Raw genomic sequence first — 72089 nt, forward strand, 5'->3', positions numbered from 1 at the left:
TCCTTAGCAGCAAAGAAGACAAAGCACAAAATGTCATGGTACCTGGACTCTGGGTGCTCGCGAAACATGACGGGAAGAAGGTCTATGTTCCAAGACCTGGTGCTTAAGTCTGGTGGAGAAGTCAAGTTTGGAGGAGATCAGAAGGGCAATATTATTGGCTCTGGAACCATAAGTATTGGTAACTCTCCTTCCATAACTAATGTACTTCTTGTAGAAGGATTAACGCATAACTTATTGTCCATAAGTCAATTAAGTGACAATGGTTATGATATAATCTTCAATCAAAAGTCTTGCAAGGCTGTAAGTCAGAAGGATGGCTCAATCCTATTTACAGGCAAGAGAAAGAACAACATTTATAAGATTGATCTTTCAGATCTTGAGAAGCAGAAGGTGACTTGCCTTATGTCTGTTTCTGAAGAGCAATGGGTCTTGCACAGAAGATTAGGACATGCTAGTTTGAGAAAGATTTCTCAGATTAACAAACTAAATCTGGTCAGAGGACTCCCAAATCTGAAATACAAATCAGATGCTCTTTGTGAAGCATGTCAGAAGGGCAAGTTCTCCAAACCTGCATTCAAATCTAAGAATGTTGTCTTTTCCTCAAGGCCGTTAGAACTTCTGCACATTGATCTGTTTGGACCAGTCAAAACAGCATCTGTCAGAGGGAACAAATATGGATTAGTCATCGTAGATGATTATAGCCGCTAGACATGGGTAAAGTTCTTAAAACACAAGGATGAGTCTCATTCAGTGTTCTTTGAATTCTGCACTCAGATTCAATCTGAGAAGGAGTGCAAAATCATAAAGGTCAGAAGTGATCATGGTGGTGAATTTGAGAACAGATTCTTTGAGGAGTTCTTCAAAGAAAATGGTATTGCCCATGATTTCTCTTGCCCTAGAACTCCACAGAAAAATGGAGTTGTAGAGCGAAAGAATAGGACTCTACAAGAAATGGCCAGAACCATGATCAATGAAACCAATATGGCTAAGCACTTCTGGGGAGAAGCAATAAACATTGCATGTTATATTCAGAATAGAATCTCTATAAGACCTATTCTAAATAAGACTCCTTATGAATTGTGGAAGAACAAAAAGCCCAACATTTCATATTTTCATCCTTTTGGATTTGTTTGTTTCATTCTGAATACTAAAGATCATCTTGGTAAGTTTGATTCTAAGGCACAAAAATGTTTCCTTCTTGGATATTCTGAACGCTCTAAAGGCTACAGAGTGTACAATACTGAAACATTGATTGTGGAAGAATCAATCAATATCAGATTTGATGATAAGCTTGGTCTTGAAAAGCCAAAGCAGTTTGAGAATTTTGCAGATATAGATATTGATATATCAGAAGCTGAAGAACCAAGAAGAAAAGTTTCAGAAGCTGAAAGTCTCAGAAGCAAAGGATCAGAAGATCAAGTTACTGCATCTTTAGAGAAGTTCAGAATTTCTGAAGAGCCAACAGTCAGAAGATCTTCTAGACTCACATCAGCTCATTCAGAAGATGTGATCCTTGGAAAGAAAGATGATCCTATCAAAACAAGAGCATTCCTTAAAAACAATGCAGAATGTCAATTAGGTCTTGTTTCTTTGATCGAGCCAACTTCTGTTGATCAAGCTCTAGAAGATCCAAACTGGATAATTGCCATGCAAGAAGAACTAAATCAGTTTACAAGGAATGATGTATGGGATCTTGTTCCTAGACCAAAAGGATTCAACATCATTGGTACAAAGTGGGTTTTCAGAAACAAGCTTAGTGAGAAGGGAGAAGTGGTAAGAAACAAAGCCAGACTGGTGGCTCAGGGTTATAGTCAGCAAGAAGGTATTGACTATACAGAAACCTTTGCACCAGTGGCCAGGTTAGAATCTATTCGCTTATTAATCTCCTTTGCCACTCAACATAACATCACTCTGTATCAGATGGATGTTAAGAGTGCCTTCTTAAATGGCTATGTAGATGAGGAAGTCTATGTCCATCAACCTCCTGGTTTTGAAGACTCCAAGTCTCCAGAACATGTTTTCAAACTAAAGAAATCATTGTATGGGTTGAAGCAAACTCCTAGAGCTTGGTATGAAAGATTAAGTTCTTTCCTTCTGGACAATGGTTTCACTAGAGGACAAGTGGATACAACTCTCTTCTGTAAAACATCTAAGAATGATATTTTAATTTGTCAAATTTATGTTGATGATATTATTTTTGGAACATCTAATGCTACACTTGGGAAGGAGTTTGCTAAGTCTATGCAGGCTGAATTTGAAATGAGTATGATGGGAGAACTCAAGTATTTTCTTGGGATTCAAATCAATCAAACTTCTGCTGGAACATATGTTCATCAAACGAAGTATGTGAAAGAACTTATGAAGAAGTTTATCTTTCTGAAAGCAAAGAAGCCAAAACTCATATGCATCCAACGTGTGTTATTATCAATTAGAAGTTATGATTCTGTTATTACTAACGTTTCATTATCTAAGTTGATTCAGAATCTCTTTTAAAGTAAAAAAGTTGTCACCAGTTTTCCAGAAAATGAACACGTGTTCACTATTTTCGGACAAGCATGCGTGCAGTTGAGGAGACGCCGCCCTAGGTAACTGTGCAAATCATTTCATTTTGTCACTTTATCTCTCCTAACGTCATATCTCATTAAATACAAATTGATGTCATGTTTTTCTGTAATCATTTCACTTAAACCATATTGCATTTATTATTTTCTTGTATCCAACCTTTTATATAATCCTTTTCATCTTCATTTCATCTTTTTCACTCTCTCTCTTCATTTGTCTCTCTCTTTCTTTTTGCATTCAACGCATAAACCCTAGCTTGTGTCTGCATCTTAGCATTTCACCATGAATCCTTCGTCAAGTTCTTCAAGTCGAGTAGAAGTTTCTTCCACTCATCTGGTCTTCAGCAAGCATGGGTATGCTCCATTGAAGACCTGTTCCATTCCTACATCAGAAATGGAAGTTCTTTGTGAATCTTCAGTGGATTTTGAAAATCTGAAAGTACATGGTTTCAAACCCGGAGCAAAGACAATGGCTCAAGGCTGGTCAAACTACCTTGATAGATTGGTTGGACCAATTTATCCTGCTCTTGTGAAAGATTTCTGGGCTCATGCAACGGTTACCCCAACTGCAATTATCTCCTTCGTGTTAGGGCATGAAGTTGTGATAACTGAAAAGTTGATAAGGAAGTTGTACAACCTGGCTGATGAAGAAGGATGTACTGGTCCTCTTCATGGCAGAGTTTGTTGGCCACAGGTTGATAGACAAATATCCAATGCTACTGGTATTGAATCTCATCAAACTGGTGTGTTGAGGCCGTTCTACCAAGTTTGGGCTGAGATTATTCTGGGATCTCTCCATCATAGAAGAAGATCGTCCTCCTCATCGTACATCAGTCCTGATCATAAATATACTCTCTTCTGCATTGGAAGAAGAATTGAACTCAACATCTCCAACATTCTTTTTCAGAATTTAAAGACATCTATTGAAGAGTCAAGAGATGAAGAACGTGAGAAGTATCCTCACCTTCCAAAAACTGCTATTCCTTTCGCCAGAATGATTTCAGACATTCTGATAGAAAGTGATTTGATGGATTCCCTAAGAACTATTGGAACGTCTAAGTTCTTTGGAGTTATTCAAGGGCACGTTATTAATGGTTTTGATCTGCAAAGGTTGGAACTTATTGTCGCACGCTCGCGAAAAAAGGAACAGAGTCGCCACTAATATATTTATCCCTTATGGGAAAGGAATATCAGAAAACCTAAGAAAGGATAAGAACAGGGTCTTGCGACCAGAGAATCAAGATACGGGAGTCGGTTACGCAAGGGGAAGGTATTAGCACCCCTCATGCCCATCGTACTCGATGGTATCCACCTATGTTTGTTTCTATCTAAAGGGTGTAAAACTATGTCTATGTCTATATGCGAATGAATGCAAAATGTAGGGAAAAGAAAGAATTGTACTCGCACGGGCCCTACCCCGCTGCCTACGTATCCTTTTTCAGGAATCAGAGTTACCGTAGCTCGGCTAAATATTTTCTGTTTGTTTTTGTGTTTTTTAGTTGGGCGGAGTTAACGTTCGCGCTCTTGCATAAGGGACGACCTACGATGCGTACGAGCGGAAACAACATTGCCCTTAAGAAAAGAGATGAGAGAGAGATTTTGAGTGTTTCGAGGAAATCCCTTAAGCAAGGGAAATTCGAGTTACTCTTTGGTAAGTGTTTTTTAGAAATTGGGAACTTACGCTCGAATGGTTTCCTTAAGCAAGGGAGATCCAAGCACTCGGATGATTCCCTTAAGCAAGAGAGATTCAAGCTTCCATTCCCTATTTAATGATTTTCACTTTTTTATTAATGTTTTTTAAGTATTTTCTTTGTATTTTTTAAAGGGATTTTATTTTGATATTTATTAGATGTTTTAATGTTGTAAAAGAAAAATAATGAGAAAGGGGGAGACTAACCTAACTTCTAAACCTAGAGTCATTCTAATCTAAGTCTAAAGTTAACATGGTGACTAAATTCTAAAAGGAGCATTAAAATGGTATTAACAAGGTAGGCCCAAAATATGGCCAAAAATAAGCAACAAAATCATACAACATTTATACAAAAATAACATGGAAATGGTACAAAAACAATTCAAGCGTTAGTGCAAAATTAAACTAAAACTATTATTTTTATGAGCTTTTTAATGTGGGGAAATTCTAAAAGACTAAGAATTAAACTCTCAACAATCACCTAAAAATCTAACACAATTTTGAAGTTTTTAATGTCGACAATTACCTAAAAATCTAACAAAATTTTAATGGTTTTAATTGTTTTAGAACCTAAAAAATGATGAGAAAAACTAAGTGAAGAGTCATAATTCTAACTAGAAAATAAAGTGAGCTCAGGGGGGGGTGTAAACTGAATATGGTGGTGTACGAGTAAAAGCTCAGGCCCAGAACATTGAGGCCCAGGAGGTTTTTGTTGTACAGTTTTACTCTATGCCAAAAAACGATGGTATGATGGGCCATGGTGGGTGCAAATCGTAGGAAATTCGTTCCAGGCCCAAGATAGTTTGATCCAGATTGAATTTTATTTCAGATTTTTATTTAATAATTAGAAAAATAGAAAAAAGAAAATAGAAGGGGAAATTAGGGTAAGCTTGTGATGATTCAGATTATTCAAGTCTCAGACTCTCTCCACCTTTTGTTCCAAAACGGCGCCGGAGAATTTCATCTCCTCCGGTCAACCTGTTCTTCCCCCCGCCGTCTTTAATAACCTCTGGCCACCACAAATACCATTGCCAACATACATTTACCTTACCGTCCCCGCTCGTTTTCATCTCCGATCCAAACAAACCCTAAATCAGAACCCTAACTCACTCAATTTGAATCCTAACCTAACCGCAATCAAAGTTACGAGCTCAGATGAGAAGGAAAATGTCAATAAATCACCTTACCTGAAGTGTAGAAGGAGATTAAAGATTGAGAAATCCACATATGAGATTCCCGAGCGATGATACCACGAAATAAACGCGCAAGATCGGAGAGATTCTTCAAGTAATTGGTAAAAATCGCGATGAAGATGAAGTTCTTCGGGTAATATTGATTTCACGCTTCTCTGTATCTACTCTTTCTTCTCCTCTTTCCTTTTCTACAATTTTCTTGCGTGTTGTGTTGTTGTTGTTGTGCGTTGAGTGTGTGAGCGAATTGAGAGAGGTTGAGTTGATGGAGGCTAAGCTCAGTTGAAACGAGATTTCGAGGTGAAGTCTCGTACAACAATGATGAGAGCTTTAGTGAGAGAGTGAGGGAATTGAGAGAAGAGAAGTTGCAGAAGTGATGGTGATTGAAGGAAGTTGAAGATGAGTATGTAGATTGAGGAAGATGATGATGGAGATGGACGAGAGGTGATGAGAGAGTGGAGAAGGTGATGGCGAAGGTTAGAAATGAGCGTGTGGTTTGAATTAGGGGAGGGAAAGTGTTTATATAGGGATTAGGCTCGAGTGAGTTAGGTTTGGAGTGAGGAATGGAAGGAGGTATGTGTCTGTTATGGAGGTTTGGAGGTAGTTACAGGGGAGTGAATCCGAGCCCTTGGATTGAAATTCAGTTAGGAGATTAGAGGGTGGAGATTTGAGGTTTTGTGAGTTAGTTATTCTATTTTGGTGGTTGTTAGTTAGTTGTTAGAGACTTGGTTAAAGTTCTGTTAATTCTGTTGGAGGGTGTCGGTTGAAGTAGTTAAAAGCTGGTTATAGAATGGTAGCTGGAAATCGGTTGGTAAATTGTTTGCATAGAAGGTATGGGTTAAAGATTAATTAACTGAAGCTAAACTGTTTGTGGTTTTTCTGTTAGTATGTATGCAGAATTGGAATTTTGGTATGGGAATGTGTGACTGTCTTAACTTGCAAAATGCTTTGTATCTTTTCTTTTGGATTGGGCTGAACTGTTCTGATTTTGCATTTGCTGAGCTTTACGAATCGACTTGTTTTGAGGTCTGAAGATGGATGTTGGCTCTGTTTGTGCAGCACTGTTTTTGTTCATCCTTTTTGCTGATAGTTTTGTTTGTTTTTAATTAACTTGCAGCAGATATTTGTGAGGATGGGCAGAAGATGATGGACGAAAGCTTGAAGGAATAAACTCATAGTGAAGTTTAGTGTTAGGAACACCAATGGATTGAATTTGTTTTTTTTTGTAATAAAATTGTAACAGTGACACATTATGGATGTAATATGATTTGAAATGTAATGATCTTTTTCTGGTTTGTAACATGATCATGATGGAAGTTCAAAGCAACATGGAATAATAAGAACAATCATGGAGAATCGAACGTAAACATGAAGGAATTTGGACTATTTCTGGTGTAAATTTGTAATGAACAGTTGGGTTTTTCTTGTGTATGAAGTATGAAGAAGCAACAAGGATCAAGCATGGAATTGAATGGAGAAGCTTTAAAGGCAAAATGTTGAAGCTTTTAGGAATAGGTCCTTTTTCTTTTGTAATTCAATTTGTTGTAGAGTTTTCTATGTAAGGGTATGGATGTAACAAATATGTATTAAACACGGACATGGGGTAATGGATGAATATTATAATGAAGTTCTTTTCTTTCACATGAATGTAACTCTTATTCTCTTCCTTTCCACCTTTTTTGTAATAGCTTCTAGTAATGTATGAATTGAATGGCCGTTTAACTTTGCCATGTATGCTGACCCTTTTGTGTAGTCTTTTTATGATTCAAGTAGTCAAACCAAATGCCTTGTAACCTTGAACAAAAGGAATCTTCTAAACATGCTCACACTTTTAGCAATTCAAACCATAAACCCTTGACTTAATGATCACAAACGGAATGTCCTGAGGAGTCCTTTGGACGAAGACAATACTTGAAGCATAGGAGAACAATTAACATGCAATCTCATGATCCTCAGTGAAATTAACAAATTCAGACACCATGTATAAGAAACCATAGTCCTCTTGCCCTTGACGAATCTTCATAGGGGAAAACCTTGTAGCTTTAGGAGAATGAAGTCCACAATGAACGACCATATAAAAACCCTAGCTTTCAAGATCCTTGATCCAATGTGAAGTTATTGGTAAATGAATGCATGAGTCATGTTAATGTCCTAATGGAGATATGCACATGAATAAAAAGCCTAAGCTAGATGAAAGTAAAAGGGTAGGACAAATTTGGGGTATGACACTTATCAGGGAGGTAACTTCTGTTCCTGTAATCTTCCCAGATATTCTGACCAGAAGAATTCCGGTTGAAGGCTTTGCTTCCTTGTTTAAAGAAGAACTTAATAAGGCAGTTAAGCATTATTTGGAAGCTTCTGTGAGAGCTCAATCTTCTGTTGATCCTGCATGGATTCGTGGAAGAGCTCTTCCTTCTCTGGATGACTTACAGAAGAAGGATCAGAAGAAGAAAGAAGCAAGGCTGAAGAGAAAGGCTCAAGAAAAAGAAGCCAAGAAAGCCAAGAAGCAGAGGGTCACCTTTGATCCTGTCAAAGTAAACTCCAAAGAATATCAAGATCAGCGCATTAGGGAGTCTTTTCGTGCTGAAAGAACTACCAACTTTCCCAGGCAAATATACCAACCACCTCCTTCTGAACCTCAAACTTCTCTCCCTATCCCAAACAGTAACCAACCTTCTCCTTCTGAACCTCACAACACCTTCACCATTCCAAATCCTCCTCAACCATCTCTTTCTACACCTGTTTTGAACCCCACTCCACTAAATGTCTATCCTCCCACACCTTCTGATATCCCATCCTCATCAACCCTCCTCACAGATATTCCATCCTCATCCACCACAGCAGATCCACCTTCTCTATCCCATCCCTTACCTTCCAGAAAATCCAATCCATATTGCCTCCTATACCCTGACTACAAATTCACCTTCAACCCTCCTGAACCTGAACCTCATATCTTCCTGGAGTTGTTCAAACATGAATTTGTCTATAGGCTGGATCTCTTGAGAGATGCCTTCTTCAATGATCTTGATGATGTTTCTACTAGAAACCTTTGGAGAACCTTTCGACAGGATTTTCAGGTTGAAGCAATGAAAGTCCAGAAGAGACTAGTGGCTGCTGCACCTGGTTATGCTGGATATCGTCTAGAAGCTGATGATGGTGTATACTATCATCCCATCAGAAACAGGAGAGTTCTTGAGGAGAAGATGTTTGTTGATGAATTGCTGGATAATCCTTGCAGGGAGATTGTGATTTGGAGACCTAAGTATCCAGTTCTGACTAGAGACTTCAAGTCACTGTTTGATTTTCTGAGTGAAAATCCTTCTGAGGAGGACCCCAATATGGTCATTCCAGTAGTTGTTGATCCTCCAGAAGTTGAAGGTCCTTCTGCTCCAAGGAATCTTGCTACCATTCTTCAAGCTCTTGAGAATGGAGATTCTGATCTTCCTGCTCCAGAATATGAAGAAGATGCTTCTATGGGAGAAGCTGATGCTGAAGATCATCCTGATGAGACTATTCCTATTGAGGAAAATCATGATGATGATCTGACAATGGAAGCTGCAGTTGAGAATGTTGTCCCTCTGGACAGAAGTTGTGAAGCTTCTTCTGGTGAACCCTATCTTATGGTGAAGACTCTAGAGGTTATTCAGAAGAATCAGGTTGAGCTAGCTTTTTGTATGGACAAGCAAGATGTTATCAATGATGAGTTTCGCTCATTCATGGAGAGGCAGACTGAGAGCAATGCTGGGATTCATGACATGCTGGCCAAGATTATGTCTAAGCTAGGGTCGTCTTAGTTTTTTGTGTCTTAGTTGTTTCTTTGTTTCTTGCATCTATCTTCCTTGCATATTCTTTGTATCTTCTGATCATTCTCTTTTGCAATCAAAGAAAATTATCCTCTTTTTCTCTCATATTGTTTTGTTTTTCATCTGAATCTTTTGTGTTTTTGATGTTATGACAAAAAGGGGGAGAAACTGTGATAAATGATCTGATTTATTTTATCAGTTGCTGGGAGAAAGTCTCCACATTTCTAACAAGAATTTGCAAGTTCTGTGTCTTTAAGTGTTTTGCAGGATTGAAGACATTCTAAAAAGCTCAACATGAGAAGCAAAGACACGGGGAAAAGCAATTCTGTATAGAAACAAGCTCATGGAAATTGAAGCAAGCTGAGTGCTGTGAAGCTTCAAGATCAGAAGCAAGAAGGAAGAAAGTTATGATATTCGGATGATAAAATATGCTCTAACTCATTCTTATTCCTTATATGTTCTGATGCATGTTTTTGTTCTAAATATGCTCTGAAACATTATTGTTTTTGCTCTGATACATATTATATGTTCTGATACATATTTTATGTTCTGATACATTAATGCTCTGACTTTTGTCGTTTAGTTTGTTCTGTAACATTTCAGGATGTAGAGATGCTCTGATGATGCTCTGGTACATTCAACAATGTTCTGATACAGTCTAGCATGCAATGGTTCAAGAAGAAATTCAAAGCTCTGAAGCTGTCCTATGGAAGCAAGAAGCAGAAGCTATGAATGTTCTGAAGATCTAAGCATATGTGATCGTCTCAACTGAAATGGAAAATACTCAGGGAAGTCCTTTATTTAGAAATTTCTTCCGGTATTTATTTCAGGGGGAGATTATTTATCGCAGGGGGAGATTGTTAATCTTAGGGGGAGACATATTCACACACTATGTTTATATGCTTATGCTATAACTGTGTAATTGTCTTTAGCCGTCTGATATTCTGATTGCAAATTCATATCATTTATATATGTTTTTGTCATCATCAAAAAGGGGGAGATTGTTAGAACAAGATTTGTTCTGATCAATATTCTTAGTTTTGATGATAACAATGTATATGAATTTTGTATGAGATAATGTGGTAATCTAATCCTATGCAATTTCCATTTCAGGAATCACATAAAGAGTATGCACAAAATCAGCGCAAGAAGCACTGACTCAGAAGGTTCAGCATGCAACATCAGAACATGGTCTGGCAAGACATCAGAAGATGGTCAAGCAGAATCAGAACCTGGTCTATCGAAGCATCAGAAGGACATGAGATCAGAAGCAGAAGCACTGAAGTTCTCATGGTATCACGCTAAGAAGCACTTCAAGGTCAGAAGACAAGAAGATGCTCTGCACCAAGCTGTTTGACTCTGATGATATTCAAATGTTGTTTACACAAACATCAGATCAGGAGCAAGTACAAGATAGCAGGCTACGCTGACTGACAAAAGGAACGTTAGTAGCTATTAAAGGCAACGTCAGTAGACACAGTGAAAGCAAGGCTCGAGGTAGTTGACTAAAGAGTGAAACATTAAATGCAATGCTGTACGGAATACGCAAAGCATTAAATGCTCCCAATGGTCATCTTCTCAAACGCCTATAAATAGAAGTTCTGATGAGAAGCTGAACACAACACTTGCGCAAATATACAGAAACGCTGTCAAATTCAAAAAGCTCTCAAACTTCATCTTCAACCTCACTACATTGTTGTTGTAATATATTAGTGAGATTAAGCTTAAACTTAAGAGAAAATTACAGTTGTGATAATAGCTTTTTAAGAAGCATTGTAACTCTTAAAAGAATTTGTTTACATTAATTTGTAAGAACTAGAGTGATCAGGTTGTTGATCAGAATACTCTAGAAAGTCTTAGAGGGTATCTAAGCAGTTTGTTCCTAGAGTGATCAGGTTGTGATCAGTATACTCTAGAAGACTTTGAAGTTGTCTAAGTGGAAAACCATTGTAATCTTGTGTGATTAGTGGATTAAATCCTCAGGTGAGGTAAATCACTCCAAGGGGGTGGACTGGAGTAGTTTAGTTAACAACGAACCAGGATAAAAATCATTGTGCAAATTGTTTTTATCTTACAAGTTTTAAAGCTACACTTATTCAAACCCCCCCTTTCTAAGTGTTTTTCTATCCTTCATGGAGTTTGGCCTTTTTTTCAAACTCATTTGCATGAAATCATGCTTGCTATCGAATATGTTAACATGAAGAATAGAGAAATCTTTGGCTTGAAAATGACACGTTGTTGGTCATTCATGCATTTTCAAATGAGAGTATTATCACTTATATTTAAATGTTTTAATACTTTCATACTGTAATTTCCCTTATATTTAAGATATCTCACAACTTTTGAGAGGGAAATGTATGTGCAGATAGATTAACCTTTGATACTTAAACTTTAGGGTAAATTAGATTGTTAGTAATATAATTTTTTTATATTTTATGTTACTTTAGTTAATTTATGATAGAGCACACTAAGTTCTCTCTTTTGTCAATTTTATGTGTTTTGTACTTGTGCATAAGTGACTATTGTGATAAGTTTTGTCATGACAAGAATCCTTGAACACCAACCAGCTGACCTCGAGCCAGAAGATGTTAGTGTGGGTTCTTAACTTCAATGTTAATGTTGATGTGGAAAATATTTGAGAAGAAAAATAGCGTTGAGTTGGAGAAAACTAATGGATAATTATGATTCACCGTAAGGAAAATTCTAAAAAGTTGAAATTCAAGTGTTGAGGTGCCACCCTGCACAGAAAAGAAGGCTAGAATCTAAGGGTCCGAAGGAACCACGTGTAAAGAAGAACCAATCCCTCCTTGCAGCTTCATGTTAAGCCTCCTCATTTCACATTCATAGAAAGACTTCTTCTGAGTCTTCTCAACCACAAGTTTATCAATAATCTTCTTCCAGGCACCTGAGGCACAAGGAACATCTGAATTCTTCTAGATACTAGGAGTTGAATGAATGCCAGAGGAAAATAAATCCTCTTGCTTTCTTTTCTTCTTCCTAGCATGTGTTCTCGAGCAATGCATCCTTCTGACGAAGCTGATTATCCTTCTCAATAAGCCAACCATCTTGAAGGAAAAGTATATCATATTTCTCTTTCAACTGTTTCTTCAATTATTCCTTCTCAATCTCTAAAGCATGGAACTTTCTCTCCCAAGTGTTTCTTTCTAGCTTCATCCTAGTCAAAAATTCTTTGTATTCCTCCCTATTCTCAATGGGAATGGTGGATGATGAGGGTGTAGCAACAGGTAATGAAGGTTTTCCAAGGAGATAAGGCATCTTGAGTTTACAAGCTCTAGCTTGAACCCATTGAGTATAAGGTTCAACGGTAACACAATACTTCTTCCCCAACCAATCTTTACTCTTCCTATGAACATTGTGCTAAGCACGCATAATCTTATCCTTTTGATCTAGATTCTCTTCTTCATTAAGGTAAAGGAAACCTTCTAACAAAATGTTGTTAGATTTGTTCATCAGAGGATATCCAAACTGGCGCCTAGAAAGAATAGGATTGTAGTTAATTCCCCCTCGTATACCAAGAAAATGTATATTAGGGAATTCCCAACAATTGTCAATGATCACTCCAATATCATAAGCAGAATTATACCAATTCATGTTAGCTTGAGTAAGGGGAATAAGTCTCTAAGACCATATGAGTTTATATTGATTATCTCTGAAGAGTCTGGACTGAGGCAAGTGCGAAATAAACTACTTGTATAGTAAAGGTGCATGATAGTTTATGGCTTCACCCTCTTTCAATGTCCTATGATGAGTGGAGTGGTAAGTGTCTCCTAGTAAAGTAGGCACTAGATTACCAATCATGAATATCCGAATGGCATTAACATCTAAAAAAATGTTAATGTTAGGAAAAAGCACAAGACCATAGGTGAGCAAGGCGAGGATAGCCTCAAAAGCAACCTTACTTCCTTTATTAGCCAAAGTAGAAGCTTTTCTTATTAAGAATTTAGAAGTTCAACCCTTGGAAACCTCCCTTGAAAGTAATATTAGCTTTCACATCTGATATCTTCAAATGGAGGGTTTTAGAAATAACATGATGTATAGGAACCTTCTCTAAACCACTGAAAGGCACCTTATCTGACACTGGTAAACCAATCCAATAAGAATACTCCTCTAAAGTAGGAACAAGCTGATAATCAAGAAATGTGAAGCAATGATAGAGAGGATTATAGAACTGAACAAGAGTCTCAAGAATTCCATTTTCAACCATAGTTTTAAGAATACTCAAGAGCTTCCCATAACATCTTCTGAAATCTTCAGGATTAGATACCAAAGACCCTAGCTTTCTCAATTCTAGCAAATCAGGATTTCTGAAGCTATACTTCTGGGTGTTACTTTTTCCAAGATCCATGATGATACCTATGATACTTGCAAAGAAAAACCTCTTAGTTCCTTGAAAACCAAATGAAAAAGAGTTTTCATGGATGCATGAATGCATGGTGATGTAACAATCATAAACAAGATGACATGCAAAGTTCAAAGGTTTGACGTCACGAGCATGAAGCCATGGGTCTAATTATCCCACAAGGTATGTATTAAGGGTTTATTGTACCTGCAGAACAATGTTCTAAAAGTTCCCAGAGTCATAGATCCATCTTTCGGATATTACCGACTTGCATAACTGCTTGTGTGTGTCAATATCATTCTCAAGAGAAATTCGTCTAAGTGTAGTATCGCGTATCAACTGTATCAAGTCTACACCTGGATAATTACCTCACTATATCCTAAAATGCCAAGATGGGTTAAAGGGGTTCTAAAGGTCCTCAGTTTCTCGGGACACTCAAAATTTAAACTAATAGCATCATTACGACTGCTCGTAACAACAAGTACTATATTCCATGAGGCCTCCACTGGGTGGGATTACATCATATATTGCTCATGTTTAGGACTGCTCCAGACATGCAACTATTGATCAATACCCCTATCCTATCTTACTATGCTCTCAAGTTCGAGTTACGACTTATCTCACCACACAGAGATCACACAACACCCAAAATAGACAAACAACAAAAGCACACAACAAAGGATATTAAAATACACATATAAACAAAAAATAGGCTTAACCCACTTAGGAAATGATCCCCAGTAGATTTGTCAGTCAGCCGCAATGGGAAAATTGAGATTAAGCTTTTGACTAACTTAACTCAGAAATAAAGTAAGAGTTGCCACCAATCTTAATTGTTTCTAAAGGAATGAGAAAAGAGCGAGTAAAACCCAAAGAAGTTTTAAAACAAAACTAATAAAACAAAGAGAAAAGGATGTGGGGGTTGGCTATGAGAGGGGAATGTATTAGCACCTCTCACATCTGTGGTACTCCACTGAAACCTTTTTAAAAATTTGTGTATACAACAAAAGATATTTGTGTGAAAAACATTGGTGGGATAAGAAAAGAACATTTTTTATGGTTTTTATTTATGCTCGGTAAGACGTTGCATCTTGTGCCTACATACCCATTGAGTGCAGTAGAGAAGTCAGAGCATTTGTACTTCTGCTCACAAAGAAAACATGATGGTTTGTTTTGATTAATTTTAAATGAAGAGACACTTTGTCATTTCAAAGGAGAAAACTCAATTGATCAACCATAAACACGAGAACAGATGGATATTTGTATCACAATGAAAGAAGGGCTCCAACTTGGATAGAGATCAACAAGTATGCCACTAGCTCTTTCAAGTGGAAAAGAATCAACACCATATCAATCAATATCATAGGGATAGGAGAATTATATCTCAACTATGATGATTACTCATGTCTAATATTTGAGAAAAGATTTTAAAAGGAAAATGCCAAATGGCAAAATATTTGAATGAGGTTTATGTTTTGTTAGGAGAATTATCTCAAGTGGAACCCTTAAGCAAGTGGTACTTGAACATTTTCTCCTTTAATTTTGAAAGAGTTTTGATATGCTTAAGATGTTTTAGAATTTATTCAAGAAAATATTTGACGATCACTTGGCAAAGTCAAGGTTTATTGCAAAAGCTTAAGTTTGAAAACAAGAAGATTTTGAAAAAAGGGGGAAGATTTTGAAATTTAAGAAGATGGGCAAGAGATGAAGGGACTAGAAAGATCTAACCAATAAGAAGTTAAACAAATTAACACAATAACTCCCTTCCTTTGGATTAACCTAAAAGTATAACATCAGATGAATCAAAGCACTTGAGCAGATGAATAACCAATGGCCATAAGTTTAAGATAACAATCCAATCGAGCATGTATAAGATAAAACTTGAACTTGTCTCAAATGAATTTGCATCAAATAAAATTGTATTAGATGAACTTTCAAAGTTTTAAATCAATAGAGCACCTGCACACAGACAATATAACTAGACAAAATTACCAATAGATAAAATCCAAGGCCTCGGATACATTAGTATCAGATGAAAGCTCCAAGTCAAGGTTCTAATCCTAAGTCCAAAGGTTCAACTCCTTAAGCAAGGGATAGTAACCATATTCCAAAGAAATAATTAAGTCTTTTAGGGTTTCTCCTTTATTAAGTGTCTTTTAACAAACAAAACAAGATAAAAGCTCAATTGAGCAAAGAGAAAATAAGTGCTCAAGTGAGCAAAAGAAAAAGGACATAAAGATAGAATGCTAAGAATGATAAATGGCATAAAGTGAAGGCAAGAAATAAATTGCAAGAATATAAAAGGCAAGAATTAAATGGTAGTGTTAATGGTTAGTGTTAGAGTTAATAATCCGATTCGGGACAAATTTTGTGCTATGTTAAGCAATTGTAGATGAACTTATATAGAAGTAGAATCTATGACGCTGGTCAATAAAATTTATGTACCATATTTGTTACAGAAATGATAGAGATTATTCTCCTAAAATAAATAGCATAAGTCAAAACAAAGGTGATCAAGATTAAGTCAAGGAGATGAGATCATTATATCAATCAAATCCTTCTTAATACCTTGGGACAAATTTATCATCCACCCAAAGTACTTCACATGATCGTTTGATTAAGTGGAAAGTAAGTTTGAATTGGTGAAAGTTCATCAGATATTAGTCCAAACCTATTTGTACTAGATGAATCATCAATCATCCAATTGATCAAAAAAGAAAAAGAAGAGGGAGATGAAGAGAGAGTCCAAATTGAATCAAGATATGATCAAGATCTAAGGAAAACAGCAATATCAAGCATAAAAAGAATTAAAATGAAATTAAATGCAGAGGTCAGGGACCATCATTGGATCATGTAGTAATTTTTTCACAGTTTCAAAAGCATGAAAAGCATTTTTAAACCAATTAAAATCAAGCAAACAATCAAAAAAACATAAAAAATAGTAAAATCAAAAATAAAAATAAACAAAAAAATATGGATCAGAAGGAGAAAAGAAGAGCAAATTTTAGAAATAATTTTTCTATTTTTTGGAATTTAAATGAGTGAGATATTAATTTTTAAAGATAAAATGAATTAAAACAAAATAGAAAATAGAAACAGAAATAAGAAAAAACAAGGAGCGTCAGATCCACTTCATTAATTGTCGTGGCATGATCCAACGACTCAGAGGCTAGGATCTATGGTAGAGCTGAGTCAAAACACGCGTATGAAAGCAAAGAGAGTCAAGCTAATGAAAATATTTCATGTGGCGCAATGTCATTGGTTGAAGATGACACCTCATCATCTTCAACCTCCAGCCAATAAAAATATGCAGAAAAATGATTGAAAATCGTAAATCCAGAATAAGCAACCATAGAGGCTCAGACTTATCTCTTTAGATTCGTCTTCTCATCGTCATTCCAACCATATCAACCATTACAATTTATTTAAATTGAGCTATGAGAATTTTGAAGAAAACCAAAATATATTTAACAATAATTTTCAAAAATAAACAAGGGTAAAGGATCAATTATTGAAAACCAAGGATACAATGAGCATCGTCACATTAAGGACTACATTATGGTATTTTATTTGAAGCTCGTAGCTACCTGAACAAAGTAAGGTCAATTTACTCTGAAACTTGACTTGGATAGGGAGATTTAGGACACAATTCAACTTTATTATTATTGGAGTAGCTTCAGTGAATATCAAGGAAGCTATAACAATTGAAAAATTAGATGGAGAAAGCCTCTAAGTATGAAATCGAAGTTGGATAAAATGAGCTTTGAGAGAGAGTTTGGCAGGGTGAATTTGGCTATCAAAGCCTAAGAGATGAGTGAGGGAAGGTCCCTATTTATAGGAAGACTGAAATGGAATGCCAAGGTGTGGTGAATGATAAGAATTTGAGCGAATTCGTGCACACCCTCATGATGCACAAAGTGTGACTTCCAATCCTCCAAAACGCATAAAAAACTTGAGTTTCTTGGTCGCTTTCAACTTTGGACACTTGATAAACATGATTAGGAACAAAAAGGACCCTTAATTTGGCCTTTAAATGGAAATTAAGTGATTAAAAAATCTGACCAAAGTGAAAACTTCATCTTCAAGTAACCATTTTTCAAATATGTGAAGTTAGCATTTTTGAATGGACTATTGAAAGAAGAGGTTTATGTCATTCAACCACCAGGATTCAAAATCAAAAGGCATGAGTCAAAGGTGTACAGGTTAAGAAAGGTTCCCTAAGGTTTAAAGCAAGCCCCAAGAGCTTGGAATAAGAGAATAGATGGTATCCTTATTGAAACAGGTTTAACAAAGTGTGTCGCTGAACATGGAGTGTATGTCAATGATGCAAACAAGATCATTCGAAACATTTTATGCTTGTAGGTAAATTATTTTCTACTACAGGTGCAAATGAAGCAGATATGTAATAAGAGTCAAGTTGAAGTTGATGCACGAGTTTGAAATTTCCGACCTAGGGAACTTGTCATATTTCTTAGGGATGAAGTTCAAAGACATGGGTGAAGAAGTGTTATTGCACCACAAGAATTATGCCATAGATATCTTGAAGAGGTTCAAGAAGAGCAATTGTAATGCAAATGCCACACCATCAGAAACTGGAATAAAGTTGAAGAAGGATACAAATGATGAGCAATTGAAGAAGAATACAAATGATGAGTTTGCAAATGCCACGCCATTTTGGAGGTATCTTTGTAATACTAGGCCATATATATATATATATATATATATATATATATATATATATATATATATATATATATATATATATATATATATATATATATATATATATGTCAAAGTGTATGATTGTTGAGCAGATTAATGAAGAAACCCCAAGAATATCATCTCACAATAGTAAAGGGGGTGTTGAGATACATGAAGCGTATGATTGATCATGGTGTGTTAATGCCAAGACAAAAGAAGACCAATATATATTTAGAGGTATAGAAGGACTTTAGTAGAGATTAAGACGGGGGGTAAAAGTATAGTAGGCTACATATTCATGATAGGAGGCGCTTCAATCTCTTGGAGATTAAGGAAGTAAGGCATTGTGGCTTTTTCATCATGTGAAGCCGAGTACGTGGCTGCATCATATGCAACATGTCAAGCATCATGCATAGAGATGTTTCTAGGAGAGCTCAAGTTCATGGAACCAAAAAAATGAATTTATTTGTAGATGACAAGTCAGCTATTGACCTATCCAATCATCCTATGTGTTATGGTCAAAGTAAACACATAGTGAGAATGTATCATTTTCTCAGGGATCAAGTAAATAAAGGGAAGTTTGAACTTGAGCATTGTAAGACAAAATGGCAATTAGTTGATATACTCACCAAACCCCTGAAGAAAGTCAGGTTCGATGAGGTGAAGAAAAGCATTGGGATGAGAAGTCTCAAAAAAATGAATTAGGTGGTGTGTTAGAAGTTGTAATTCATTTTTTATAGAAAGTCTATATTCAACATAGGCGTGTTCGACCTAGTCGAAGTAGTAGAAGTCAACTATATTTGACAAAGTCGAATACATATATAGTTGTTGTGTCAAAGCCAAATTATAACTTTGTATGTTTCGGAGTTGGGCAGTATGTTTTGGGCTTGGGCCTTTATCTCCTATATATAGGCATGACATTGTATAGTTTTACACATTTAACAATTTTAACACCTTCACAAGTTTTGAAATATAATTTTTCTCTCATTCTCATTCTCAATCTCTCTCTTCTCTCTTCTTCTTCCTCATCTTTCTTGAAAATCCTAAATTTTCCAACATTATTAATATAGTAAACATTGATCCTCACATGAACATTATGGTTTATTCTCTCAAGTAAGTTAATAAATTGATTTATGAAGATCAAACTCAATACCCTAAAAAACTAGGTCACTATATGTCAAAAATGATTTACTATAAAGAAAAATCAATTTGTTTTTTTTTACCTATATGAGATGAATGTTAAGATTTTATTTCTTAATAGAAATATTAATGAAATGAAATAAAATCTTAACATTCATCTTATTTGGCTCCAATAGAACCAGATTAATTACCTTTTGAATGGAATTTATGCTAAAAAATCCATTAATTAAATTTGTTGGAATAACAATTAAATATACATGCTCAACAAAGTATACCATACAAAGAACATGCAACAAAGTAAGAACGCGTGTATAAAATTAAATGACATATAAACAGATTTTAGAAATATCTGGATTCGGTGAGAAAAATCCTTTTGCCAGTAACCCTGAAACACATATTAAGATTAAAAGACATGCAGCAAACACTTGATGACTTGTGTGGTTCTTACTCAACAGGTACTCCTAATGCCTTCAAAATTCTTCGAATAGAGATAAGAGATAATATGCTTAAGTACGGTATATTAGGGACCTAACCTATATATAGGGTGATGACCAATTAGGGTTCCCATTATTATGAAATAAGTCATTGTGACATCCACTCATATTTGAGCTCATACCTAGGGGTGTAAGCGGGTCAGAAAAAACAAATTAAACCGATAATCCAATCCAAATCAAATTGGAAAAAAAAACTAATTGTTTTGGCTCGGTTCCAAAACCGAACCAAACTAATTAAAATTGAGGTGGTTTGGTTCGATTATTTAGTTATTATGAACCGCCAAACCGAACCAATAGCTATAATTATGTTCTAAATCTTTTATTCCACACATCATCAAGCCCAAATTTTGTACTGACCCAACCATTCTCCATCTTTGTTTATGCTTCCTTCCTTTTAGAAAAACACGCAGCTAGAACCAAATTCCAAACATTGAAAGAAGAAACCATAAGCCACAAAAACTTGCTCTAACTGAACGGCTGCTCTTGTCGCCCCCACCATTGTTGCTTTGTCTACCATCATTATGATGTGTTATGGTCGTCTTTTTTCGTGTTCAAGTTCTCTTCGTTAGTTTTCATCTTTTTTTATATCTTTTTTGTTTCTTCTTCGCCAATGATATTTCTTCTAGTCTTGTTACAAAATAGTTTAGATGTTTTTTAGGTGTGAAACATGTTAATTTATGTGTATTGAAACTTTTTGTTGTTATTATTTGTTTTATTTGTTAAGCTTTCAAATGCCTTTCCAACTTTCTGATGCCAAGTGCTTACTTTTATATTTGATAATGAACTTATTTCATGATGCAATGAAAATCATGTCATAAGTTGTTTGAAAAAAGAGCATTAAATAAATTAAATGAAATGTATTATTTAAAAAAATAATATCATAAAATAAATTAAAAACACGATAGTTGAGAGTACACAGATGAATATAATGTTTGAAAAAAAATATTGTAAACCGACCAACCAAACCAAACCCGTTAGTTTGGTTCAATTCTATTTTTGAAAAATACTAAAAATTAAATCAAACCAAAATGATGAAAATATCATTGGTTAGGATATTTTTTTGACCAAAACCGATCTAAATCAAATCGATTACACCCCTACTCATACCCAACTAATTAATTAACTAATTAATTAATTTCTAAATAAAATCTAACTAACCTTTTATTTTTATTTGACTATTTAATTTTTTAAATCACTAAATAACTAATATAATTAAAATATATATGCCTCCATAATAATTAATGAAATATAAAAATAATATTTAAGTATAAAATATTTTAACACATACTTGCTTAGACATTAATATTAACATAAGCGTCGTGTTCTATGAGTATGTAATTATTCATATTCATATTCATTATCCATATTTTAATAAAAAAAATAAATAGATCAATTATAAAATATTATATTATTTTAAATTTTTAAGGTGATCAAAAAATTTTAAAAAAAATTATTGAATTCTTCAAATAAATAAACTTTAATATTAGATATGGAATATTTTTAACATTGTTGTATTTTTAAAATTGATAAAAATATATATATTTATATAATATAAATTAAAATATATAAATATATATTGTACAGTTATATCACGGATCACTACCATTTATTTTAGTGACTAATTATCTAAACTAATATCCCTATCCATTTTTGCATATTCTATCCTACTAATGATAAGTATTATGAAAGACAAATATTTTAATAAAAATAATTAGATATCAAATTTAAAAGTCCGTGATTTCATAAGAATAAAAAATTATACAGTATTAATAGATTTTAAATAAAAAAAAAAAAAAAACACGCGCTGTTGGTGTGGCGGTGAAGTTTGAAAAATAAAGCGAAAAACATTGTTGACAGAGTGAGGATTGGCCATTGGCCATTAGAGAGCACGAAAAGGCAAATATTCATTCACATTACGCGGCACAAGACTCGCGTGTAATGTTTGACATCTTATATCATTCAAGATTCGGATTAGTATTCTTTTCATTTTCCTTTTCAAGATGAGTATCTTCCATGCATATCCTCTTGTTTTTATTATTTAAAAGAAAAATTACAGAATAGGAAATAAATATTAATATTTTATAATTGTAGTTACAACTGGAATTTAGATTTATTTATGAGGTAGTTTGGTAAGAACATCAATGAAGAGAGGTTGTGATAATAAAAGAATAAAAGATAAGAGTTCACGATCTTATCCGATCAAGGGTGACATCATTGCTAGCGCACCATGAATATCCGAATCTAAATTTTCCTTTTTTGGCTACAGAATCAAATGCGATTATTCATTTAATTATGAGTAAACTACATTTTCCGTCTTTATTTTGGTTACTTAAATTATAGTAAATGTTTGTTGTTTACTATTTTTTTTTTTAAATTTACTCCCTCCGTTTTTTATTATAAGTCGTTTTGGGAAAAAAATTGTATTTAAATATAAGTCGTTTTACAATTCCAATGAATAATTAATGCTATTTTTCCTATTATATCCTCAAAGATTTATTATTCTCTCTCCTTTCAATTATATAAATTTATCTTCTACATGTCATTAATGAAGGATAATTTTATAAAAACTTTCATAATTTCTCATTTTCATACAATAATTATTATTTTTCTTAATCTGTATGAAAAGTCTAAAACGACTTATAATAAAAAACGGAGGGAGTATAATTTAAGGGATTAAACTATTTAATATTTATATTGTAAGAATTAAAATAGATAGAATTTTTTATTTATTTTAAATTAAGATGTTTAAAGTTTGTAAATTTTTTATTTAAAAAACATAGTTTGATATTTAAAAGATTAAATTGAAACCAATAAAACGTATTGAAGTAAGGATTAAACGTTAAAAATTATAAATCAAGAAATAATTTATTTATCACACTCAAATATAAGTATATAACAGCTGAACTTTTTCTATGACTATTTAAGATTATTATAAAAATATTGTTACATTAAACAATTTTTTAGTTTGTAGATAAAAAGATAATTACTATGAGATATACACGTATGCAGTGTTATATTTATAAAAGGATCTGTCTAGGTGATGATTATATGACGCTATAAGAGAGGTGATGATAATACGTCGTTTTATGAAAGGTATCGCCTTCTCTCTAAGGTTTTTTTTTTGCTCGCTCAATCATGGGAAACGTGTGATAAGATATTTTTTGGGTAGAGAGAAGTCAATGTCATTAACTGACCCACGTTCTTCTCGGGAATAAGAATTCAACGATCCACTATTGATTAAGTTGGCGGAAACCCTTTATAAGAGAACCCTAAGCCTAATAGACCTCTATAAATACCTCTCTCCAAAGGAAAGAAAATGACAGATCTTAAGTCTCCAAATACGCTAATACCTAAGCTCACCATTCAATAACAGAGTCTCTCACCTCACGTGAGCAAGACCTCTAAATCACCATAAAACACCACCATACAAGACTTCTCGTTGCAATGGGTAAGTCCTAACCATCATACAATATAATATAGCTACTAAAACCTATGAGTATCCTTGCCCTTCGTAGGGCAATACGTACACATGTACTTTTTTACTATTACAATGGCACCCCGAAACTGCAACCCGACCCTAACGACGTCAAAATGTTCAGCGACTCGTTAACGGGATTATCAAGCGAACATATACAAGTAATGGACCATGTAACCCTATATACCACATATGGCGAGGGTGCAAATTCCAAGGCATTTAATATCAGTTACCTTATTGTGGATGCCATGTCGTCGTATAACATCATTCTTGGGCGACTTGTCGTTAATGCCCTAAAGTCAGTCATTTTCAACATGTATCTAGCCCTAAAGTATCGACTTCTTGATGGGCGAGTCGGTACAGTTGGAGGAGACCAACTGCTCACTTAAGAGTGTTACCAAAATAGCCTAGCGATAGAGAGTGAATAGCTTGTCCTTGGTGATGCTCCCACCTCTAAAGTTTCAAATACTGATCACGAGTGTTGGGACCATAAACGGGGCGTCGAAGCGGAAAGGCTCACACCCTTAAAGGATTTGAAGGAGGTCCAGATAAGCCTTTTTTCCCTCCAGGTCATGAAGATAGGCACTTCACTTTCTTAGGAGGAGGAATGAGAGTTAGTCGACCAACTTATTAAGAATGTCGACTTGTTCGTTTCGGCTCCCTCCAACATGCCTGGGATAGACACCAAAGTGGTGAGCCATCATCTCGTCATCCACCCTTCTTCCAAACCAATGGTGCAGAGGAAGCGAAAAGTTAGATAGATCGCCATTGTTGAAGAGGTAGGAAAACTATCTGACGTCGGGTTTATCACGGAAACAAAATACCACCTAGCTGGCCAACATGGTTCTAGTACAAAAATCTAAAAACAGATGGTACATCTGCGTATACTTCACTGATCTAAACTCCGTCTGTCCTAAAGACCCGTATACCCGCTACCAGATATCAATCACCTTATCAATGGGTCATCAGGCTGCCACATGTTGAGCTTCATGGATGCATACTCAGGGTATAACCAAATTCGGATGGATCCCTTAGATGCTCCTAAAACAGCCTTTATGTTGAATCATGGAAACTACTACCACAATGTCATACCCTTCGGCCTTAAGAACGTGGGGCTACTTACCAGCGGCTCATGGACGTTGTCTTTGCCCACCAGATAGGGTAAAACTTGGAGGTCCTCGTTGATGACATGATAGTTAAGACTATTGAAGGGTGCATCCATGCAGAAGATTTGTAGGATGTCCTGCAATCAGCCAAGAAGTACGATATACGCTTAAACCCCCATCAAGTGCTCTTTCGGGGTTCAAGTTGGAAAATTCCTAAGTTTCATGCTTACGAGGAGGGACATCGAGGCCAACCTGGATAAATTCCAAGTAGTCATCATCATGAGGAGTCCCACTAGTGTAAAGGAGGTACAACAACTTACAAGTCACCTTGCCGCCATATCTCACTTCGTCTCCTGTGCAGGCGACAAGGCCTTCCTTTTCTTTGCCGCCTTAAAAAATTAGAATAAATTTTTGATCAGTGGTTTTCACACATATATTTACCGTTGTTTTTAAGTATGTTTAAGTTATGTTATTGAGTGTTTTATTTCTTTATTCTACATTTTATGCTTTGGTTGTGTATTTTACTGTTTGTAGGCTTAAAGGAATAAATCGAGACAAATCAATGCCAAAAAGTACAAAAAGGGGAGTTTCAAAGGAAGTGAAAAGTCAAGCTACATGAGGTCTGACACGACCACCTGTGTCACCTGAAACTGGCCATGTTAGGATGAAGCGTGGCAAAGAAAATGCAAAACAGATGAAAGTCACGGGGCTGACACGGCTCGTGTTAGCAAGTGTGAGATATGGAAATTTTCAGCATGTTTCTCATCGTGATAGGCGTGTAGTATTTTGATCATAACTAGAGCTTCTTAACTCGAAATGACGCGGTTCCGGTGGCAAAATTTCGCAAACGAAAAGGGATACAACTTTGATGAAGAACACAAAGCCAAATTATGAAGTTAAGGGCTCACACGGACCGTGTTAATCAACACGGACACCCGTGTTGAAATGTGGCTGGAAATGCGAGTTTGAACCAAAGTCAGAGGATCAACACGGGCGCCCGTGTGCAGGAACACGGCCCGTGTTGATGAGCGCGGGCTGAATATGTGTTTATAGTCTTCCTCACTCAAATGGGATCATTAAGGGTATTCTTGGCATTTGGTTTCAACCGGAATGGAAGATTGATTATAAAAACAACTTTAGGGCAAGAGAGAGGGGACTTTTGACAGATTAGAGAAAAGAATACAAGAGAAGATTGGAGAAAGCAAGGGTTTGGGAGAGAAAAAGATCTTCATGAACGGAAGCAATTGAAGATTCAATCTCCTCCAATTTCTTGTAATGTCTTTATTCTATATTGTGTTTTCTTTGAATACTATGAGTAGCTAAACCCCCAATGCTAGGGGGTGGCTCTGATTTAACTTTGTAATGACTCTGAGTTTGCAATTGCAATAACAATCATGTTTTTAATTGTTGATTTATTCTCTTGATGTTTCTAATGCTTTTCCTTTCGGACAAATTGGAATTGATCTATGATTATCATTTAGGCGGACCACCATTGATAATGCTTTCATGAGAATATGCTATAATAGATATTACCTAGGACTAGGAATACCTTATAGTAACCGAATATTCTTGATAACTTAATTGCTTGATTTCATTGTAAACCTCTAAGGACTTAGGGTTTAGGATGAAGGATCAAAGGTTTTTTCACTAAGGACTTAGGATCAAACAACCTTAAGAATCGGTAATTGATTATTTAAAATAAGTTGTTGCAATAGAAATTTCAGAGTTGTTACATTGTCAATCATCCACTATCCCTAGCATGTTACTCATATTTGTTACAAAGTCAATTTCATTTACTGCTTATTCTATTTTTCGTTAAGTTATAATTACCAAACAACACCCCATTGAAGTTTTTGTTTAATTGAACCTTGAATTGAACTCATTATTCCTGCGCAGTCCCTGAGATCGACATTCGGGGAATTTTCCCTATTATTACAAGAGGCAAAATAGTACACTTGCTATTTTACCGATCAAGTTTTTGGCGCCGTTGTCGGGGACTGCCATAATATTTAGTTTAAGTTAATTAAGTTCAATTAGAATTTTGTTGCTCTGCGACTAAAATTTTATTTTCTGCACTTTTTATTTTTTTTTTATTTTTTTTCTAATTCTAATATTTGTCTAAGCTGTGCATGCGAGGTAAGGCCTCAGCTGAATTTCTTTTTGACGCAGAAATTGAAAGAACCTTGCACGCAAGGCGTAGACAAGCTCGTCAAGAGAAACTGGAATCTGAAGAAGAAGTTGTGACGGTTCATTCATATTCTGAAAGTGAAGAGGAAGTTATGGGCGAGAATCCACCTCCACCCGAGAGACTTCTCGGAGACTATGGTGTTGCGAACACACCGGGTGGGAGACTAACAATTGTCAACCAACCGGTGAATGTTCCTAATTTTCAATTGCATCCAAGCACCATCACTCAGCTCGAAAGAAAGCCTTTCACCGGAAAGGTTAATGAAGATGCAAACAAGCACTTGCAAAGATTTTTGACCATGAGCACCACTCTGAAAATTGATGGTCATACTGAAGAAGCCAAGAAGCTAAGGATGTTTCCTTTCACTTTAGCCAAAGAGGCAGAAGAGTGGTTCTATTCCCTCCCAGCGGGCAGTATCACATCGTGGGAAGAGATGGAAAAGGCCTTCCTGAATGAGTATTTTCCAGCGTCAGTCTTTCTAAGAAAAAGGTATGAAATTATGAACTTTAAGCAGAAAGAGGGTGAACCGTTGGGAGATGCCTACAAAAGATTCAAGAGGATCCTCGTAGCATGCCCAACTCATAACATGGATCATACTGAACAGATGCAAGTATTTGTTAATGGGCTTAAAATAAAGACAAACCAATTGATCGATACGGCAGCCGGTGGCTCAACTAATTTCTCAACAGCCACTGGTATCAAGAAAATCATGGAAGCTATTGCTGCGAATGAGCATTTGGAATTATATGAACGTAGTGTAAGTCATCCTGAAGGGATAATTGATTTGAAGTTGGCTAATCAAGTTATAAAAATGGAAGACCAAATTGCAGCTGAAGTTGAGAGAATACTAAAGAAGATGACTGTTGAGACTCAAACTGTCGCTCAAGTTCAACCGGCTCAGACTGTCAGCTGTGAGATTTGTAGCGGCCCTCACCAAACTGTGTATTGTTTTGCAACTCCTCAACAAATTGAAGAGATCAAGTTCTTGAAGCAGAACAATCCTTATTCTAACACCTATAATCTGGGGTGGAAGAATCATCCAAACTTCTCTTGGAAAGATCAGCAACAACAAGTGCCTCAGAAGGCAGAATGGGAAGTAGCTATTGAGAGACTGGCAGAACAATGTTCTCTGTTTCAAGAAGAGACGAGAAACAACCATAGGAACACCACAGCTGCAATCAAAAATCTGGAAGTTCAAGTGGGTCAGATAGCACAACATCTCACTCTACAGGCACAAGGTACCTTTCCGAGCTCAACTGTGAAAAATCCAAAAAACCAAGAGAATATCAATGCTGTCACAACAAGAAGTCATAAAATACCAGAGTCTGAAGAAAAAAAGGAAATAGATGACAACTTGGTAATAGAGGTAGATCTTGAAATAAGAGAGAATGTGAAAGAACCTGAAGTAGTGGTACTACCCGTTAAGCCACTTGAAGAGAAAAATAAAAAGGAGGCTAAGCCGGTGATTAAATTACCATTCCCCTCTAGAGTAGCCAAGAAGGATTCGAAAGAGAAGGATTTTGAGAAGTTTGCTGCAATGTTCAAAAAGTTAGAGATTAACTTACCCTTCTTTGAAACACTGGAGAATATGCCTTTGTACAAGAAATTCATGAAAGAAGTGATTTCTAAAAAGAGACCTGTAGGAGGGGAACCAAAAGTGGTAACTGAAAAAGTGTGGTAGAGTCTCACCAGAAAGGAGGATCCCAATCAAGAAGAAAGACCCTGGAGCAGTGGCAATTCCTTGCACTATCAATGACAGATCGTTCAAGAAGGTGTTAATTGATTCTGGTCCTAGTGTAAGTTTAATGCCATTGTCTATTTTCAAAAAGCTTGACATTGGAAAGATAAGCGAGAGTGAGACAAAGTTGAAATTCGCTGATCATACCATTAAGTAGTCATATGGGATAGCTGAAGATGTATTGGTAGAGATTGATAAGTTTGTCTTCCTAGTTGATTTCCACATCCTGGACATTCCTGAGGATGAAGAGACTCCAATCCTTCTTGGGCGACCATTTCTGCTTACTAGTCGCTGCAATTTGGATATTGAAAAAGGGGAACTCGTAGTTAAATCATTTGATGAGGAGGTAACACTGAAGGTGTTAGAAGTCAAAAAACAAGCTGCTGGTGGGAATAATCAATCTAAAGTTGGTATGATCAGAAGTGAGGGAGCCAACAAAAGTCCACATCATCCTGAAAAAATTTCAAGTATCATCTCTAAGGTGGCCTCAGCTCATACACCTATAAAAATTCCTGCGGTAATTCAAGAAATCAAGAAGAAGAAAACAATGGAAAGTAAAGGTGAGAAGATGAAAGTGGTTTGTAACTTGAAGAGAAAAGTGATCCCTACTTCGCGGCTTCATAAGTTTGTGGTTGCGGAAGTGACAAGCAACCAAGTTTGGAGGAGGAAGTACCCTCCTTAATAAAGGGTATTGGACCGTCGAGCCATGCGACGTTAAACGAAGCGCTTTGTGGGAGGCAACCCACACTTTTAATAATTAATTTCTCTGTTTGTTTATTTTATTTTTAGGAAATAAAAGAGGGCGTCTCTGGTGAAAGCTTGGAAGTGATCATTAGAGTGCATTACCCTCTGTGAGTCACCTCTCCCAGGCTCGTTCTGAAACATTGAGGCCAATGTTTAGTTCAAGTTTGGGGGAGGTTCTTCTCTTTGCATTTTATTTTTATGTTATTGGTATGATGTGAAACCATAAAGTGAATTCTGCCCAAATTTTGACCGAAATTTTAATTTTTGTTGAAGAAGTTTTGATACTAAAGAGCGATCGGGAATAGTATATAGAGATGAAGCGAGGTTTGTTTGAGGACAGGAAGTGCGGAATAATGTGACAAGAAGAGGTTTGTTTAAACACCATTGGTTCCCTAAAAGAAATACGAGTCTAACGTGTAGATTTGTACCATAGTACTTGTCTCCTGAGAAGTACTTCTCGAGTAGTTTATTGATACAGTCTGGCATAATTCAGATTCACTTGCATGGTGACTGGTTGAGAAAAAAAAAGAGATATAAAGTTGGCACCAAATGATGAAAAGGCGGTAAAAGGTAATCGGCTCGCTAAGTTGGGTAACCCTCACCCGGTTATTCAGCCCAAAGGAGATTGATCCCCAAACGTTGTCCAAAAGGACAATATATAACTGCAAAGTTTGAAAATTTCATCGATAATAAAAAGTAGCCAATGCTGCTAGTTTGGTGCCACGAAAAGAAAATAAGAAGCCTTGATTCGTCTCATGCAGGTGATGAGTATTATAAGAGATGCAGTGCCTTAATATGATTGTCCGAATGAAAGAGGAGGAAAATCGGAAAGAGACTTAAGTGCAAAGCATAGTTGGAAAGGTATCCGAAACGGGAGCTTGCGATTTAATGTGGTAACAAAACTCGTCGCGTCATGTGAATGCCGAACCAACGGTTTCTTGATCAATACAGATGGATATCTCACGTATGAACACCGTGTGCTTTGAGGGTCGTTAACTTTTGTAATTGTCGCTTGAGGTCAAGCAACGGTTTAAGTTTGGGGGAGTTTGATCAGTGGTTTTCACACATATATTTACCGTTGTTTTTAAGTATGTTTAAGTTATGTTATTGAGTGTTTTATTTCTTTATTCTACATTTTATGCTTTGGTTGTGTATTTTACTGTTTGTAGGCTTAAAGGAATAAATCGAGACAAATCAATGCCAAAAAGTACAAAAAGGGGAGTTTCGAAGGAAGTGAAAAGTCAAGCTACATGAGGTCTGACACGACCACCTGTGTCACCTGAAACTGGCCATGTTAGGATGAAGCGTGGCAAAGAAAATGCAAAAGAGATGAAAGTCACGGGGCTGACACGGCTCGTGTTAGCAAGTGTGAGATATGGAAATTTTCAGCATGTTTCTCATCGTGATAGGCGTGTAGTATTTTGATCATAACTAGAGCTTCGTAACTCGGAATGACGCGGTTCCGGTGGCAAAATTTCGCTAACAAAAAGGGCTACAACTTTGATGAAGAACACAAAGCAAAATTATGAATTTAAGGGCTCACACGGACCGTGTTAATCAACACGGCCACCCGTGTTGAAATGTGGCTGGAAATGCGAGTTTGAACCAAAGTCAGAGGATCAACACGGGCGCCCGTGTGCAGGAACACGGCCCGTGTTGGGAGAGAAGAAGATCTTCATGAACGGAAGCAATTGAAGATTCAATCTCCTCCAATTTCTTGTAATGTCTTTATTCTATATTGTGTTTTCTTTGAATACTATGAGTAGCTAAACCCCCCAATGCTAGGGGGTGGCTCTGATTTAACTTTGTAATGACTCTGAGTTTGCAATTGTAACAACAATCATGTTTTTAATTGTTGATTTATTCTCTTGATGTTTCTAATGCTTTTCCTTTCGGACAAATTGGAATTGATCTATGATTATCATTTAGGAGGACCACCATTGATAATGCTTTCATGAGAATATGCTATAATAGATATTACCTAGGACTAGGAATACCTTATAGTAACCGAATATTCTTGATAACTTAATTGCTTGATTTCATTGTAAACCTCTAAGGACTTAGGGTTTAGGATGAAGGATCAAAGGTTTTTTCACTAAGGACTTAGGATCAAACAACCTTAAGAACCGGTAATTGATTATTTAAAATAAGTTGTTGCAATAGAAATTTCAGAGTTGTTACATTGTCAATCATCCACTATCCCTAGCATGTTACTCATATTTGTTACAAAGTCAATTTCATTTACTGTTTATTCTATTTTTCGTTAAGTTATAATTACCAAACAACACCCCATTGAAGTTTTTGTTTAATTGAACCTTGAATTGAACTCATTATTCCTGCGCAGTCCCTGAGATCGACATTCGGGGAATTTTCCCTATTATTACAAGAGGCAAAATAGTACACTTTCTATTTTACCGATCAATTTTAATGGACCATCGAGTGTAAGGAGAATTTCACCAAGGTAAAGGAATTCTTCACATTGCCCGTGTCTTCACTTTCCCGAGGGAGGATTCGTCACTACTTTTCTATATGTCGGTCACAGATCAGGCGACGAGCTCAGTCCTTATCTATGAGATAGAGATGACAGTGAGACATGTGTATTTCAAAAGAAAAGTGTTTAAAGGTGCCAAAGCATGCTACCAGAAGGTTGAGAAGCTGGCACTAGCCGTCATCGTCTATGCGAGGAAATTAAGACCGTACTTTCAAGTTCACAAGATCCAGAGAAAACCAACTATCTTATTCGTCAAGTCTTGAGGAATCCCGATTTTACAAGAAAGATGGTATATTGGGCAGTGGAATTCTCAGAATACAACATCCAATATGTCCCAATGAGAAGCATCAAATAACAAGTTCTGGTAGATTTCATGGCAAAATTTAGCTCACCTATAGACGAGGAGACCCCTAGAGTGGGAAATATTTGTAGATGGCACCTCTAATGTGAAAGGAAGTGGCACCATGATAATCCTGGAAGAACCCAACGACATATTCATCAAGTAGGTGCTAAAGTTCTAGTTCACTGCCAGCAACAATCAGGCGCAGTACAAGGCTCTTATTGGTGGTATGGCCCTCACCTTAAAGATGGGAGCCTCCGGATTGAAGGCCAAAAGTGACTCCTAACAGTTCGTCAACCAAGTTTCTGAGCAATACCAGGAAAAGGAGTAGTATTTGATAAAATAACTCCAAAAGATACAGAGTATATCCTCTCGTTTTACTTCTTTTGAAATAGAACATGTCCCCTGCAAACAGAACTTTAGAGCAGACCTCATGTCCAATCTCGCCACATCAAAGACAACGAGGTTTAACAAAATAGTTGTTTAAGAGACTCTCTCCTCCCCTAGTATTGAGGCGCGTGAGGTGTACTCCCTGGAAGTTGCCCCCGAGTTTAGCTGGATATCGCTCATGCTGTGTTATTTACAATCGGACGAACTTCCACTAGGTGAAGGGGAAGCAAGAAGAATCTCAAAACAGAATGCAAAATACACCATACTCTAAAAAACTCTACAAAATGAGAAGGGCTTATCCCATGATGCGGTTCCTTGGTGAGCATGAAAACACCCTGGTGCATGCAGAAGTACACAAAGGAGCCTACAACAATCACATCGATGGAAAAGCCCTCACCCATAATTTGTTAAGGGCGAGATATTATTAGCCTACTTTAATGAAGGATATCATCTATTAAGAGGGGAAATCAGTGCCAGAGGCATGTTGAACTTCACCATGCCCTACCAAACTTCTTTAATTGATGACTTTTGCCCTAACCTTTTCACCAGTGAGGCGTGGACATCCTAGGTCCGTTCCTCTTGACGCCAGGTGATAAATGCCAAATGTTGGTTATTATTATTAGTATTTTGTGGCACTTATTAGCTTGATTCTTTGGTTTCAATAGTTAAAACCTCAACTTTAGTGTAAATAATAGCTTTATAGTTTTATCATGTAAATATTGTATAGATTAATCATTTTTATCTTATATTTGTAGAATTTATAGCACTGGTGAAGCATGGGGCACCATAGGACAAATAAAGCTTCAAGATGCAATTTTTGGATGAAAATAATGAGTCCCAGGTATGGCTAAGCATGCTCATAGCGCACTTGGACTTTTCTAGACTAGGGGTAGCACCCTAAGCGCGCAATTTGGCTCTAAGCGCATTTAGCACGATAAGGCGGTTTAAGTGCAATAAGTGGAAGCATGTTATTCTAGGCTAAGCGCGGTCTACGACGTGTTGTGGGTATAAATTCATTTTTTAAATTCTTTTAGGTTATGGTTTTGGGTTTTTTTCGCTCCTAACTCCATCACAAACATTCTTTGGTAGAGAGGCTTATAAAACAACGTTGGAGGTTAGTCACGGCGGAAAATTAATATTAAGTTATTGATTACTTAACTCGCAAAGCAAGAGTCCTCACCGAACTTTAATGTTACCAAAGGAATGGGAAAAGAACGAATAAAACCCACAGAAGTTTCAAAATAAAACTAATAAAACAAATAGAAAAGGGTACGGGGGTTGGTTATGCAAGGGAAAGGTGTTAGAACCCCTCATATCCATGGTACTCCATGGGAAACTTTTGAAAATATGTGTTTTAAGACTAAAGGGTTAAAGGTGCACAAAGATTGATGGGATGATAACATAATATTCTTTATTATACTCGGAAAGACGTTGCATCTTATGTCTACATACCCCTTATGTGCAATAGGGAAGTCAGAGCATTTGTAGTTCCACTAAAAAAGAAACAACAGAAGTTTGTTGATTGATTTTAATGAAGAGATATGTTGTCTTATTTGAGTGGAAAACACAACGTACTCTCTATAATTATGGGAAAGCAAGCATTTGCATCATCTTTAATATGTAGAATTTACAACTTGGATAACATCAACAAGCATATATCAACACATAAGTGGAAAATGTCAATCACTTTGCCATGTTTGTGGAAGTAAGAAGGTTTGAAAACACTTCTAAAACAAGACTAATACCTAATCTTTTGAGAAAAATGTTTTAAAAGAAAAAGTGCATAAAGGCACAAAAAAAGTTTGATGATGTTTAAATCTTTTATGATTTTGAAAATGTTTGATTATGCTTAGATGTCTTGGCATTTATTAAGAAAAAGATTTTACAATCACCTGACAAAGTCAAGGTTTATTATGAAAAGATTTTAATTATAAAAAACAAGAAGATTTTGAAAAAGTGAGAAGATTTTGAAAGTTTAAGAAGGGGATGAGATGAAGGGATTATCCTAAAGCATAAAGTAAAAGCTAAGAAAAAGACAGATCTAACCAAACAAGAAGCCAACATATGACAATAAGTCAAAATCAGCATTCTCTTTCCTTTGAATTATACATCAAAGAAAACCAAACCATAAGCAGATGAAAATCCAATTGCATGAGACAAACTCAAAACATCATATTAGACCATATGTATTAGATGAATTAGAATCCTTCAAATAAGTTTCAAAGGCTTAAGGTATCAGATTAACTAAGATGTCTCAGATGAAGTATGATCTCTGATGAAGCTTATGAACACAAATATATCAAATGAATTCCAAGGTTTGCAGATGAATTCTATTGCTTAGGGAAAAGGTAACCAAATTCTAAAGGTCCAAAATACACATCCAAATCAAAAGATAGTAACCATTAGTCAAAGATTAAGGAATTTTTTATGGTTTTGCCTTTATTAATGTCTTTAAAAGAAAAAGAAATGCCCAAGGGGCAAAAGGAAAAGACATAAAGATAAATGACATAAACATAAACAAACAAATGAAAATGTAATGTTAAATGATAAATTGCATAAAAGTAAATGGCAAGAATTTTAAGCCCATTAAAGTAAAAGTGCATAAAATAAATGTTAGCACAATAATAATGGAAGTGTTAGTATTTATGATTAACCAACTGTTTCGAGACAATTTAGTGTTATGTTAAGCAATCATAGATGTACTTATATAGAAGTAACATCTATGAGGCCGATCAATAATGTATCATACTTGTTAGAGAAATGGTATAGATCATTCTCCTAAAACAAGTAGCACAAGAAAATCAAAGAGGGATCAAGCACAAAGGCATAGAGATTGGTCCATTACTTCAATTATTCTTCATGATGACTTAGGATAAAATTATCGCCAATCCAAAGTACCTAAATGATCAATGATCAATTGAAAGGTAGATTTGAAATGATGAAAGTTCACCAATCATCAATCCAAACTTCATGAACAAGATGAACTTCTAATCATCCAATTGATCATAAAAGAAAAAGAAAAAGAAAAAGAAGAAGAAGAGATAAAGATGGAGAGAGAAACTAAATTGAATCACAATATTGATCAAGTCATCATCAAGATTAATCACCTCTCTAGGTGGATTAAGGTGATAAACCTATCACCAACACAAAGTACCAAAAATGATTTAATTATTCATTTAATGGTATATTTGAATTGATGAAGGTTCCCTCAACCTCATCAACATCCAAAGTCCATTGATATTGATGAGACTTATGGTCAAATAAATCATGATCCAAGGTAACCAACAATGGACATAATAAAATGCAATGAAACTGATTTTTAATTGAAAATAAAAGGGAAAATACCAAAGTATATTCAAAACACCAAATAAATGAAAAATAAAATAATAGAAAAGTCAGAAATGATGCAAAGTATTTTTAGAATTTTTTTGAATATTTTTAAAATCAAAAATAAACCATGTGTCTTTAGAACCTATGCCATTCAAACTGTATCAATGAAGCAAACCTAACTCTATGCTCATCATTCATTTATTTGAAGTGAGCATGAGGCAATTTGTAGAAAAACAGTTAAAAATGTAAAACAAATTTTCAAAAATACACTACATAAATGGATCAATCAAAAGAAAATAAAAAACCAGTAGACATCAGTGAGCAAATAACTACATCTTGGTATTTTATTTTATTTAAAACGAAGATCAAAGCTACGTTGTCCAAGTGTGTTCAAATTGGCAAATCGGAGGACTTGGTAGGAGCATTTTGGTGAGTCTCAGACCTTGATTTTTGTTTCCTTAGCTTCAGAGAATAATAAAGATGTGAATAGAGAAGATAAATGAAGTGGAAAGAGCTTGAAAAATATGAAAATGATCTCAAAAAAATTAGAGCTCGAGGTTGAATTCTGGCAAAGATTTCGGGGGCTATCCAAGCTTGGTATTATGAGTAAAAGCTTCCTCTATTTATAGATGAAATGAATAGAACTTCATACGTGTGAATTGCATGCTAAATCGTGCAAAACCATGTGCACCAAAAGTGTGACCAAACTTGGATGGAAAGTAAGCAAAATGCAGCTCATCCCTTGTAATTATGGGTCGTTTTTTATCCTGAGGTATCATTAAGCACCAGCATGTACCAAACACGTGCATAACTTGGCTTGAAAGGGAATAATTTGATGATTGAAAATTTTGGTCATGTTCAAAAATCAGCTTCGTGGAGGCAACTTTCAACCATCATGGACTTGTGTACAATGGACCGTTATTGCTCATTCCTTTTGCATAATGATCACATCATAACAAAGAGTACAATGTGCAAAAATTATTGATTTGGATGGTTGAGAAAAAATTTATGACAATGTGAAATTGGTACCATGACCTGAAGTTACGAGTAAAAATTTTTCCAAGTCCAAAATGACCTATAATGTCATCCAACTTTTCAAGGTTTTCCAAGCATAATTGGCCTTTGGTCCTTGAATCAAACTTGTATAGGGAATTAAATATGATATTATTAAAAAAATAACTGGCCAAAAATGTTGAAAATTGAGAGAGTTATGATCTTTGGAAGTTGGGCAAAATCCACTTGAAAATAGGTCAAATTTCACGAAGTCCACAAAATGACCTCTAATGTTTCCAAACTTTTGATGATACTCCAAGCACAATTGGCTCTTGACTTATAAAGAGAAGTTGTATAGGATGTCAATAAGAGTTTTTGCCCAAAGAACCACTCAAAAATGTTGAAAAATGAGTGATTTGTGATATTTTGAACTTGTACTTGAAATGTTGACTTTTTGGTCAAACCACCTTCATTAAACTTGAATCTTTTGAGCTTTTCTTGCATTTTAAGGCACATTTATGCCCATATGAACTTATAATGATGAAATCTTGATTGAAATTTGATAAAGCTTGAGGTTACTCTATGATGAAGGCATGAAAATAAACACATGAACCTTTAAAATTTCTTGAGAAATAAGTAACCATGTCTTGAACAATCCATAATCAATTGATGTTGAATGATACTTAAAGATGATATAACCTAAGATTATAGGTCAAAATTTCATGAACAAGCCCTTGAGAATCAATGTTGAACATATCTTGACTTTGAGGATCCGAGAACCCTAATTTAGTAATTATTGCTTGATGTTCTTGATTCAAACTATATCCTTGAAAAATAAACAAAAGAAACAAGTCATGTTTTTTATATTTTTATTAGTGGTTAGCAAAACATATAACATATAAAGATAAATGAAAAAGATACACATAGTGGTGCTTGATGATCTCCATAAAGACAAACCCGAAGAAGAGAAGGTTAAGAGGCAACCTAGTTTGTGACTTGATGCATAGCAAAGATGCAAATGAGGTGGGATCTTAGGGGGGATATTTGGGTATGAAAAGGTTGTATCTTGAAGATCTGGAGGCGGATTTGTAACAACTGTGTTGGCACCGCAAGAGTTGGTAGTTCATTTTCTATCTTCTCTTTGTATTCTCCATTGTTGGTGTTTGTATGTAAGTTTACTCTAATTTTATGTATATGTATCAATCATGGCGTTGTATAATATTTATTTTACAAATCTTTATCAGTGTTGTTCTTGCTTACTTGCTTTATGTTTGGATTTGAATTGCTATAGATATATACTCTTCAAATCTAGATCTAGGATGAACATCTATTAGGTTCTATACTCTAGACATATATTTAGATCTAATATTCATAGTGGGTATTGATTCTTAGTGCTCTTTGTTTTTTAATGGGTTGAGACATCGTCGATTAAGTAATAAGGTAGAATTATCGCCGGAGCTGCAAACATGGGCATTTATCCACTTGAGTGATACATGATGATATTGATGAGTATTTTAGGTTGCTTATAACTGATCGATAGATGAAATTCAAAGCTTGATAAGTTCTCTATTCTCTAAGGAATGCATTTATTTTCTTGTTCATAGTTTTACTTTATGCATTTTACGATTTTAAACCATTCAAAACCAAGCTAAAAAATATGGAGATTATTGAACGACATTCGATCCCTCGCACTAATCCTTGTGGAGACGATAAAACAAAAATACTTACTTTTCCTTGCTGCTTTACCGCAACCAACACTAGATCAACTGAAATTCTTGATAGTAGAAGCCGATTACTTCACCAAGTGGATAGAGGCAGAAGTTGTCGCCAAAATCACAACTGAGAGATTTTTTTCATTTCTAATGGCAAACAATTATGTGTAGATATGGACTTCTGAGAGCTATCATCTCCGACAATGAGACCTATTTTCCCAACACCATGGTCACTGATTTCTCCAAAGATTTGGGAGTACAAATGAAGTTTGTATCCGCTGTACACCCCAAGACCAACGACCAAGCAAAATCAGCAAACAAAGTGATTCTGAAGGGACTCAAGAAGAAGCTTAACGATGCCAAAGGATTATGGATAGAATTGGTCTATGAAACATTGTCCTTATACCTTACCACGTCACATTCCACCACTAAGGAAACTTCATTTGCCATGGTCTACCGAGCATACACTATGCTACATATGGAGATTGACATACCCTTATGGCGATGATCCCAATTTATTGAAGAAGCAAATAAAGCAGGGTTAGAATTTTTGGCGAACTTGATCGATGAATTGAGAGAAGTCACTCATGTATGAGAATTTGTGGCCAAACATAGAGCCTCTAGAAGACATAACTCCTAATTCAAGCAAAGAGAGATGCAAGATAGTGAACTGGTATTAAAAAAAGAGGTTCTATCAGCACATCAGGAAAATTTACAACCTAATTAGGAGGGGCCACATCGCATATTCCAAAAGCTCCCTCATGGGGCATACAAGCTGCAGGAGTTAGAAGAACTGCTCTTGCTCAAAATCTGGAACGCTCTCCATCTTAAACATTATTATAGTTAAATTGCTTGTAATTTCCTAATAGATATCATGATTGTATACTTGTGAACAATTTCTTGAGCATTTATGACCAACAAGGATATTTATCTAAATATTTCGCATGCTGGATTTCATAAACGAAGATCCTTGTTGACCCTCGAGGAAATACTTGTTACACTTTATAAACGAAGATCCTTGCCGCCTCTTGAGGCAATACTTGTTGAATTCATGTAGAAGATCCTTGTTTCCCCTTAAAACAATATCTGCTAGACTTTATAGCAAAGATTCTTGTCACCCCACAGGGTAATACAAATAAATTATCCAACGTCTCACATGAGGGAATTACAATCTCATCAATTGAAATACATATAAATTTTTAGGAGGGACTTAGATTCTCTAAGCTAACTAATCTCTTGTCTGAGAGACTTAGTGTTTCCTCGGAAGGGATCAAACACAGAAATCACGCCTAAGAGACGTGACCGAAGTCTAACCCAAAAGACTTAATCACGAGTATTCTCCAAAGACTTGATAGAAGTCTTGTCCTAGAGGTCCATTGCCCTGCCTAAAGAACTTATAATCTTATTATATGGGCTACTAATACAATAAAATTTATAAAATATTCAACTTTTTGTACAATTATAATTATAAAGGTTATTATATATGTCATTTTTATTTAATAAACAATTATATGCTATATTTTTCTTAATTGTTTTTAAACATCATTAATTCATCAAATTAATTATTTAATTTAAAAAAAATGATAATTTAAAAAATAATTTGAAGAATCAAATTAGTTTAAAAATTATATATTATTTAAATACGAGAGAAAATGATAGTTTTAAGTTTTTTCCCCTTTAAAATACAATTTTGTTTAACCAAAGGAAAGTGTAGATTGATTTTCTCATTCTTATCCAAAATGAGAAGAAAAGGTATATTTCTCTTTCACTCCAAAGAAAAAAAAGACAGAAAAATCCAAAGATTTGAATAAAGAATATAAAATGCATGAAAGATTCTGTTTTTTATACGCGACGCCCCGACCCCAATATTTTCCCGACTTGTTCGCGAACTGTCTCATTTTCTCTCTCTCATTCTTTTTCTTGTTTTCTTAAAAAATTTATTTTTATTACTTTTATTCCGTTTTTTGATTCTCCTCAGATCCCATATTCTTCATCGATATCCCCACTCACCTCTCTGCTGCTTCCACAATACGCCATTCCCATTTTATTCTCTTCTTCTCACACCACCTTTCCATGTCTTCCACCCTCACAATGCAACGTTTCAAAATGGGTTTCTCTGATTACATCCAAGCATTAGAACAGGAACGTCGTAAGATTCAGGTCTTTCCCAAAGAACTTCCCCTTTCCCTAGAACTCGTTACACAAGGTACCCTTTTCGGTTTTTATTTTTGTTTTTGGATATAGATATGACTCAAAGTTTTAGGGTCTGTTTGAAATAGTTTTTGTTTTTAGTTTTTAAAAACTGAAAAGTAAAAATCAAAACACAATTTAGCCATTTCAGTTTTTTGCTTTTAAAAACTGAAAAATTGTGAAGAGTTTTTAAAAACACATTTGTAAAATATTATATTCAAACAAGTTTTTAGTTTTTAAATTTTCAAAAACTAAAATAGAGTTTTTAAAAAGCCTTTCAAACAGGCCCTTAATCTTTTGTTTCTGGGTATGTTTTTTTTTTTTGAAAACTTGATTTGGGTTTTTATTTATGTTTGAGATTTTTAAGGTTGTTGTTTTTTTTTTTTTTTGAGATTTTTAAGGTTGTTTTTTGTTGTTGAGATTTTTAAGGTTGTTTGTTTTTTTTTTGTTATGTGTAGCTATTGAAACTTGTAGACAGCAATTGTCTGGAACAACAACTGAGTATAATTTGAATGGACAATCTGAGTGTTCTGAACAGACAACATCAACAGGACCTGTTTTGGAAGAGTTTATTCCGATTAAGAAAAGGGCTTCTCCTTATTGTGAACAAGTCTATGATGATGATGATGGTGATGAAGAAGATGAGCAACATTCTCATCATAAGCAGCAAAAAATTTCAATGGATGATGATAATAAGAATTCTGATAAGAAGAAATCTGATTGGCTTAGATCTGTTCAGTTATGGAATTCAGATCCTCCATCTGAGGAGGTAATCATGAAACCAAATCTTAATTGGTGATTGTTGTTTGTGTTTTTTTTGTTGTGTTAAATTAGAACAAAATGAACAATGAATTGAGCTTTTTTTATGTGTGAAATTTGTTTTTAGGATGCTACTAGGAAAGTGTCTGTGGTAGAATTGAAGAGAAATGGAAGTGCTGGTGGTGCTTTTCACCCGTTCCAGAAAGACGAAAGAGTTAACAACAAGACATGTGAGTTTTTGAGTAAAGGACAACCCTCTTCGACCGGTGTAGCTGCTGCCAGTTCTAACGCGGCCACGACTGTCACTAGTAACAATGCTGGAAACAACAAAAGAGAGGATAAAGAGGAAAAGAGAAAGCAGCGAAGATGCTGGTCGCAGGAGTTGCACAAACGATTCTTGCAAGCACTTCAACAACTCGGAGGTGCAGATTGTGAGTATCTTAATATATAGTATGGACTTCTGATTGTTACGTGTTTACGTTGTTAGATATGTAATATTCTGTTGGGTTCGATTCTGCAGCTGCCACGCCGAAGCAAATCAGAGAGCTAATGAACGTTGACGGCCTCACAAACGATGAAGTCAAAAGCCATTTACAGGTTTGTATATACGATTTTCTTCCCAAATCTTTGGTTTGAGTATTTGCTTTGGTTTTTGATGTTTTTGATTTCTACTGTCTAGTTAGTTTCAATGATTTGTTTGATTATGAATCTTGTTTCATCTTGTTTGATAATTTATATTCTTGCATAAGTTACAAATAACTGTTCTATATTCTGAATTAAAGCCTAAATGTTTTCTGTTTTGCACAGAAATACCGTTTGCATACAAGAAGACCGAGTTCATCGAATAACGAAAGTGCCAAATCACAAACAGCAACACCTTTTGTCCTTGTAGGAAACATTTTTGTCCAACCAACAGAATACGGCGGGGTAGGTTCATCAACAACATCAGGGGAAATGACAAAGGTGGTTGCACCTTCTGGAATTTACGCACCAGTGGCCTCACATCCCCCGCTTGCTACAATTAAGAAGCCCGAGTTTAAGAAGTTCGAGAAATCAATCTCAGAAGAAAGGGGTAATAATAATAATAATAACAACAACAGTGAAGGCGCTGTTCATTCAAATTCACCTGCTTCATCATCCTCTACACATACTACTACTAATACTTCCCATGGCTTTTGAGTTTTGATAAACATGTAAAAGTTCTGTGACTATATTGTTGTAGAAAGTTCTTTGATATATTTTTTGTTGTATAATGTTGTTTCTTGATGTTTATGTGATTTAAGCTATAGAGTTAAAATACTCGGCAAAGTGACAGTTTTGATGTTGAATAAGTCACGCCTTTTTTAGGTGACTATTACCTTGTTTATCTATTTAGTAGAACAAGGTGGAATGAAATTTTAAATTTTAAAGTTGCATGCATTTTCAATGTGTTTTTAAATTAATGTTTCAAGAGGTGACTTTTGATGATATTGCAGTGATATTGTGATGTTATTGAAGTTTTAAAGTATAGATTTGGGATAAAATAACAATGACAACTATTTTGTCAAATTCACGTGTAATTCAAACAAAAACTAAGTGCTTGTTTGATCAAGGTAGAGAAGATGAAGAGTGGGTTGGGGTGAAAATTTTAATCCATATGTGAGGTCACTATCTATCAATACTTAAGCAACACCATTAATTTCTCATCTCCAATTCGCCTATGACATTTTTGGTGAGAAAAGTTGGGTCAATATTATAAAGCTATTTTGATACTGCATGAACTTATGTCTATCATGTAGGAGTAAATATGGAGTGTTCTTGGTTGGAGCTTGAACTTATGTCTGTCTTGTTGGAGTAAATATGGATCATTCTTTGTTGGAAGACCCTTTGAACTTATGTCTGTCTTGTTAGAGTAAATATGGAGTGTTAATGGTTGGAAGACGTGTCTGGTGTGTTGAATTGTAATGTAAGTTCTTGGTTGGAAGAAGTCGATTCTTGGTCGGGAGACGCTTCTGGTGTGTTGAATTGCAAAATAGGTTGATCGGAAGACGCTTTAGGTGTGTTGAGTTGCAAAATAGGTCGAGTTCCTTTCAATTATCTTGGGTTGCCTATTTGGGGTAATCCAAAAAGTCGCTTTTTTGGTAATTCTTAAGTTGAAAAGATTAAGAAGCTCTCGGGTTGTCCATTTGAGGTAATTCAAGAAGTCGCTCTTTCGAGAATTCTCAAATTGAAAAGATTAAGAAATTCTCTAGTTGAAAAATAACAATTTTTTCAGTCATTTAGATTTCCTTCAATCTATCTTGTCGTCATTACTAGTTTATTTTTTCTTTCATCGGTGCTTTTTCAAGTACCATTTTTAAAATCAAATTTTATTTTAAATCATTTCTTTAGGAATAGTGAGGAAGTTCTCAAAATTCATTGTTTAATAGGTGTAAAGGAGACCTAGGTGTTTGGAGAAGGATGTGATTTAGTTTTTCTTTACCACGTAAATGATGGTGGAGGTTCATGACAAACAAGAGTGAGTTGTGGTATAATATGTTGTCACACAAGTATGAAATTGAAAATGAAAGTGCAACATAGTGGCAATTCTATTTGGTAGAGAGAAATTTGTTACAGCGGAGCATCATCAACGCAGAGTCTTCTTTTTATCTTCATGGATGTAGAATTGAAGAAAATCAAACATTTAGGTCAAATTAGTCATTAGGTCCCTTAACTTTAAGCGAAGTATCACTTTGGTTCCCAAACTAAAAAACGTTACATATGAGTCCCTTAACTCCAATTCCGTTAAACTTTTTGGTCCTTTCTGTTAGTTAGGGTGAAAAAACATTAATTGAGGCTTAGGTGGTATGACAGGTAAGCAAGGTGTACAATGTTGACTCAGTTTTAAACGATTATAGGGTTCGTGGAATTCATTCTTCATTATTCTTCTTCATAACTATCCACTGTTCATCTTCCACCTATTGCTTTTGCTTGTCTTCTCCATCTTCTTCTACGACTTACACTGAAATCACCATCTGCCATCTTCCATCAGTGCTCCAATGTCAAAGAATGCAATCAGTGCTTCAATGTCAAACAACAACAACAAAAGCTTTGGATCAGTTCTTCGTAGAAACAAGAGAATATAGTTTTTTGCCAAGATGAAAATGTGTTACGTTATGTGAGTGATGTGAACAGTGTCAACTATGGGAGAAAATTTTGGGGTTGTAGAGATTACAGAAATCACTTGGATAAGGGCTTTAATTTCTTCAAGTGGTTAGGTGATGAATTTGTTGATGAAAGGGATTTGAAGCTTGATAGACAAAAGTAAAAAAGTTAACAAATTGAAGAACGAGGTTATACACATTAGAGGATGGTTGAAAATGTCCATTGTGTTTGGGATGTTGAGCTTAGGGTTGGACCTTGTGTTTGTAACCATGTATTTCACTCAGGATGATGTGTACTATTTTCAATTGGGATGTTGAGTTTAGGGTAATGAAGTGTACTATTTTCAAATTATGAATGCACTATGTTTTCACATTATGAATGTTGGTTTATGAATGTACTCTGTTTGTAACAATGTTAGTTGGTTTAATCCTTAATGTTATAGTTAGTTTGTTCATAGTTCTATGCATAATTATTGTTCATTTTCTCTGCATAATGTTTGTATATCAGTAACAAAAGACCATAAAGAACATATGAATTGGCATTATAAGCCTCAACAATTATCAATAATAGAAGACCATTATAAGGCATTAATAGCCATTGTCAGCAAGCCATTATAAAGCATATAGAAAACATTACAAAAAGGCATTGTTAGTAAGCCATTATAAGGCATGTCAATAACATTACAAAAAGGTATTATAAGCCTCAACAATTGTCAGTAAGCCATTATAAGGCATTTCAAAATGATAAGAAACATCACAACAAGCATAAAGGTTGACTTGATACAGGCTTCCCAACCTTATGCAACTTTTTTTCTTTTTTGGTGATGAAGGATGACTTGACACAGATAGTGATGGAGGCTGTTTGAAATAGGTGGTGGTGGAGGTTGACTTGACACAGATGGTGGTGCATGATTTATTGCTTGTGGAACTTGACTTGGTGGATCCTCACTTGTTGCTTGTGATACCTAACTTGGCGGAGCCTTTGGTAGTGGTTGTTTGCAGGTGGACTTGTTGTGACCATCCTAGTGGCAACGACTGCACTTAATTCCACGTCTTGCTCTTTTTCAAATGGGCCTCATCTCTCACTATATCTCAAGCTTCTCTATTTATTTTTTTCTTGGGCCTTCCAGGATGCCTTCTTATTGGTGGTGGTTTGAAGTCAACAACATCGGATTTCGCCCATAAAGAGACATCATTAACTGGATAAATAACTGGTCCACAATAGTTTTATTACCTCCTAAGTCAGCACCCATATCCACAGTAACTTCATCATTGAATGGTAACAAAAGTATTGGTTCAACAATAATGTCAGGATGTGAAAGAGGATGTGTAACATATAAATTCTATTCACCAGTAATCATTGCAATTGTTCTCATCCTATAAGTTCCCTTGTCATCCTCCAACAACACAATATCAGAAATATTAATATCATCATAGTACCAAAGTCTATCTATAGCTAGATAAGCTAACTCTTTTAAGGTGCCTAAAATTTCAAATTAACTTCAGTAATTCGGATCAACATACCAAATGGTCTCTAACCCTCTATACCCTGAAAAATAACCAGAGTGATGAACAACACACTTAAACCTATTCTCCATTAACGATTCAACCTACACAAGATAGCGGAAGAGCTAAGGAAGATGGCTAAACAAAAATTTCCAGTTTTTAGCTGGTTACAGCTAAGAAATCATACCTTGGTGTCCTTTGTCAATCGTAAACAAAGGCTTCATACCCTGGTGAATAGTCTTGCAATTGTCTTCAATGGAGTTGTAGTTGCGTTAACTTCTTCACATAAATCGTCTGCCCTAACCTATTCCTTTAGAGATGGAACATGGAAGGTGGAATGATTTTTCTATTTCCATCGTTTGCCCTAAGCTGCTTCTTTCTTTTTTTAAGTTCACATATTGTGCAACAATTTTAAAATAATTAATTTTCACATAAGATATAAAAATTCCAGCATGGCATTTTTTAACGATTTTTCAACAAAAACTAACAGAGAGGACCTAAAGGTTTAACGGAAGTGAAGTTAAGGGATGTATATGTAACATTTTTTTTAGGGGATCAAAGAGAAACTTCTTATAAAGTTAAAAGACTAAATAGATACATTAAGCCAAATATTTATTCATTGATTGCATTTTTTTATGAATGTTTAATAAGACGTTTTGAGCTGGTTAAGAACATCAAATGCTTTTTCAAGTTATGTTGTTCATCACACTCAACAATTTATTGACTTTTTTCTGCTTAAAAAAATATTTTTGTGATTTTCTCCTAGTCATTTAGGTAGCTTATCCTTCAATTAGTTGGTCGGATCATAATAATAGATAATTCGAGCACAAAGAAATTTTCTTCAAATTATTGATCGAATTAAAATTCAAGTTTGATGGTGGATTAAGACCAAATATATATATATCGCTCTTGAATGATGTCAATAATTGCTGTATGAATCCATTTGATTTTTAAGGCTTTTAAGTTATTCTTTGCTATTTTTATTTTATTTTATAAATGAAATATTTTCTACGGGTGCAATTATAAAGACCAATCCTTCAAATTAAGAAGGATCACAATAGGCGAAAAAATTCTTTCTAAATTTTTTTAACATTGATGCATGTACAAGGTTGAAATCGAATACATAATCATATTTCCTTTATTCGTCGATTTGAGTAAATCTTTATTTAAATTTTATATATTTTTTTCTTTTCTATTTTTGCACTTCTTGTGTCAGTATAATCCCTTAATATGTTTTTAGTTTTAAAAACATCTTTTTATAATATTAATTAAAAAATATATACTCTAAAATTTATTTGTTCTTTTTTATTTAATATTTTCAACAAATTTATTAAAAATATTGTTGAAAAGAGATCATTAATTCATGTTAAAATTTGTAGAAAAAAGGTTATATTTTTAAAAACATTGGTTTCACATTCATAATTAAAAATGAGTTTAATTAATCTAGGTCAGTTGATAACTATTTATGAATATTTTTACATAAACATGTGTTTAAATTCTCAACATCTTATTTATTCACATTTAAACGGTGACCTCCCGTTTATTAGAGGGCTAGACCGACCAAGATTTATAATTAACAACTTGTTGAATTAAATGGTACAACTCTTCTAATCAAGATAATAACAAATCACTCAAAACTGAATTTTGATTATACTATTCCAAATCCTCAATCATACGTATTCGAATTTGATCCTTGAGATCGAGTAATCGAGCATAACTCTTATCCACACAATTGTATTGGTTACAATCGACAATAATGGTATTCATTGAATGGTTCACCTGCAACATCTTTGGTAGTTTGGGGTTATAATGAATTTGATTGATTTATTAATAAGAATATTATAAAAGTATCATATTGATGCACAATGAGTATCTAAGAATATTCCCTAGAATATGCAATGAACATTATCATATAGGACAAAAATCATGCAAACATATGTACATATGTCACTTTTGAAAATGCCATTTTCATCTACTATGAATTACAATAATATTGTTAGCTTCAAAAGATGTATCTAACATATGAAATTAATTGGGACAATGACCATAAGCCAATGGGTGAATGGTGAATTATATAAAAGATCGCACTAAAGATTTCCTAAGAATTGTTCTTACAGATTCCTTTTAGCCTTTACTTGTTTTGTTTTTTTGTTACGATATTGACTTCATGATTATGTTCACATATTTGAGTCATTTGAAGTAATGATTTTTTATTAGCTTGGATGGAATCTTCTTAATTTGATTCCTCAATAAGCTATCGCTTTTGTCAAAACAACTTTTGCATATATTTATTCAAAATTAATTAAATTGTATTTGTCAAAACAACTTGTTATTTATATATATATATATATATATATATATATATATATATATATATATATATATATATATATATATATATATATATATTAGAAACTCTTTAAATTAATAATGTCAGGACTAGAGAAATTTATTAATTTAAAGAGTTATTAATTTATTGATAAATTAATAATTATTAAGAGTTTTTAAATAATTATACTGTACATACTACATACCAAACAAAAAGGGAAATTAGTGTATATGCCTCTTAGAATTACGTTGCAGCGAACCTTGAGACTCAACGTAAATTAGTAACTACTATGTTCATATGCATTGAAAATCACTAATGACTTTTGAAGTACAATAAATATAAACAAGAGAAACAAATGTGTTCAATGTATTCTTAAAAGAAAACAGACAACTATTGAATCATAATTCAATAGAGCGTAATATATTTTTTTTCTTTCAGTTTCTATGAATTATTAATTAATGATTTTTTTGGGACCCAAAATTATAAAGGGATATTCCGAAAAATTATTATCTTATTATTTTATCGAGTTTTTCAATTTTTTACATTAGCCCAAGTCGGGACTGGACAAATTTATTATTTTAAAGAGTTTATTAATTTACCGAATATTAATATAAAGAGTTTCTAATATATATATATATATATATATATATATATATATATATATATATATATATATTATAATTTATAAATAATATTAAAATATTTGTTTGTTTTTTATTTTTAAAGCCAAACTTTGATATAAAAATAATTATTCTAATATTATTATTATTATTATTATTATTATTATTATTATTATTATTATTATTATTTATTTTTCAAAAATTTGTAAGTTTTGAATTGATTGTGTATGACCACTTCTATAATATTATTTTGCCACTTCAAATTTACTTACTAGAATAAAATAGTTCTTTAGCAAACAATTTTTTAGCAAACAATTTTTTATACACTAAGAATAAGTAAAGACATGTGGCTTTTAGGGTGCAATTATTAAATTTGTGTATTGTCATATTCTAAATTTGTCCTATCCTTATCAAATTATTTAGCTTATATATTTTATTATCTTCACATGCATATATCCTTCATTAGGTCATACAATACATCATGCATCATTGGTCCTTACTTTGGCATTGGAATCAAGGGCTAGAGTTAGAGTTTTCTTCAAGGTCATCATGAAACTACTAGCATCCTCATTGCTCTAGGGTTTATAATATTATTCAAGGGTTCATCAAAAGTTCAAAATTCCATTGTTTCAAGGTTGATTACAAGCTCCTAGTCATCTGGCTCAAGAACTAGGGTTTTGGTCAAAGTCAACATGTGGTTGACTTTTTGAGCAAAACTTGATTCTATTGGCCAATATATGGTTCAAAGCATTTATTTGTATATCATTAAGCTTTCCAAATGGTTTAAGAAGTTCTAATTGATGAAAGGAAGAACATCGATCAAATAGGTAAAAAGTCAACAGTCAGTCAAAGCCAAGTGTGGACTTTTCTTGGTCAACATGGACTTTTCAAGTCACTTTTCATGATAATATGAGATTTGGTCAAGTTAAATAAAGTATAATCTTGAAAATCAAGATAACTTGCAATAAGGACAAAATTGAAGATTTGAAATTTTTTCTAACTTGCATGGTCATCTTAGTGACTTTCCATTATTGTATCTCTTTTCTCAAGACTCCAAAAATGGCAACCAAGGGCTGAAATTGAAGATGATACAAGATACTACAAGTTTGTGGAAGATTTAAAGTCAAAATAAGTTCCTAAATTGTTAAAAAATCAAGCCAACGATGGAGGTCCAAGTTGTCAAAATTGACCAAAACATTAGTTGAGATTTGTGATTTTCCATGGGTGATAACTTTTTGCCAAGGCCCGATTTCAAGAAATTTCCAACATCAATGTTGTAGTATGTTATGAGAGCTTTAATTTTATATAAAGTTTGAGGTCATTAGATAAGTGAACACCAAGTTATGATGTATTGAAGTTGACTAGTTGAAACTAGTTATGCCCAAGTCCAAAGTCATGTCCAACCTATGTTCAAACCTACTTTTGGACCTCCAAATCAACTCAAAAGCAAAAGTGACCAAAATAAATCTTGTTCACCTTCACTCCCTATACAACTTGCATTTGGATTGCAACTTTAAAATCTCACTCATTCCACCTCAAAAATACACTTGAACATTACTTGAAAATCAAGAAACCTTGAATCACAACTTGGCCACTTAAAAATTCAACTTGTGCAAGCTTGTTTCCAGATCCTTACACACATGCCAAATCATCTCTAGACATTATAACAAACTTTCTCAAGCCTCCCAAACCTCATTCTAACCCTCTTTTTCCTTGGATCCCAAGCTAGCTCCAAACCTTAACTAAAAGTGCAATTGAAATGTAACTAACTCCAAAGCTAATTCAAAGCCTTAGCCATGGGTCCAAACCAACTCCAATCTTCCTCAACAAGATTCAGATCATCTATATAACATGCCTTCCCTCCAAAACCTAATTTTTCATTGTTCAAAAAATTGCTCCAAAAATCTCTTGCTTCGATTCACAGTTCACACTCATTCTCTTTCAATTTTATTCATTCAATCATCATCAACATAACCAAATGAACTTCTGTAACACTTCTTCAAGCTTAGACCATTTGATTTGGATCTGCAATCTTGAATTTCATCCATGGAAGCCAATTTCGAATTCTCCAATTCAGTTTGATTTTCTTTGACCTCTTGCTTCAAACATCTTCTAAACGTCATCATGAAGCTACTGATGCATCAATCAACTTCTGTAACACTTGAATCAAGCAGATTGATCTTCGTTTATTCATCCTTCAAAGCTGACTTGAACTGACTACTTGAGCAAGATCTGAAGCAAATCAACCCTGGTATCTTCATCACCGGACTTTTCTGAAGCTATTTGGATCTTCATCTTTTCTTAATTCATCTTGAGAAGGCGCATCAGACGTACTCCAATTAGTAAGCGACCATTAGTCCTTTTAGTGGTTCTGAATTTGTTGCCTTGATTTCTTTTCTAATGACGATTAACCCTTCTAGACAGCAGAGACAATTCATATTCGGCTTCATTAGAATCTTCTTCAGAATCCTGAATCTCTTTAGCTTAAAGAGCTTTGGAATTTTCAAACTTTCTGACACATTTAAGAACAATAGATTTTCCTCTATTATGGGGTTCATTCTATTTAATCTCAATTTCATGACTTCTCAAAGAACTCACCAATTTTTCTAGAGAAGTGTCATTCAGATTCTTTGCTAGCATGGGTACAGTTACCATAGGCCTCCATTTGGATGGAAAGCTTCTGATAATTTTCTTCACATGATCTGATGTGGAGTAACCTTTGTTCATAACTCTCAGCCCTGCAACCAAGATTTTAAACCTTGAGAACATCGTCTCAACTGTTTCATCTTCCTCCATTTTGACGGCTTCATACGTCTAAATCAAGACGAGAGCCTTGGTTTCCTTGACTTGAGCGTTTCCTTCATGATTCATTCTGAGAGAATCAAATATAGACTTAGCTGAGTCTCTATTAGTGATCTTCTCATATTCAGTATAAAAAATAACATTTAGCAAAAATGGTTCTTGCTTTATAGGGATGGCAAGCATACCTAAACCCGCGAGGCCCACCCACACCCGAACCCGAGTCAACGGGTGAAAACCCGAGTTGAATGCGTTTGGGTTCGGGTGCCACCTGATATTTAGGGTGCGGGTTTGGATAGTGTGAAACTCGCACCCGAAACCCGAAATCACACCCGCTTATATATATATATATATATATATATATATATATATTTATATCATGTATTTTGCTGTGGCAGTTTTATTTTGTCACCCGAACAACCTTTGGATTTGGATTCGGGTGCGGGTTTGGATAGTGTGAAACCCGCATCCGACCCGACCCGTTACCATCTCTATTGCTTTATGATGATTCTTATGATTTTTCTTTTGTTGATCAATCATAGCCTCTCTTTAGGCTGCTTTCCATTTTCATAGCCATATACTATCATATCTCAGAAATCAAAATCAAGACTTAGAAAGAAACTTTTTAGCCTATCTTTCCAATATTCAAAATTTTCACCATCAATGATGGGAGGTTTCGGATTGTAGTTTTCATTTGAAACTAGAGCAAGAAGTGGTGGATTAGGATCTACCATACTGTTTCTTAAAACTCGTCTGGATTTTTATCTAACACAGTTAAGTGTATAAAAACATAACCGGAGCTATGATGCCAATTGAAGGTGCGAGAAATACAAGAAAAGGGGGTGGGGTTGAATTGGTTTGCACCAAATATAATGTTTTCGTAACACACAATACAAGGTTAACAAGCGAATAAAAATAGATGAACACAATTATTTTTATCCTGGTTCACTGTTAATTAAGTTACTCGAGTCCATCCGCCAAGGTGATTTTTCCTTCTCAATAAGGACTTAATCCACTATAACCGAACTGATTAAAGACAACCACATTGACCTTAGCGAATGTATTCTTGAGACTTCTGACTAACACCTAGTCTCTCAAGGAAACAACCACAATAAGCTTATGATCAACATTGCTAACAACCCCAACAAGTTTAGCTGATCCTTATCGTGAAACCACTATGGTCGCAACCACAGTCTTCTCGAGGCTTCTGAATAGCACCTAGTCCCCCCAAGGAATCTAATCAACCACGTTAATTACAAATTTGTATTACAAGATGCTTCTAATAAGGTGATTACACAATGTTACAATAACACAAAAGTGTTTATAAGCAAGATACAAATAAAAGCTCCTTGCTAAAAATACAAAACTATACAAAGAGTTTCTCTAACAGAGTTTGTGCAGCACTTTGGTGTCGTTTGTATAAGTGTAAAGTCCCCAACAGTCATGGTGGGAATGGTAGATAACAAGTACAGATCGGAATGTCCTTACGCAAACCTATAAGAGTAGACGTCACAATTTACGTTAGTACTTTTATGCTCACCATCACATGTAATCCGTCCTTGATCTTCTAAGTCTTTAGAGGCTTCTGATTATATGTTGATTGAAACATGTTGTAGATGATCAAAACTTGAGTCTTCAGAACCTAAGTCTTTGAGTCTTCAGAAACTATTCAACGAAACTTTGTCTTCAGAGTCTCCAGCACTTGGTCTTTAGAAGCGATGTCTTCAAATCTTCATAACATGGGACACAAAAGCAAAGCTTTAGAAGGCCTTCAAAGCTTCCTTACAAAAGTCACGATCAAAAGCTCTTGTACTAACATTCCTTAGAACCATTTCAGAAGCAGTATTCCAGTATCTTAACTTCCATTGTGACACAACACTAGTATTCTTCCAGAGTGTTGAATTTAGAACCTGATGACGTCACACGCCTTCTTACCAGAGTCAGAACCTGCAAGGAAAAAGCCACACACTAGAAAGAAACCGTTAGTGTATACAACTGTTATTTAAGATAACATGTAAAGTTATCATTAAAAACTAAGGCCTGATGGAGAACCTATATTGTACTTACATTAAACACAATAACCTTTCTGAAAGTGCTATGGCCAAATTCATGTGAGAGAAAGTGAAAATATTTTGGAGAGAAAGAGGGATATATATATATATATAAAGAGAGAGAGAGAGAGAGAGAGATAGAGAGAGAGGGGAAAATGGGAAATATCACGTTTATAGGTTTGGAAAAGTGAAAGGGAATGCCTCTATTTATAGGCTAAAGGGTGGTAGAAAAAAGGAAATGATCCATGGACAAAATTCATTGTCCAATCGATTGGGTCCTCATTCCAATCAATTAGATGACCTAAATAATCAATTATTTATGCTTATTTTGGAACTATTTGATAGAGTCGTTACTCTTCATTAAGACAGTGCCACAATCAATTATAGACTCAATTTTCCTTATATAATTGATTATATATATGGCTCAATCTATTAGACGGTTCAAACATATGTTCTGATCATTTTGACAGTTTCTAATTCATCAGACCAGACTCCAAAATAATTTTAGGTGATTTTATTTGATAAATAGATGCTTTAAAAAGAGTTTTAGTGATTGATTTAGCCATAATACTTTACGAAAAAATTCCTTGTGTTCTTAAAAAACACTGATCACTTAAACACGATCAGAAGAGCTTTCACACCTCATCTCTTTCACACTCTGAAGCTTCAAGTATTTTTTCGAATATACTAATCACACAAGCACCTTATACTTGAACCTTCTTAGATATGAGGCTTGAGATATCTTCAAGTCAGATGACATCAATAGAGGATATTACGATGATCATTAAACTCTAACTCTTCGACTTTATTAAGAGGAAAAGCTTAAACAAACTTTCTTGTGCATCTTTTACTGCTTGAAACAATTTTAGAACTTGCTTATATTTTTGATTTATTGTCATCAAATTCATTTTTCATCTTTATGACTTGTTATCATTAAAACCATGATATGTGTAGGAATAACTTGGTTAGATTTGATCACTTCTTGATTAAACCTATAAACACATAGTTCCACATTCTTTCCCTTTTTGATTATGACAACGCATCTCTCTGAGAGGTGGTAAAAGAAAACATATAGCTATATAATTGAAGTGGTTAAACTCCCCTAAGTATAGAGTATACTTTACCCCCTAAGAGTATACTCCTTCCCCTTTGTCATAATGAAAAAGGCGGGTAAAGATGCAAAATAGAAATTTAAACATGCAAACACATAGTCACATAAGCATTTAGATAGGGGAAGCATTTAGGAAAGGGAAACACATACATTTTATTCATTTCAAGCATATTGGAGTACAAGATGAAAATTTTAATATAAAAGGAAAAACATACAAAAGAAACAAAACAAGAGAAAATAGGCAAGAGGCTAATTCATCTCTTCATAACCATCCTTAATGGACACAATTGGAGATATGAGAGTTAATTTTACAAGTTTATTGATGATTTTGCAGAGCTTTGAGTTTATTCTCATATGCATCCCTATCATCAGTTTTTAGTCTTCAGGAAAGTCGTCGAGGATGTTTGAGGAAGAATGGGGGAGGTCATTGTTCGCTGCTTGTTGTTTCCTTACTCTTGGTGGTTCCTTTGGAGGTACAAAGGACTTAACTTCCCTTAATTTCATACCATATTGACCTAAGATGCCTCTTCCTATTTTCAAGTGTTTAATCTCCAATTCCTCTTCCTCCAAATTGTAACAGGAGTAATCCAGGCATTGTGATTAGTTCATCATATGGTAAAACCGCGTTTCTCTTTTTTCTATCCATTATGCAATGGATCACAATATCGACCCAATTTTTCTCAACTCGGTTCACCAAAAACCAAATTGGAGGCATGTCCAATCTGTTTATGGTGCTCGAGTTTCAGTTTCTTGGGGAGAGATCATGATTCATGGTATGGTGAATTAACCAAACATACAAGTATATCAATCCAGGTGGGAATGGCGTAAGAATGATGGAGGTCTAATCAATCAAAAAAAGGAATGTGGACTAAAATCATAGTTAAACTTACTACCTTCGTCATTTTCATAGTATGCTGGATTGGTGTAGGAAAGGTTGCAAACATGTGCAAACTCTTGAATGCTTAGTCAAATGTGATGCTTCTTGACTTTTGAGATAAGAACCCCATTTAAGTAAGTGAGGTTTGCGTAGAACATTCTAGACAATTGAGGAAATCTCTCTTAAGGAACTTTGACAATAAAGTTCTTCAATCCGAATATTTTGAAGGCTTCAACAAAATTGCACTATTTGAAGAGTTTCCCATCTAAGTAATGAGATGCATAGATTTTTCTCTCGGTATAGTACCAATTAAAGTTGCTTTCTTCCTCTTGAATAGAGAAAACATCAGGGTAGTAGAAGGGAGATATTGTTGAATGGAGAAAACATCAGGGTAGTAGAAGTGAAAACCTTATTTGATCACTATTGTTGATATACATCATCAATAAGCATTCTTGGATCATAGATTTTAGTTCAAACTACAGTATACTAGATATTATACTATTTTCTTTGCATAAATTTATTTAATATGCATTATATCTTCATGAAAGCTGCAAAGTATCCCCACCAAAATACATTAAGATTTCACCTTTGGTACCCACATTTTCTTCCAGGTGCATTAGTAGTTCTAAAAGTTCTAGAGTTACTACCATTAGACCTTTTCAATTTATCAAAACAAAAAAAAGATCAAAATGGTCAAGTCTATTATAGTGAAGACATATATAAATAGGTTGATTCACTTTCTTCTTATTTAATTCTTTATTGCGTGTTCTACCTGACTTAAACTCTAATCCGATTTTATTTAAGGAAAGCCTTTGACTTGATAAGATTAAGTCAAGGTTTTCTTTTTCCTTAGTAAATTTACTTAGGGTTTCATGCAAATCTGTAACTTCTTTTTTCACCGATACACAAGTCACACATATTCTAGCCGAGTTTCTAATATTAGCTATTTCATACTAAAGCATTTCATTACTCTTTTCTAGAAACTCAAGATAATCCTTAAGGTCTAAGTTATCCTTTTTAATTTTATAATTTTCCTAAATTAACTTGGGACTTAATTTAAATAGCTGCTTGTATGATAACTTTGTTTCATCATGGTCATCTTCTTCGTGAGATAATTTAAAACATACTTCATCTTCTTTGTTGGAAGAAGATTCTTCGAAGGTTCTTCTTGAGGTTGACTCTTAATCATTTATAGAGGCTTTATTTTCCTTTCTTCTCTCGAAGATTCCACTAGATGATGCTTTTTTTCACATCCTCTTATAGATGAAGTTTTTTCATTTGATATTAAATCCTCTGAGGATTATTCAACTACCGAGATTGAGACTATTCTTTTGAAGGAAACCATTAGAATTGATTTGTAAGGATTTGTTGATAAAGTTGTTGATGGTTCTTATAGCTTTATGCTCATTCCTTTCGTCTTTAAGTAATTTAACTAAACATAGGACCAGACCCGACCCTTTCCAGGTGCAGGCGGTGCTCTAGCACTGGGACTCACAATCTTGGGGGCCCCAAATTTATTTAAACAACAAACACCTTTACTTATATTTCTACACACTATTTTATTTATCTTATTTTCTTTTTATAAAAAAAGTTATATGGCTAACATGAAAGTATAGTTTTACGGTGGTTTATCATCATGTTAATAGTGGAAGCAACATTTATGGTTAATGATACAAAAGGGAGTAAAGTTAATCACTACTTACTTTGAGTCTAAGTTGTGTTATTTAATTTTTTTTAGAGTGAAGACTCATTTTGGTCCCTCACAAAAATCACACAACTCAAATTAGTCCCTCACAAAAAAAAGGACTCGATTTAATCCCTTACAAAATTTAACCGGACCATATTAGTCCTTATGTTAATATTTTTACCAAATCGATTTTTTTCATACTTATAAACCGTGACTGGACTGCCACGTTGGCTTTTATTTTTTATTTTTCATTTTTTAAAATACTAAATTAATTTTTAATTATAATTTCATTTTTAAACAATTCTGAATTAATAATATCAAAAAAGCCAAAAAAAAAAAAATTATATGGAATTGAACCTATGACCTTTAATCAATATCTTAAGTCCTTACCACTAGTCCAATGTATATTCATCATAAATAATTCTTATAATTTTTAGAAATATTAAATAATGTAGAATTTAAAACAAAACAAAAAAGTTAAAATTTGTACCAACTGGGTCTCAAATTCAAATCCGTTCAAGTTAAATAATAGTCACTTTACAACTATACAAGTCAATTTATATTGTTAATATTATTAATAATGAATACTTAAGTTAATAATTCAGAACAAATATTTACTTATTTCAAATAAAAAAAATAAATATTTACTAATTTTACATAATACAAAAATTTAAAAATAAAACTAATAAAATATAAATCCTAAATAAAATTAATCAAATAAAAATAAATTAATTAATATTTATTTGAATTACTATTAAATTAATTGATTATTATTTAGTTTGTATTAACTAAATAATTTTAAAAATTAATTGATTATTTAATTTAAATTTATTAAATATTTTAATAATTAGTTGAATTACTATTAAACTAATTAATTATTATTTAATTTGAATTAATTTGAAATAAATAAATATTTATTTGTGTGTTATTTAATTTCAATTACATATAATTTAATTTATTTCTAATTGATTAAATATATTGAGGTTTTACATTTAATAAATTTTATTTTTAAATTGGTGTATTATTTGAAATTAGTAAATCAAACAGGTTCGAAACCCCATTGATATAAATTTTATAATTTTTATTTTAAATTCATAATTATTTAATATTATTAAAAATCTTCAAAATCATTTTTTTATGAATGCATATTGGCCTAGTAGTAAAGACTTAAGATATTGTTTAACAGTATTGAGTTCGATTTCTTATAAAAAACAATTTTGTCTTTTTGATATTATTAAATCAGAATTGTTTAAAAATTAAATTATAATTAAAAATTAATTTAATATTTAAAAAATGAAAATAAAAAATAAAAGCCAACGTGGCAGTCCAGTCACAGTTTAAACATATAAAAAAACCGATTTGATAAAAATATTAACAGAAGGACTAATATGGTCTGGTTAAATTTTATAAGGGATTAAATCGAGCCCTTTTTTTTATGAGGGACTAATTTGGGTTGTGTGATTTTTGTGAGGGACCAAAATGGATCTTCACTCATTTTTTTATTATCATTTGTGAATTAACTATATGAATGAGTGAGATATTTTAAATGGTATGAAATGATATTTATAGTTTAAATAATATTTTAAATTTTTAAGTGTTTCATTTGATTAATATATAATTTTATTTTTTATGTGTTTTATTTAATTATTAATATTATTATTTTTAAAAAAAATTTAAGCCAATTTTTAAAATTAAATCAGGACCTCTAAATAGATTGGGTCAGCTCTATAGAACATATTTTCAACCATTAAACATTAAATATTTGAGCAACCATTTTACAAAAAATCATTTTCTAGAAGTGATCTCTAACACTATTAAAAATAATAAAAAAACATGTTAAAAAGTTTCAATCACATATTCAAATGGTAGAAAATATATGCAAGTTATTGAGCTATTTATTTATTTTATTTTAATTTTAATTTTAATTTCTTTACCCTATATACTTACAAAAATAGACGCATATGCACACGCACGCAGATGCAAATGCAAGAGCGTGGTCGTCAAAGTCATCCACTGGCATTAATTTATATATGGTCCTCACCAGAATATTCCAAGATAAAGAAGGATTAATATTTATTTTTAAAACCAACGGTTATCAAATACATGTTCAAGTGCAAGTATATTCTCTATATTTTTTATATTATCATCTTATACGTAAAGATAAGAAATCAAATATATTCTTACTAAAGAAACGAAACCAAACATATTCTGATTCCTCCAGCACAATTTTCCTTCTAGACTCCTAATCTCCTATATCATTCAAGAGGTTCTTTGTACTTTAATTTAACCATAACTTATATTCTCTAATTTAACCATAACCCCTTTCTTACAAATTAATATTAAAATAAATTTGTCTTTTTATATACAATAATTTAGAGATTTGTTTGTATAGTTAAATGTTACTGGTTGTGTATGTTATAACATACAAATCAAATTAAGATTTATCAATGAAGAGAATAAACAATTGAAGAAGATGAAGATTAAAGAAGTTGAGAGAGAATAAGAGAAAAGAGAATAATTGAGGGTGAGTGGACAAATTGACATTAACAATAGGAATAGTGAGCTCCTTATATAATACAAGTTACAAAATGATTGGAACTAACAAAACAGCCAAAACAGAAAATAAAAAACAGTTCAGCTTCAGTGTAATCGGTTACGGCAAACAACATAACCGATTACGCTATTACAACAACACTTTTGTTTCTATTATCGGGCATGTAACCGGTTACGCGAACTGAAGTGACAAAAACAGCAGTTTCAACAGTTTACACCTATAAATAATTATAGTGTTAAATGAAATTGACAAACATATGATTTTAAGGTTGACATAAGAGATTTTTTTTTAAGCTGAAAACGAGTTAAAAGATTATAAACACAGTTAAATATAAGTCAACTTAATATTCGCTATATATATTGAATTTATCTCTAGATTCAAGCTCTGTTTGATAAGACACAATTTTGAGTTTATAGCAAATAAGTTCATATGACAATTTATATCTGATTGGTAACGGTCTTTTTATCACGAACTTATAACTTATTTTTTAGACATTAAAGTTCGTCCAACTTTCGCGATAAGTGCTTCAGATTTTGAGCGAGTGTCTGGGAATAAACTTTTCCTATTAACTTAGTTTTTTTTTATGATGGAAAAATGTAATGAGTTTGTGAATGAAAATGTGAATGCATGTTTAGGTATGCACGTCAATGTTTGATGATGAAACAAGGTTTTCATTTATTTTCATTTTATTTTGAGGGAATTCCGAGACTTTATTGTCATGGTAAGCATCTAACAGTATGAGAGCATTAGAAGACAAAACTAAGATTGATGTAAAAGCCAAATTGTTCTTTCATTTAATGATCAAAAGAAACGAGTATAGAATTCAATCAAATTGCAACTAAAGCTCCAATTTGCGAAGTTCATCCAGACTAGCCTTTAATCCTTCTAACATATGTTTACAAAGTTCAATAAATTCGTAAACTTCTATCGGGGTGCTCAAAGGATTCATCATTGCGTCGCTTTCTTCAAACTTTTTCGGATATCTCTGATCAATTCATTTTCAAATCTAACCAACTTTAGATGATCATTCTTAAATCCATGTGTTTTTTTTTTTGGTAAGATTCCCACCTTAGAAGGGTGAGGATGAATGAGTGGTTAAGCTCAATATTGGAGAAAACAAATTTTGTGAAGCAAATTTTTTGCATCCTTGACTATATTGTTTGAAGGTCGAGGGATGACCTATACTAATAAAGATATGTATGAAGAAAGATGAGGAAAGATGACGAGTCTTTAATAGATATTTATAGGAGAAAATATACGATAACCACTACTAACAACAACTGAGTTTTTACATACTTAAGTAGCCCAGACACGTGGATAAAACTATGCCATAATGTTCTATAAAAAAATTACACTTCTATCCCACTCATTTAGCTTAAGATATTTTTTAATAGTTTCTCTTATAAATTTTTTAAGTCTTATTTACCTTTAGTAATTTGACTACATTCCATCTAGTCTATTCTCCTTACTACTGAATTCACCGAATCTTATCTCTACATGCCTAAATCTCTTAAGTCTAATTTCAAACATATTATAGGTGATACCCTAACACTTTTTTTCTTCTAATATTGACATGTATAATATTACTCCGTCTTGTTTCACAATACATCCAAATCAAGATCCTCATATTTATTAACCTTAGTTCATCAACATCTACTACACTGATAAAAAGAAATTCAGCAACTATTGAATCTAGATCTAGGGTTAACTAAAGACAAACATAAAATAAAGATTTGCATCAAAAATAAAGAAATAGTTTGTGATAATTTTCTTAACTTCTCAAGGAGGAAGACAACCAAATAAATACTCTAGGGTTTTAGACCTAAAGGCTGTCCAAAAATGGGCCTAGCCCAATAAAATAAAATTACAATTAAAATAAATAGACTTATTTTGTCACATAATCTTTCATCCACATGGGCTTAACTTTAATTCTGTTGGGCCTAATATCACTACCATCCGGTCCAAAAACAACCTTGTCCTCAAGGTTGGGTTTAATTAAGTCCTGTTTTGCAGATTTAGGAGAGGCCCATTGGAGCGGCCCATTTCCCTTTAACTCGGAAAGATTAGGGTTTTGCTCTCCATTTGAAAAAGGCAAAACGGCAGTGGGAGACAGCTCACTCCTCGTGCTACTCGTGGTCACATGTGGGCCATTGGGAAGTGTGCCAACGCCTCTTTCATCCAAGGGTTGACTTGTAATTGGCAGGGAATCCAAAGAATTGAGTGGAGGAGATTGCTTTAGCGTGTAGGAGCGTGCAGAAACTTCACGTGTTGTACTTGTTGAACTATCTAACGACTTCAAAGGCATATCATTTGAGCTTAAGTCTTTCACTTGTGCAGAAAATCTAGAATCCTCTCTCTCCTTTCTTTGAAACGCTTCAGTGTTCTTTCCTCTTGTAACTTCTTCATTTTCGTTCACTCCTTCATTTCCTTGTACTGTTTTAGTCCGCTGCCGTAGTGAAGGTTCTCTGTCTCCGTTTTGGGTTGTGGAATAGCTAAACCTTGAAGGACTACCACTCTTCTCCGCCTGAAAGTCGCCTTGTGAGGTATGGTTTGTTGGTTCTGTGTGTGTGGTTGTATTATATGCTTCCAAATCTGATTGTTGAATGGTACTTGGTGTAGGTTCGGTTTCATCTGGTGGCTCTAAATCCGTCGGAATCGGAGGTAACAGATCGGAGGGTGGGTTGCCATGGAAAGCACGGAGCTGCGAAACGTGTACCACCGGATGGATCCGCGACGAGGCTGGGAGATCAAGCCGGCATGCTGTCTGACCAATGCGTTGCAAGACCTTGAACAGGCCGAAATACCACTTTGCCAGTTTCTGTGATGACCAGCGGACCATAGAGAGTTGGCGATAAGGTTTCAGTTTGAGCCACACAAAACCGCCTTCTACAAAGGTACAATCCCTTCGTTTCTTGTTACTTTGAAATTCCATCTTCTGTTTGGCCTTGTACAAGTTTCTTTGCAAGGCTTGCATTAACTCTTCCCGTTTTTGCAAGGAGGCTTCTACGGTAGGGATGGTGGTGGATCCGGTTGTGTAGCTCGGAAAGGACGGTGGTGGAAGGCCATAGAGTGCCTTAAAAGGTGACATTTTCAGAGATGAATGATAAGACGATTTGTACCAGTATTCAGCCAAATGTAAGTACTGAAACCAGTTCTTTGGATTGTCACTCGTATAACATCTTAAATAAGTTTCTAGACATCTGTTGATGACTTCTGTTTGGCCGTCTATTTCAGGATGATCGGCGGAGCTGTACTTCAATGTTGTACCTTGGACACGGAACAACTCTTTCCAGAAAGTGCTGAGAAATAGAGGATCGCGGTCTGAAACTATGGACTTGGTAATCCCGTGCAAGCGGGCAGATTTCAATAGAGAAACATATGGCGAGATCCTTAGTAGAGTACTTGGATGGAAGCGCGATGAAGTGTGAAAACTTTGTGAGTCTGTCACATACAACCCAGACTGTGGTGTGATCCTGAGAATTTGGTAAGTGTGTAATGAAATCCATACTCAAATCATTCCAAACTTCAGTAGGTGTAGGGAAAGGTTGAAGGAGTCCTTGATTCCTAGTTGTCATATATTTGTTCTGTTGGCATGTGGTACAAGATTTGACAAAGCTTTTGACGTTGTTATAAGCTCCTGGCCACAAGAACGAAGAGGATAAGCGAGCAAGTGTTGGTTGCAATCCAGAATGGCTGCCCTCTGGTGAACAATGATACTCTGTAATGATCTTACTGCGCAAATGGTTATTTTCATGTATAAAGATCCTTTCTTTGAAATATAGTAGACCATCTTTGGACTGAAATTTATCATTTGATGTGGTATCTGTTTGAATCCTATCCATCAATATCTTTCCTTCTGAATCTGACTTATAGAAATGTTTCAACTGTTTGAGGAGGAGCGGAACTAGGGATGAGATGGAGAACAACAACGAGTCTTCTTCGTATGGGATCCTGCTCAAAGCATCAACAACTTGATTTGTTTTCCCAGGTTTGTAGTGTATGTCAAACTCAAAACCTTGTAACTTAGCGGCCCATTTTTGCTGTTCTGGTGTCTGGATAGTCTGTACCAATAGGTTCTTTAAGCTTTTCTGATCTGTGAAAATGTGGAATTGTCTGCCTATTAAATATTGTCTCCACTTTTGACAGCTTCTATAATGGCGAACATCTCACGAACATACACCGATGATGCTTGAAGGCGATTGCAAAGCTTTTTGCTGAAGAAGGCTATTTGGTGACCACCTTGTGAGAGGACCGCGCCAATAGCAACACCTGAAGCATCTGTTTCCAGCATAAATGGTTTGGAGAAGTCAGGAAGACCAAGAACTGGAGTTGCTGTCATTTTCCTTTTTAACTCTGTAAAAGCTGTATCTGCATCTGTAGTCCATTGTAACTTATTGGAATATAATAAATCGGTGACAGGAGCGGCGAGAGAGGCGTAGTGATGCACGAATCGTCTATAAAATTCGGTGAGGCCTAAAAAACCCTGAGTGCCGTGAGTGAATGTGGTTTTGGGCAGTCTAGGATAACTTGAATCTTTGCTGGACCTGGAGTTACACCATTACTTGAGATAATATGACCTAGATAATCAACACTAGGTACAACAAAAACATATTTTGATAATTTGGCATAAAATTGGTTAGATAAAAGCAACTCTAAAATCAATTTTAAATGATGTGCATGGTCAGATAGTGACGAACTATAAATAAGAATATCATCAAAGAAAACTAACACAAACCGTCTCAAATATGGTCGCAGCAAATCGTTCATGGCTGATTGAAACGAACTAGGAGCATTAGTTAAGCCAAAGGGCATCACCAAAAACTCATAGTGTCCATCAAACGTTCTGAACGCAGTCTTATGAGTGTCCTCTTGTGTCACCCGGATCTGGTGGTAACCGGATTGCAAATCAATCTTAGAAAAAATAGTTTCCGAACCCAATTCATCAAAGAGTTAATCTATTGTGGGTATAGGGAAACGATCGTGAATTGTAACAGCATTAAGAGCTCTATAATCCACACAAAATCTCCAAGAGCCATCTTTTTTTATAACCAAAAGCACCGGGGAGGAATATGGGCTGTTACTTGGTTTAATAATACCCTCATTGAGCATATCTTTGATGATTGTAGTCAATGCATCTTTTTGGAAGTGGGGGTAGCGGTATGGTTAAACATTAATTGGAGGAGTGTTAGGAAGTAGGGGAATTCTATGGTCGTGGGGGCGGGTTGGGGGTAGGCCTTGGGGTTTCTGAAAAAATGGTGGAATAATTTTTTATGAGGTCAGAAATTTGGTGAGGTATTGAGGTTGGTAGTGTTTCAAAATTTGTGTTAGTGTTTACTGGTGAATGAGTGTTTTGACCATTGGATGGTTGATAAAGCAAAAGATAGATTGAAGCAACAAAATCTGTTTATAGGAGGTGGCAGAAATTATTGAAAGTTGAGGGTGTGATTAGAGTTTTTGTATCACCTGTGATAGTAATCTCATTGTTGTTGTAGTTAAAAGAGATCTTAGGAATAGAAAAATCAGCAAGAGGTCCTAAAGTGCGTAACCATTCCATCCCAAGAACGACGTCGGCACCTTCTATTGGTAGTAAGTGAAATGGTATTGAGAAGGCAGTATTTTGGAGTTTGATAGGGACTTTTGGGCAAATACAGGAACAATCCAATTTAGAACCGTTGCCAACCATGACTGAAAAATTTGGGATTGGGTGTGTTAGGAGTTTCAAATGATTGGAAATGCGTGGCTGAAGTATATTGTGTGTACTTCCTGTGTCAATTAAAACTGCAACAGCAAGACCATTGATGGATCCCTTGAATTTCAAAGTTTTTGGAGAAAAATGACCATTGGCAGCTTGGGGAGAGAGTTGGAAATAAGTTTCATTCTGGTCAAAAGTACCCTCAAGTGCGTCACAATTTTCAACATTTTTTAAGGGGGGTGCTTCTTCATCTTCCACCAATAAGAGAAATTTTCCTATTGTGCATTTATGGCCTGAAATAAAATTTTCATCGCAGTTGAAACATAATCCTTGGGCACGATGTTCTTGTAATTGACTATTGGATAGTTTGCGGATGGGTAGTGTGGCTGGTTGGGTCGGATTTGGTGGTTTTGTGGCTGGTGTGAATTTAGTTGTGGTGGAAGAGGGCGGTGTGGGTCTGGTGGAATTAGAAAAGGGTTTTTGGAACTTGGGCTTTGCATCTCTTAATTTGGATTCCACTAGCTTTGCAAGCCCAATTGCTTGTGATATTGAAGTGGGTTTGAGAATAGCTAATTCATTCTGAATTTCTGGTATTAATCCTGAAAGAAAACAATTAAGGATTGCATCTCTAGATAAACCAACAACTTGATTTCCCAATTTCTCAAATTTGGCCTGGTATTCAACAACAGAATGGGTTTGTTTAAGTTTGAACAATTCAAGTTGGTGATTGGCATAAGTGGATGGCCCAAAACGTAGTTCTAAAGCTTTTTTAAAGGAAGTCCAATCCACTAACTCATGATTTTTGTGCATCCATTTAAACCAAGCTAGGGCTTCTCCCTTCATGTTAAAAGACATCATAGACAAGCGGTTTTCAGCCGTTAGATTATAAAAAGTAAAGAATTGTTCTGCTTGGAACAACCATTCCAAGGGTTGTGATCCATCAAACATGGCAAGTTCTAGTTTGGGGGTGCGGAAAGTGGGAAGTGTGAGATTTTGGAAATGTTGAGGATAAGGGTTTTGGGAAGATTGGGGAATGGAAAAAGGTGAGATGGTAGTGAAAACAGGGGGTGCAGTATAGTAGGGAGGTTCCATGTATTGGGGGTTTGGAAACAATCTTTGGTAAGGGGAAAAAACTGTTTGGAAAGGTGTAGAGGGATTGGGGGTTGGCTGATTGGTAAAGTGGTATTGTGAAAAGATAGTGTTGTAGGGATACGTGAATAATTTGGGGATGAGTGAGGTGTGTGAAGGGTATTAGTGAAAGAGGGAATTTGTGTAGTACCTGATGAGTTGGCAGAATAAGGGTTTCCGCTGTGAACAGTAGCGGCGGACGAAACAGGAGGTGATTGGACTATTTTGCCGTGAACAATAGCGCCGTGAATAGTAGATCCGTGAACAGTACCGCCGTGAATAGTAGATCTGTGAACAGTAACGACTAGAACAGTACTAACTGGTTGTTTTTTCAGCTTGAGAGGCTAATTTTGTAAGCAAACTCATCATGTTTTCATACCTAGAATCTGAAACTTGTTTTTCATTATCCATTCTAGTATGAAGCTCCTCCAAATCAGAATGAGTTTTAAGAAATCTCTCATCTATTTGAAGTTGAGTCTCTTGTATTGCATTGTCAAGGTGAAGATGGGCTGTTTGGACAGCTTCCTCCACAATCTCTTTAGGGTTGGGTGGTTTGGGGGGCCATGAATTCAAGATGAAAGCACCAATTTGATAAAAAGAAATTCAGCAACTATTGAATCTAGATCTAGGGTTAACTAAAGACAAACATAAAACAAAGATTTGCATCAACAATAAAGAAATAGTTTGTGATAATTTTCTTAACTTCTCAAGGAGGAAGACAACCAAATAAATACTCTAGGGTTTTAGACCTAAAGGCTGTCCAAAAATGGGCCTAGCCCAATAAAAGAAAATTACAATTAAAATAAATAGACTTATTTTGTCACATAATCTTTCATCCACATGGGCTTAACTTTAATTCTGTTGGGCTTAACTTTAATTCTGTTGGGCTTAATATGATACACCTAATTTATTTTTGTGTTGGTCCTCTATAGCTCAACATTTTGTTTCGTAAAACACTATTGTCTTACTACTATCCAATAAGATGTTCCTTCAATTTAAATAGTCCTTTCGCATCACATAAAACGCCCGAAGTGTTCATCTATTTCAATCTTCTTTTTGAATCTAATGGTTTATATCTCCTTCTACATCTCTATCGTTTTATAATATAGACCCAACATATTTAAACCTCATCAATTACATAATGATAAGATCTCCAAGTTTCATCTTTATGTTAGAGATATTTATCATTTCATTAAACTTACATTTCATATAAAATCTATGTTTACGTCGTATGTTAGAAATAGACGGGAATGTACCCGCATAGATTCCTCTAGGATGATTTATTGAACCGCATGTAACACGTTGGTCCAAAGATTCCTCTAGCTGTGTTTCACAAGTCTACGCCATTAATTATATTGGTTCATTGAATTCTCTTTCTATAAATAAGATGGACTTTGGACTAATAGATCTCATCTTTTGGGAAGAAATGTAGTTGGAAAGAGTCAACTAAACCTGCCCCTTGGAGTGGATCTAAAGCCAAATGACCCTTAACGTTCTCTTAGCTAGCTTGAAATAGGAAGAACCAGCATTATAATAAAGGATATAGGAATAGTAGAAGTCTTTCTTTGAGATTGTTGGCATGTACTCTTTCTAAATATTAATACTCCCTCGATGCTTATGAATTTGTGATAATAAGGAATATTCTTATTTAAATACATTTAAAAGAAACCACTCTCAAATCATTATACAATTTTCTAACATGGGTAATGTGATCATCAATATTATCAATTATCAATTATTTTTCTTTTTAATACCGTTAGAATAAAATATAAGTAAAAATTATTTAAGTTATATATATTAAACAGATAATCGATCACATTTAACCCATACAATTTTAATTAAAAAAAATTAAATTTATTGTCTAATTTAGCCTTGAATATCCGGGGTTTTAGTCCAGATAAACTATTAGTTCGACCAACGGATCCCGGCCACAAAGTAACTACTAAATCGGTCAACAGAGGCAGGCCACGAAGTCACTACCAAGTTGGCCAGCAGAGTCCGACCACGAAGTAACTATCAAGTCGGCCAACAGAGCCCGACCACAAAGCATCATTTGTCCGGCCAAGAGAGCCCAACCACGAAGCAACATTTTGTATGTCCACAGACTGACAACCAAGTCGGTAAACAGAGCTAGACTACAGAGTAATAACCAAGTCGACCAACAAAGCCCGACCACGGAGCAACATCTTGTATGGCCAAGAGAGCCCGACGATGGAGTAACATCTTGTCCGACCAAAAGAGACCGGCCACATAGCAATATCCTATCCAGCCAATTAGACATGCAATCATGGAAATTTAGGAGGATGTTCGAACATGTCTTCTATGTGATAATTTCCGCATCAATAGCCATGAATGCTGATTGATGACATCGGCTACCCTTGTCTCACAAAGAGGACTATAAAAGAGAAACCTCATCGAAGAAAAATGGATCAACAATTTAACACAAAAACACATAAAAATGGCTACCTCTCCCGACCAACACTGGAGAGGTTATCAATATTGTTCTTCAAGAACAGGTGGCGCCCACCGTGGCCCCCTGTAAAACACTCTCGAGCCTTAAGTTTTGATTCCTTGTAACGCTATCGACGGAGATGATAGTAATAACGACGAAGAAGAATCTGGCTACATGATTGTCATGATTTTGAAGGAGAACGACTTCAAAACCGACGAGACAAATTTCGGGATCCAGATGCATAACAGATCACTATGATCTTGGAAGATAAATAATTCTTAAGTATTTCTAATTGATCACAATTGACAGTTGTCCCACAAAGAGGACTATAAAATAGAGACCTCATCGAAGAAAAAAAGGATCCACAGTTTAATAGAAAAACACATAAATACTGCGACCTCTTCCAACCAACACCGGAGAGGTTATCAATATTGTTCTTTAGGAACAATCCTCCACTTAATTAATAAGTTAATTTGTTGAATATACAAAAGAATACTACATTTATTTTTTATCTAATTGAAAACTGGTGCATTCGCACGGAAAATATCATTTATAATTAAGAAAATATTAGTGAAATAGAAATTATTGAATGTTTCACGCAATATTTAATGTAAATGAGATAATATTTAAGTAATGAGTTTCGTCTATTTATAAATAGTTGTTGTTATACATCAAAAACAAATTATCAAATCTAAAATAAAAATAGGGGTCACAACTTCTCTACCCATCATCAAAAGTTGGGTAGTGTACATTCAACCAATCAGAAGATCCCTTTTAATTTTAACATATTTAATTAATTATAAAATAGTATAATTATTTGTTGTTTCCAAAATATTTTACACTCAATATAACTTTACCCAACTTTTTGAGTTGAGTAGATAAAAATTCACCAAAAATAGAATTTAAAAAATCAACAAAAGTATTCGTCGAGAATTTTTGAAAAAAACTTTGTTTCATTTGAAGTTTGCAATTGGAACTTAACTATGAAGACTCTCTATTGATGATTTAGAATTATTTTATAAGGCAATGGAAGATAGAACTATCAAGTATCAACATTAGAAAGATAACTGACCAAGGTTTGTTACAATTGTGGAGGTGTTCAAGTGGATCATGTTGTTAAGATAACTAACCAAAGTTTGTTACAATTGTGGAGGTGCTCAAGTGGATCATGTTGCTCATCTTAAATTGTGGGTGTGTCGTGTGCGTTGTGTGACCTAGTGTGAAAGTTTGAGTTTTGAAGGTGGGTTCCCTTCAAAATTTCAGGTTCAAATCCTATTATGCACAAATTGTCTATTAAAAAAAATTGTATATGTTATTGTAAGTGGAGTTAGATTTCTTTAAAATTTCAAATCTCATGAAAGTTGCTTCACCCTGCATGTGAATTTTCAATTAAGTTATAGTACTAATTAAAGTAAGAAACAAACTTGATACACGAATATTGAAAACACTAATAGACCTTGCACACCACACCAACCACTTGGGCTACACATAGTACAAAATGATATTAGATGTAACTATATACATGAATTACTTACAAGGTTTGCAAGATTTAAATTATTTATCTTTTTATTCAAGCCAAACACAAAGTGTGAAATCCTCATTTCAGAGTCCAATTAAGATTTCAAGAAACACGAAGAAAGAGACCTCAAAAGGAGCCACAATAAAAGCATAACTTAATAAGTTCTTTGGCCGAAACTAATGCGACACAATAAGATATCCCTGATAAGAATTAAGACAAACATGATGTCAATACAAGAAAATAAACACTACCATACTATCATGTATGAAGTAGCAACATATGTTTGAGGGAAATTGACAGGCCGCAAACGCACGATTTATATCGAATTAATAAAAATGATTGTTCCACATAACACCATTTTGATTTCCAAATTCTATTATTTAAGTGTTTAAGACAATATTTAATTTTTGTTTTAGAATTTTCGTTTGATTAAACTTGATTTATAAAATAGGATTTTGGACTTCAATTTTCATTCAAAACTTACTTACGCAGGTTCTCAAATTTATCGATTACGAGAAATAATAGTTTTGTAGAAACAAATAGCAAAAGATGATAATACCTACTTTCGTCAGCGTATTATCTTGTCTTAAACCAACGAACTACATACTTTTCTCGATAAAATGAAGTTCATTTGTTTAGGATCGTTTCAAGTTTGACTATAAAAAATAAACTTTTTTTCAATTAAGTTTGAGACACTTTTGTAATCTCAAACTTAAATGTTTAGTCTTTTTTGTTAGGATACTAATCACACCCTTTCAATATATGGTTAGTATCTAAAGACATATATATTTTTGTCGAGGTGTATGCATTTAATACAGAAAACTAAACAAATATATAATTTATTGTAATCGAAGTTTTAGAAGAGGACTTACATTAGGTCTGTTATTTGGGAAATCCCTTGGTCATAAATCCTTAAGAAAACTATTCAAACAGGGCTATTATAGCATACATGATATTAAGTGAAAACATAAACATGATGAACAATATATTAAAGCAAATAATAAAACTTAGATTGCAGTGAATTTCAAGTACAACTTGTTTTGTAGAGACTTTTACAAACAACAACAAAGTAAAGCTTCAAGTGCAGCAAATGTAAAAAATAAAGTTGCAGAGAAATTCTAATTTATCAAGTGTACTAAATACATCAAAGTAAAAAAATTTATATGTTTGGATTGTGCTATTTTAACAAAGTGATTCGTATGCTATTGAAATTAAAATTGTGGGCTTTTAGATTTAATTGGATATAT

At 34.4% G+C, this 72089-nt stretch overlaps 1 protein-coding gene across 1 annotated transcript; it reads left to right on the forward strand.

Moving 5' to 3' along the window:
• Nucleotides 1-40297: 40297 nt before the first annotated feature.
• LOC131643780 (transcription factor HHO2-like) lies at nucleotides 40298-42804 on the forward strand. Its single transcript, XM_058914099.1, has 5 exons — nucleotides 40298-40652; nucleotides 41095-41405; nucleotides 41523-41826; nucleotides 41916-41992; nucleotides 42203-42804. The coding sequence occupies exons 1-5, from the start codon at nucleotides 40520-40522 to the stop codon at nucleotides 42572-42574; spliced, it is 1197 nt and encodes a 398-aa protein (XP_058770082.1). The 5' UTR covers nucleotides 40298-40519; the 3' UTR covers nucleotides 42575-42804.
• Nucleotides 42805-72089: the final 29285 nt, after the last annotated feature.

This window comes from Vicia villosa, linkage group LG1 (genome assembly GCF_029867415.1).
Source record: "Vicia villosa cultivar HV-30 ecotype Madison, WI linkage group LG1, Vvil1.0, whole genome shotgun sequence".
Lineage (NCBI taxonomy): Eukaryota > Viridiplantae > Streptophyta > Magnoliopsida > Fabales > Fabaceae > Vicia > Vicia villosa.

Coding starts and splice junctions, on each gene's coding strand:
- LOC131643780 (XM_058914099.1), top strand. CDS start 40,520: ATGTCTTCCACCCTCACAATGCAACGTTTCAAAATGGGTTTCTCTGAT. Junction 41,406..41,522: donor CAGATCCTCCATCTGAGGAG/GTAATCATGAAA, acceptor ATTTGTTTTTAG/GATGCTACTAGGAAAGTGTC. Junction 41,993..42,202: donor AAGTCAAAAGCCATTTACAG/GTTTGTATATAC, acceptor TGTTTTGCACAG/AAATACCGTTTGCATACAAG.